This window comes from Strix aluco, chromosome Z, assembly GCF_031877795.1.
Source record: "Strix aluco isolate bStrAlu1 chromosome Z, bStrAlu1.hap1, whole genome shotgun sequence".
Taxonomy (NCBI): Eukaryota; Metazoa; Chordata; class Aves; order Strigiformes; family Strigidae; genus Strix; species Strix aluco.
The window spans coordinates 80850784-80922872 of NC_133971.1; the positions used below are offsets into that span (position 1 = coordinate 80850784).

At 41.4% G+C, this 72089-nt stretch overlaps 1 protein-coding gene across 3 annotated transcripts; it reads left to right on the top strand.

The window, feature by feature from the left end:
* The first annotated feature begins 38090 nt into the window (after positions 1-38090).
* Positions 38091-51659, top strand: ISL1 (ISL LIM homeobox 1). 3 transcript variants are annotated; one of them, XM_074813274.1, is made up of 7 exons: positions 38091-38495; positions 38608-38716; positions 39550-39739; positions 42750-43009; positions 44993-45279; positions 46699-46866; positions 49103-51659. In XM_074813274.1, the coding sequence occupies exons 2-7, from the start codon at positions 38689-38691 to the stop codon at positions 49217-49219; spliced, it is 1050 nt and encodes a 349-aa protein (XP_074669375.1). In that variant the 5' UTR covers positions 38091-38495; positions 38608-38688; the 3' UTR covers positions 49220-51659. The 3 variants fall into 3 exon arrangements, with proteins under 3 accessions (XP_074669375.1, XP_074669374.1, XP_074669376.1); XM_074813273.1 differs by having other exon boundaries at positions 38091-38716; XM_074813275.1 differs by having other exon boundaries at positions 38091-38716; positions 44996-45279.
* Positions 51660-72089: the final 20430 nt, after the last annotated feature.

Sequence of the window (72089 nt, forward strand, 5' to 3'; positions counted from 1 at the left end):
TAAGCTTGGATGTCCCGAGGCAGAGGTAACAACTGAACTCAGGTGTCCCTGGGTCTGTGTTTTATCCACTGAATTATTGTACAATTAGTAGGAAGGATTTCCTCTTGCAGTGCAACTTGAAGGGAATGTGTTAGACAGCCTTGCATTTTGTATGGAACCAAGTGATAGGAAAGGCTGAAGCACAGAGTGACCCCCCAAGCCACTCTGAGCCCCCAAGGTTCCCAAGGGAAGCACAAAGCAGTTCATTAGTTCTGATTAAGCACAGCACAAAATAAAAGGTAAGCTTCTCAGTACTATTAGTTTGACTGATGTATCTAATGCATTATGATACAGAAACCATCAAAAGCAATATACGATGTTAGATGTAACTGTCAGCTGACTCAGTATAGCCATTTTAAACTTAAATTCCAAGTTACAAATCCAAGTATGTCAGAAAACCACCTTAAATAATACCTAATCATGATAAATGCTCTCATGATACTACAAAGCAAATTTTGATGAGATGAATACCAAAGGGCACAAGTTCCAAACTGAATAGAGTTGTGTACTGCTATAAGATCTTTCTGAGCATCTCTTTGATGGCTGCTAAACTATTTTGACTGTAAGTGGAAAGCTATTTCTTTGTTGGGAATCAAGTGGAAAGCTTTTGTTTGTTAGGAATCCAAAAGTAGCTGGTATTGTACTTCTGTTATCTTTAGTTGGAAATGAAACTCTGTGGTTCTTCCATTCAATGGTAAACAATTTTCATCAATGTTGCTTCTTTGTTGAAGAGGTTGAACTTGTTCCTACTTTCAAACCCTAAGCAGGTATAATGAAGCTATTTTAACTGCTTATTGTTAATTTATACCATAAAAAACTTAGTGACAAAGGAATTAGAGATTCACATTATGAATCCAGAGATGGGACTGTGCTCAGGATTAATTTTTTTTTAAGATCAAGATACTCAGGAATCTTGTTGGAGGTTGTCTGCAGTTGTAAATGGGAAAGAGGTCATTCTGTCTGAGAAGTCAAAGACGTACCAAAATGGATATCAGTCACACAATTTGTTTGTGTGTCAGTAGTTACATAAGTCAGCATGCTGCATCACACTAGTTTAATAGGCATTCCATTTTAGGGCTGCATGGACTGAGATTTTCTACTTTGGTAATGCCTAGGTACCCAAATGGTGCACTTGAACCAGTTATACAAGTTTATAACAAAAAGATGGCTCATGCACCAGAGAGTTAATTACACAGTACCAAATAAGTGACATCAGATAGGTATAGGTACATGAGAATAAAAATATAAAAGAGGAGAAACTTGTCAGCATTATAAAGTGTTTTACCCATGCTTTTTCCCCACCTCTTGCCAAGTTTTAGAAATTCCATCCCAATTATGCAATAAATGTAAAATCTACTTCATATTTCTCCAGGCAAGTAAACTATCAAGCAGCAAGCTTGTAAAAGAACAATCTCTATTTCAGGATTTGCAGAGGAGAATAAAATTATCCTCAGAGTATGTCTGAACTAACTGCCAAAAATCATTTTGTTAAAAAGAATTTTGTTGCTCAAGGATGCACACTTAGATTTGTGTAAGTGTTTTTCAGAAGATATTAATACCAGTTCTCTTGTTCTTGTAAAAATTGAACTAATAGAAATATAATGAAGAGTCAGATTGTTCCTTGGTGATTACTTTTTCATTTGTTTTACATTATTGTCAGTCTTTGCAAGAGTTGTTTATTATTACTTATCTGTGAAGCCTTGAGAGTCTGAATAGCTCTGAAGAAGACTAAATAAATACATGGTCTCCAGTTTAAAAAGCAAACTATAGAGTAATTTCTTTTGATAATGATTAATAGACATTGTACTCAAAACTATAGTATCTAATATGGATATATTAATGTTGCTGATGATGTTGATTAATGTTTCATATACTTATCAAAAGATCAAGGTTTCAGAATGAAAAATGTATTCAGTTAATATATTTTTATAGAGAATAAAATAATTCAATTTCTCAGAATAAACACTGAATAGCCAAATATACAACTTCTTGAGCAGTAAAAAGAATGCTATATATCACTAAGTGAGAGAGTTGCTCCATAGGCATTCCTACAGCTTAGACGATCAGGATTGTATCTGAACAGATACACTGTGACTGTATGTCCGTACGTATGTAGGCATCAAAAAGCTCCCTAAAGACTCTCTGTTAGGTGCAAAAGACAGGTTCAAGAGAGACAGTCATTCAGTTCCTCTGATACCTCTTTTTAAAAATCATCAAATCCTATGAATTCATTAAGGTTTAAAAAACCCCTCTGTAGACTAGAAATGAAATATTATATATTCCATTTTTCTTTGAACTCAGTGACTCAACTGTCACAGAGTTCAAAGACCTGCTTGAAAAAGGCTAGATTTCCAGTATTCATGTTTCATCTACTGACTTCTCAGATCTTCATAAACCTCTCTAGAGAAAAAGCATTACAATGCTCACCTGATTTCTAATAAACTTCCAATTTCCTGTTGGAAAGAGAATTTATCACTAGCAGTAGAAGCTTTTAAACTCCTGGATTACACAAATATACTCCTGGATTTCACAAATACTCTCCTGTTGTTAGTTTGCCTCACAATTTTTAAATTAATCTATGAAGCAACAAAATAGATTGAGGTAAACTCAACACCAATTAAAAGAATATTGCATTGACATATGTTTGCAAGTAGTTGTTTAAATGTATTTTATGAAGGTTACAGAGTTTGTAACAAATGGCATGCTGAGTGGTCCCCTGTTGCTTATGAAGTTAGAAAAGCATTCCCTGTGGCTCCATAATTTCTTTCAAGCCTCTTAAAGAATGGTACACATCTCCAGTTTAATGTAAACAAGGGCCCTTCAACAGCAACATATAAAATACCTAGCTCTTTACATGTTAAAATAATGGATAAGGTGAATCCAAATGTTTTGGCAAAGATTTCTAGGTTCACAGAAAGAAATGTGTTTCCCCACAAGATTAGTCATCTGCAACTATTACACCAAATAAAATGTAAAAGAAATAGATTAACTGTTCAAAAGGTAGACTTTATTGCTGAGTACTCAACAGGTGTAGGATATAATAATAGTCAAAGAATTTTGAATTTCCCTTTCCTACCTAACTTTGCTTTTGGGAGCTTCCAAGCAAATATGTTGACTTCAGCTCTACCGTCCTTACTTTGCACCTAGGTGTCTTGATGACTGATAAATTTAAAAGAGAAGTCTGGTGTAGCATTTGAAGCTGTTAGTCACTGTTGCAAGTAAGCTTCTGTCTCAAGCCTGGATTTTGCTATGCCCTCAGACTTTGTGAAGCTTGTTCTTTCCCCTCCTCCCAAAAAAATCAAACAAAACCCAAACCAGTCAATCAATGAACCAAAAAAACCCCACCAAAAAACCCAAACTAAACCAAAGCAAGCAAGCAAACAAACAAAAAAAAGAAATCAAAACCCAAGAACAATCCTGAGATATACATATCACAGTGTGTAGTCCCGAAAATGAAATGTTGTTAATGTGCTTCAAAACAAAAGATGATAATGTTACCTGCATAAGCAAAAAGAATTCTTGGTGCACCTGCATGGAATTCTATCATGGGATGTAATGGACTCACTGATTTCAGATGTCTATTACACATTTGACTTGTTGCTAGTATTTTCATAGTTGAAAACTGCAGATGACCTTACTGACCAAACCACGTCATGCTAAAAGGCAATATTCAGACCTTGACAATTCCCATCCACATTGCTTGCCTGTCTATAAAAGTACAAAACCATGGGTTTTAATCCTGGATATTCAGGACTGATACAAACACTTGATGCAAACTTTGATTAGAATAAATCTTGGCTTTAACTATTTTGACAGTATTTTGTTCATTAGCAATTGTTTCTCAAACTTTGTTTCTAAAAGTCTTGGTTACAAATTACTATATTTACATTTCAGACAAATGGTTATAACAGTTCTGAAGTGACCCTTTTAAGAAGATTCTCCATGAGGTTTATATTTTTGTTATAAAAATAGCATAGATGTGGCTGTTAGTCTCAATCAATAAAAGAGTAGAACTGCCACAAGTGATTAACTATATCCCAAACAGTGTGTACAGGTAGCTAAAGAAAAATATTCAGAAAAAAAACACTAAAACAAATATTCACAGAGTGCAGAGACCACAGATAGTGAGGAAATGACCCAAGATGTACCCTTGACACTGCTAAATTGAAGAGGAACAGGAGGGAGGCTTAAGTTATTTTGAATTTTCTTAAGTAACAATATTCTAGAGGAAATGTTTCAAGCTATCAGGATTTCCGTATTTTCATTCAGATCTGTGCTGTGGCCTCCAAAAACTCTCTTTGCCTTATGCAAGAACATAAGCAACCACAGTCCTCAACCTCTGAGGTTTTTGAGTCTGTGGTTGGCATCAGCTACCTGTTTAGTTGGACTCATGTATCTCTTCTTGACCTTCACCTCAGACCATAAGATGACAGGAATGTTCAGGTCAAATTTGTGTAGATTATTTTCCTGTGTTCAATGATATCAATCAGAGAATATAAAAAGGTCTCATGCCATAAGCATCCTACAAGTTTCTGTGCTGGTTTAAGAGTTCAGAGTCACTTTCTTCTGAGGGTTCCACTCGTGGCAACGTGACTCTGCACTCATTCTAGAGGAATTATTTTCTCTGAAAATTTTCACTGTCTTGGATGGCTATGAGTAATACTTGCTGTTTGTTTTGTTTTGAACATCCTTCAAGATGTTGCAGTTCCTCTGCTGAACAGTCAAGGATGCACTGTGTTCATATTTTAAATCACTGAGATATTTATGAATTATTGTGGGAAGCACTAATCAAATTCAGCACATGTAGCCTTCAAATGTGTTGTAATAAAGGGATTTTATCATTCATGCACCCTCTCTATCAAACTTTGTGCAAATATGTAAGCAGATTTTTTTAAAAAAATGTCTGCAATGTAATAGAATGCATTTGTGGAGTCGGTGAAACTAAATTCTGTAATACAATAAAACTGGGCATTTCAGTGACTGGTAGAAGAGTGATACCAATGAATATAAACATACTCCCTCATTATTTTTTTTATAAAGATCAATGAACTTGCTAAGACAAGTGCTGTAAATATTCAGCATAATAATAAATACTAGGTTTTCAATGATGCCTGCTTTGGAGGTGTTAGTGTTCATGTATATGCTAAATGATCATTGAATGGCCTTATATGTACTCTTTCCCTGACAGCTGCATCTCAGGAGCAATTCACACTCATGTACAAGGTGTATCTCATTGTTATAGTACGATTATGTGAATTCTGGGCCAAAGGCATACAAATGTCCATGCACTTGTGTTTAAACACATGCATTATGATCACAGATGACTGTGGGATTAACAGATAACCTGACCCTGGTAGCCAACAAAAGAGAGAGGACTACTAGTGTGACAGCTGTTTCAGGATTCAGCATCCACAGTGATTGCATTAGAATGAATACAGATCATACCTCAGGAAACCTACTTTCAAAGAAGGATTAATAATCTATGACAAAATGACATGTTATTCACACCAGAGGGTAAGTAAAGAACAGATTCAAGGCAGTTTAACATGATGTAATTCCAGTTAATCCACAACAAACGTTGCATATGAAAAAATTCTGATTTCCCTTCACTGTGAGATTTCGTATTCCTTGGCCTATTACAATAAACTATTCAAATCTAAGGAATAATCTGCAGCTGATTAATTCAGTCTACGTTTTGAACTCTTAAATTTACTTCTATACTAGACTTAATTGGTGTTTGGAATTATGTGCTGGATTTGTCTTTAATTTGCAGAGGAAGGAGCATCACAACACTCAAGGAAGGAGAGATGAGTACTGCTTGAGAGAGGCTAGGTAAATTTCTCCTTAAAACATAAAAACTGTGACTTTTCAGAAGTTCCTCCTTTGTCAGCTGTGTCTCTTTCCATTCTCTTTCTGTTTGCTCTGTACTTCTGTAGAACGAGATGACACACAGGTTGCTTGAGACAACCCAAAGTCACAGATCACACCTGAGCCCTTCCCTCCACTTGTGACACAGCAGTATAGCCTCGTATCATTTTCTGCACACTGGCAGGAATTCCCAGGTTCACCACAGCACAATAGCTGGCATCCACTTTTTGTCACAAGAAAGAAAAAATTCTGCATTTTAATAGGTGGAAGGATTGACTCCCAGCGGAGTTACTTTAGTGTTCTGATAAATTTTACCATTTTAAGAGTTACTGAAAACTGTATTTTCTGTTGGGAGTGAGCTGAAACAGCTTCTTTCCGTGGAAAGATACAAATAAAGCCTAAACTTTATTCCCAGTTCTTTCTCCACTTCCTTCCCATACTTGGGAGCTGCTGAAGTTTGATAGTAATCCAGAAAAAATGTTAATTCTGCTCCTAGTTGTCTTTTTTCTTTGACTGAAAAGTTTCCCAAAACCTCAACAGTCTGAGAATGGCAAATGAAAATGAGATTTGACAAAAATAAAAAGAATATAAAAAATGTCAATCACTTAAAGTTTCAATTTCTGAGCTTAAAAGTACCTGATTTATAGTTTTATCTCAGGAGGTACTTCCATTTTTCTCCCTTGTTTCAACAGAATAAAATAGGAAAGACTTCCTTTAAAATATAATACACCAAATTCAACCCTAGGTGCTAGCTTCTGGCTTCACCTGTCAAATTTAATCCAGTTCTTTTATAGAATCTTTTCAGATAACTCTTACAGAGGTTATCAATGAATTGGCTAACAACTTAGTAGTTCACCTGAAGGTTTTAGCCCTACTTCCAGAGGAAAACGTTACTCATTTAAAATAAGTTTAAAGAAATGGAACTATACTTTTAATTTATTTTGCAAATATTGAATGCACAACCACTGTTTTCTTTGAACCATACTTTATTTTAGATCCATAGCTTGTAAATGAACATTGAACTTCCAAACCAGACCTTTTGCTGCCTGCTCATTACTTCTGCTATACAGTACTTTGCAGTTCCTGTCTATGCAATTTCCTTTTATTAATGTACAAACAAAACATGATGAATTAAACATTCTATTGCATGTACTTTTGGCAAGCATCAAAGATGAGGTAATTGAAGATGGTTATTATTTCCAGCTGTACAGTGCTAGCACATAGTGACATTTAAATAATAATAGAGCAAGTAAAATAGGTGTTCTGGTTTTAACAATACTGCCCTCTAAGCATCCCAACTCACTAATTTCTTCTAATTATTTCAGATTATACCATCGTCACACAAAGCTGTGTCTCAGACTATTTAAATAATTTCTGATATGTAAAAAACCTTGGAAAATGTTGTAACAACTAGATATTTTATTATAGCTAGATACTAAAACCTAGACAAGTCACTGTATAGATCTCTAAGACATGAAGAATCACTTCTAAACTTTCTTCCCCTTTGTTAAAGAATAGATTAATCGTAAGAAAGTAGCTCATCTTTATTTATTATTCTGAAATCTCCAATAAGCATGTAAGACTTTTTAAAATTGCTTGTTAGTAAAAGAGAGTTGTCAAGGTTTCCCACACATTCTTCTGCTTAACCTTTAGTTCAAGATCATTTCCAGTAAGAAACTATCGTTTCTATCTTGATCTGTTGTCTGGCAACCTACTGCAAGCTTCATTTTTTCTGGTACATTTTTTCACAAAAATTATAATTTTTATTACTTAACCATGTAGACAGTAGCTGAACATAAGGTAGGGAATGGCACTGTTTCAGATAAACTGTCCAGTGCTAGAATCATAAGAGATGTCTCACTATGCAGGGAGCAAGAGTCTGGTTTAATTTCTGTGCTCTCACTGTAATTCTGTGGAATTAGCCACCAAATGGAACTTCAGAGATCTGTGGTTGACTGACACATGTACACTAATTTTTCATTTGAAAAATAAAACCAGCATATAGTTGACTTATTTGAAGTCAATAACCATTACACATAACAATGGAGAGTACTGGATTGGGCCTGTCAGCCCCATCTTTCTGTAAATTTGGGAAGACTGTAGGATGTAGGTACATTTTTTATTCATGTTTTGCAGAGGTTCTGTTCATAACATACAGCCCATGGAAACTGCAGCAACTCATGGATTTTCATGTTAGGCACAATTGGTCCTCCCAGGTTTGCACACCCTCCAGGTGAACTTATTCTAAAAGAACAGCACACAACTGTTTTCTTCAGTGCCTTCACAATCTTAATATTGTTCTCACCAGTGCTCTTGTCAATCCCTCCACTTCCACATTTATCCTGAAGCTCAACAATTAACTGTAAAATCTCATTTAAGACCTCATTTCGTAAATAGCGAACTGTAGAGAATGTGGTTCTTAAAGAGTGTGAAAAATTCACAAGTAACTGAGATGCATACCAATGTAAAGGTAAGGTGGCATCAATATGAATGAAATCCTGCTTAAGATATTAAATTACATCTATTTTGTTTATAGTGTAGAAAAGTCTGACAATAAAATAATCTTAATTTTGAGTCATGCGAAATATCACTGGATTTCCTTAGCTTATTTTGTAGGGGGAAAAAAAAAAAAAAAAAAAAACAGGAAAAAAATGTGTATCTATACACAAAACAACAAAAAAATCTAACTATTGAAGTTCATTAATTGGTGGAACCTATTCTACTATTTCATTAACCCAACTCCCCAAAAGAATATTAGTATCAAGAAAAATTAAATTTCTCATCTTGCATCCCAAAAAGTGAAACATAAACAAAAATGCAAATACTTAAGACTGGCATATATCTTCAGTGATTCTTACATCTGTAAACAATTTTGTCACATAATCATTGTTTGAGACTATGGTGCAACAAGCTGTGTGGTCATCTAGTTCCTCTTCAAACATATCACTGGATTGTACATTTCATTCTTTTACCACTGTGCTGAGTCTCACTAACTTGCTTTTAGTCAAAACATGTCTCCTAAATATGTGTCTGAAGTCATCCTGAGATCTGGGAATTAACCATATCCATCTGATGGAAGTTTAAGTGACTAATTGCAATTCACCATCAAAAATATGTCTTATTTCCCATTTAAATTTGTCTGTCTCAGGTTCTTTGTGCTGAACCTTGTCTTTCCTTTCTTAAAAGTCTCATTTTATGACTGTCTTTTCTCCATGTGAAAGCACTTAGGCACTGTAAGCAACTAAACTCTCAGTTTTCTTTTTGGTGTCTTAAACACACTGAAGTCCTTTAAGGGTCCCACTTAGAAGCTTTCCACACATTCAGTCACACAGAGGCTAATTCCTATGTCCTATTATTTTTTTTTTCAGTATCTTTTTTCAAATGTAGACACTAAAAATATAAACAGCATTTCAGCATCAGCAGTTCCTGCAGAAGTATCATATGCATGACTTGGAATATATACCCAGTTTTTGATGAATTAAATGGAATGTTAAAATATTCTTTAGAACTTGGAGAGCAGGATTAGTATGTTGAAAAGCAAAGGCCACCACTTTGGATTATTTTGACTTCAGAGCTTTATTTTTCAGTCTTATAAAACATATTATATCAAAATAATATCTGATGATGCCAAATGAATTAATTAAAATGAGTAGAACTCTTAGGTACATATATTAACTTTGGTGAATTGTATGAGATTATGTTTACATTTAACTTTCAATGAGAAGAACTAGTGGAAAACATTGCACTGCTTGTAGTGAACATGCCTCACTTTTGGATTCTATGCCCAAACCGTGGGAGGTATCTTTGATATATCTACATCACAATTCCTGTAAATATTTGTGTAGGTGACAGTAGAGGTGATTCTTGGTCTTCCAAAGCTGATTAATTTTCAAAGCATATTCTCTTATGTGTTATTTTTATCCTTTTTGACAAATACATTTTCAAACACCGTTGATTTAAAGCAGCTAACAAGGACTCTAAATTCTACACTGCAATTAAAACAATGAAAAAAAAAAAAGTACTTTGATTATCATCCACCTACATATGGCACAAATATGTGAACAGATCTAACAAGATTCTTTTCATCATGATTCAGCACATCAGGTTTTCCAAAGTAAACATCTGTTTAAGAACTGAGCTGAAAAACAGAGGTTTATTCACATACTTATTGCTGGAAATGTACAATGATTGATTTAGGGCTGAAATCTAACTATTTTAAGGATCTTCATTTTCATTTGTCCTCATTCTGCTCTCTTACTCACTCAAGTTAGTGCTGTGGCTTTGAACCAGCACTCACCAATGTGATATTAATGACTGGTGGATTCATTCCTTCTACCAGATTTTTTAGGTAAAAACATGCTGTTCATGTGTGAATATTAAATTTTATGCCTTGAATTTCATGTGACTAATTTAAAGGTCATACTTGTTAACTGTTGCAAATTTTTGCCTATGGAACCTTTGACATTATAAAATGAAATATAATCTTATAACACTCTAAAATTCCTTCAGCCAATGGATTTTGTTTCATATGATGTGGCATTTCACATCTTGAAAGCATGGCATTCCAAGCCCTATTCTTAAGGAAAAAAACAGAAGTATATTGTGAAGCTGATTATGCAGACACCTGTAAAGACTAAACATAAATGAGTATGCTGTAGCCAGGACTGAAAAAGACATGATGCTTCTTTTTATCGTTATCTCTTGGAAGAATGGGAAGAAATTAATTCACATTACAAGGGGAATAGACAATATACTTTATCTTGCAGTACATGTACAGCTTGCTTAAGAAGAGGTGAACACCCTACTTTGGTATTCCTAGTTCATCATGAATAAGTAGTGTTTGATTTCTTTCTCTGAAATCTCTTGACCTGATACTATGCTGCAGGGTTCCAGGGATCAAATCTCATACAGCCATAATTCTTGGATAGACAAGTAGTGGTTTTCCATCGGTGGCCTGTGGATCCTGCATGTTTGCAAAAATAACTTCTACTGTGTAAAAAAATTAAGTCTGTTAACAGTAGGCTTAAATTTGCTACAGATCTTTATTTCTAGTCAAAAGATTTTAAGGGTGTAAAAACTGCAGGCATTTGAAATTACTGTAATAGATGTTTTATCTCAACACAATGTCTGCTTCTCTAAAACTATACTTGTAAAGCTTCAGCTTTTTAGTCCTTGAAATTTATGCTAGTGGACATAATACAGTTAAACATACAGGATACAGTTTGACTGGAAGGTGCCAGTGTTGCTGCTGTGTCAGGACATTGTAGCCAGGCATGTCTGAAAATCTGGGACACATTCCTTCTACTCACACCCTTGTATTTTGCATTCTGGCTAGTGTGCTAGTAATAATACAGTAATATCTTTTAGATGACATGTTAAATCAAAGTTTTCCAGAGATTAGCGATTACATGGTACATTTTGAAAAAGAGATGGATAATAAATCTGGTGTCCTGACAAATTTCTTCAGTAGTCTTCAGAACCTTCCCCCTAAGACAAGGGCATGGTCTCTTTGGAAACAAGCATTCATGCTCAAAGAGATGTCCTGCTCGAAAAGCTGCTAAAAGATTAACGGATATCTAATGCTCTAGGACACATTGCAATATGCCATTTTTGGAATGCCACAGTTTCACGGTTGCATTAAACATAATTTTATTTCTATGCTGAGCCTACAGATTGCAGATGGTTCTATTTTCCACTGGTTTATTGAAATGCTGGTAATTTGAAATATAGTACTAAAGGCCACATATTATATACAAAATGTATAAACTGCATATTTACATGAAATTAAAACAAGGGTTTGCACGGGTTGAAGGTTGTGAGACTGATTTGGGAATTTTAGCCAAAGCAAATTATTTCCTTTGTTACATAGTTACTACCTGTTTCAATGGCATTAAAAAAAAAAAAAAAAAAAAAAAAAAAAAGCACTAGAGTGCTTGAGTTCAGTAAATATATTGAAAATGTCCTTTCAATTTCTGTATAGTATCGACTAGTAGCATTTGAATAGGATGTTTTCCAGCTGAACATACACCTCAAATAATAATAATAAAAAAATAGTTCTGTCAAAATTTTGCCAGTTCTGAAATATAAAGAGGTTTTTTTGTCTTTGAAAGGTTAGCTGGCTCTATCATATTTTCTTTTTCATCAAAACATAACTTATTCCTAAACAGAGGAAGAAATATAGATGTTGATTTTCTTGAGTGTTTCCAACCAGTATGTTGACAGTCTTTTTTGGAATTACAGAGGTAAGTAATCATAATCTGGTTTCCTATATATATATATGTAGTGTGTGTATATATATATATAAAATGTTTATGCCATTTAAGAAAAAGGTTTTCTAACAAAGCTTTCTACCAATTTAAAAATGGATGTGATGCATTTTGGAACATTTGGGGTGTGTTAGGTAATTAACTTTCAGGTGTGCAAAATGCATTTCACTGCTATTACAGTGGAGGGTCTTTCAAATTGTTGCAGATCAAAGTATTTTACTCACTCTGACCCTTGCTTTACTGATAGAAACTGGCAGGATTATATGTACTTACAGTGTCCTTGCTGTACCCATGGGGACTAAGTGGCAAGAGCTGTAGTCCTGACATAACACTTAGGGATATGGTGTAGTTGAGAACAGTCAGTGTTAGGTTAATGGTTGGACTAGATGATCTTCAAGGTCTTTTCCAACCTAGATGATTCTGTGATTCTGTGTGATTCTGGAATGCCAGCTTGTGTATTATTGTTACTGAATAACGCAGAATAAAAGTTTTAACTTGGAACATAAACACTAATGTGTGCTGTTAAATTAAGGTGTTATGGCTATGTATTGGGATGGGGCAAATGTAATGTCTGATCTGTGCCATGCGCAAGAAAGTATGCATTCCTGGAACCTGAAGCCCTCTGCTTGCACCTGGTGTGTTCGGGGTCCAGCAGCAATGCTGGTTGCTTTGGACTGGGCGACCATTACAGCAACATAGCTCCTCAGTGATGATTCACTTCTTGTTTTCAGACAAGCTTGTTTTCGGAAACAAGGAACTGTTTCTGAGATACTCTGAAAAGCTTAAAGAACAGATATCAGGCTCCTCAAAAGGGTGCAGATTAGTGTCACTTTTAGGTCTGTGAGGAATTTGTGTGAGGGGTGCTTATCCACTTGGAAAGGAGTGATAGATCCAGTGCAGGTATTCAGATAAATCACTGAACAGACTAACACCATGAGCCTGTGATCATTTAGGCATACATTATCTCTTGAGGAGAGATTTTGAACTCATGAACAATGCTGTCAGCCTCTGTGGAGGTCTGTGAAGACACTAGATTGGCTAAAATACAAACAGATGACAGGCTTTGGGGACCCAGATCAACGAATGACAGGCAGCCAGGCATAAAGAGTGTGCTGAAAATGTGACCAGCAGTTTCTTGGATTCTACTTGTCCAATCTACTCCCCCCTTACATCTTCACTGTGAAATCTAACACAGTGGTCCTTGAAGAGGTTCCAAAGCAATCCAGATTAATAAAGTAACAGCTGTGGGTGGAGGTAAAAGTGTGAGGATGGCTGTAAGAGTCATTCTGTCATCAAAGCCCATCTATCCACATGCCCTGTGCCAATCTGAAGTCATAAGATGATTTTTGTAGAAGAGTAAGAATTCAGCAAATGTATAGCCTCTTACACCATTCTAGCTCTAGGACTTTCTGACCCAGATGTGTTATCTACTGAAGACAGAAGTAACAAAGTTCGCAAAGAGACCACTGGTTCCCTTTTGTCTCCACAGTGTGATAAAGTCCATGTTTGGGACACTTTGTTCAATGTAAATAAACTACATGAGGTCAGATTATGCCATATACTCTGATAAAATGAAAAGACTCACACTTGTAAGACAGCTTTTATAAAAAACAACCAAATAAACAAAAGATAAATAATATGACAGAGGCTCTGGAACACAAACTAGTCCATTCTCAGGAGCTTCCTGATGACTAAATGTGACCAGTACCCCCTGCTCCCAACCCCTGGTAATGAGGTTAGCATAACTAACACCATTTTATGAGGCAAGCAGCCATTCTCTGTGACCAAGTGGGTCACATATTTGTTCTCTTTCCCTCATTATCAGGTCCTGGAGGTCTTGTGGACCAAGTAGACAAACCAAACAGATTTCTTCTTCCCCTCCCTGCCAGTGTCAAGGCTTCTGATCTCCAGGCTGATTACTGTCTTGAAGGTCCCAGGCATCTGGCCAATCCGGTGGTGGTGATGATCCCTTCACAGAACAGGGCAATGTAATGGCACCCAGAGCACTGTGTAGAATCAGACAGTTACAGTCCTCAGTGGGGAACCTGGACCAGAACCGCTGCTGGACAGTGAGACCCATGGCCAGGGACACCTCCACCGTCCTCTGCTTCCTCCAAGAACTGAGTAAAGTCTGGTTTGTGATTGTTACCTTGATACAGTAAGCCATGTATTAAGATCTGACATGATCTGCTGAGTGTCTAGGTGATGAGAAACCATAAATTAATTTGTATTTTAAATTCTGTATTATGCTACTTATAGATTGTATTACTTCAATTCTGCTTGCAGAAATCCTGTGCCACTCTAATCATAAATTCTGTGCTATACTAATCATAAAATCCTGTTAAGAAAATAAAGCTTTAATTATAACTACAATTTAGTGCTGTCATCATTCTGCCAGGGAACCCTAAAACAACCTGCCTGTCCCCTCAGTGTTGGATGACACTAAAGCTGTAGACTTTCCAGACAGAAATACAAGAGCAAAACCAAAGAGCTATTTCCTCATCAAAAGCGAAATCCTGCAGGCGTCTCGTTTCACAGGAAGAATCCAGAAAAACACCACAAAATAGTCACCTCCCTGCAGCAACAGGGTTCCCATTATACTTAATTATGAATGCAGAGTGGGATCCAGGAGCTCATCCCAGGCTTCTTCTGACTCCACGTTGGGTGGCAAGGCTCAGATATTAACTGTCTATATATCAAACTGTGATTCCACACAAACCAGAACTGTTGCACAGGCAAGACTCTGTGGGATGTTTTAACAGCCTCCTTGATCTGGACCATTGGGAGCCAGGCCTGCTACAGATGTTCTTTTCCCACAGCAAACATGACTCATGAAACTGACGATCTCTTTCCTGATCAGGTGATACACTTCCCCCAGAACACATATCCAGAGAAAGCATTTTGACGTATAGGGATTAACGCCAGTTTTGGGATTAATGCCAGTCTTGAAGCAACTTTGAAGCAGGAGAAAGCATGATTTGACACTTTCCAAAGTTGAAGGGGTGATACAGGAGATTCATCAGCTGTTGTAAAACTGATAACGCAAAATACTTACTCAACTTATTCCCCACTGGGAAGGACAGAGGAGTAAAATTATAAACAAATTATAAATATATATATATATATTATAAATATATATAAACAAATTATAAATAAATTATTACCAGAAACTTTGATGCAGATTGTAAAATTCTCTTCAACCTTTACTGTCCCATGGGAAACAAAATATCGCAAGTAACATGCCCTGGGCAATATTGTGTTTTGCTCTCCACTCGCCTCAGCTTTAACCTTTTATTTCTGGTGGCATCAAACAACATCAGCATGTCTTAAAGTAAGAGACTGTCTACAGGTAGTAGAGATCACTGTGTGATCACTGTCTCTGGAGAGGACCTCTTGAAATCCACACAAGAGCTCAATGGGATAACAGCATATATTTTTTGGTCTATACAAGAAAACGGGCAGGAACATTTTACACTCCAGAAACTTTGAGAAAGGCACAGGCAATAATCAAGGATAGAACCAATTAGATTTACAGGAATAGATCTGAAGCAGTTTCACAGAGGGGCATGGTGTCTGTGTGAGTGACTAAAGTCAGCCATAAACCTCCTGAAACACGAGACAAGAGACACTCTTGGATGATGAAACAAATCTGTGAGTGACAGCCATGAAAGCAAATGGGCGGAAAAAGAAAAGGACAGTAGAAGCTAACTTTTTTTAAGTAATTTTTAACCTGTCCTTAAAAACACTTGTGTTTCAGATGTTTTTGCTTCAGGAAGCTAAGACAAAACCATGAGTTCTAGTCAAGACAGAGTGAAAAGAGGATCTGAAAGTATCAAAAGTCATGGTCAGCTATGGATGATCGGCGTGAAAATGCTACAGGTTGTTAAATGAAGTAACTGAATAGATTTTTTTGAGAAGCAAAGACCTGAGAATTAAACTTTTAGGACTTTATAGCTAGTTCCAATTCTTACATCTGCAGCAACCTCACTGATATAAGACAAGTTAAGCAAACCCAACCAAATGATGTTTGGCCTTATATGCCTACAGGCATAATGCGTAAAGTGGCAGATCTAAAGTAGATTCTTTATAACTGAAATGGACTTCCTCTGAATTTTAACAATGCAAAACATTTTAACCTAGCAAATAAATTCATATTCATATTCTTCTCCCATATAAAAATGTGGATGTATTCCACCGAAATAATACATACTCTTACAGATTTACTTTTGGTCTTGCATGTATTAAAATGATGCTGTTAATAGTGTCATCTTTAAGATGCTGTCCTTAAAACATCAAACCAGTAATCATTTGGGCTGGTAGTACAGTGTCATCTAATTAGAAATAACTAGTTATCTCATCTATGATGCCAAGCTAAAAGAAACAAGATCACAGTGAGACCAGAATTACCTGCAGAAGCCATGAGGAACTTGGAATAGGCCTGAGGAGGTGGAAAGAGGAGTTTTCTTTGGAACACTCTCTGCCAGCCCTCTGTACCTCTAAATGGTAAATTAATGGCACTACTCCATAGAGTTACTGGAAACATGCCACCTTTTCTGCACATTACTACAACTTTGTCTTATACATGAGCCAGATCAAAGCCTAATTTTCAAAGATTTGTGGAAAAACATATTTTTACATCTGCATGGCTGAAAAACTCTCTACATCTTTATGAAGATCATACACAGGGACTGAAACATCATTCCCTATCCTTAGCATGAGAGAGAGAAAAACAATAGCCTTGAACTGCCTCTTCCCTTAACATGTGAGCCTTGACAGCACTTCACTGCAGACTTCTGGGCTGTGCCTCCATGGGTCATGCTTCCCACCCTGCTGTACATCCCACACCGCTGCACATCTGATAGATGTGGTCATTGCATGAACAACCCAAGCTCATTGAAGAGTGCCTGTACTTCTTCAGATACATCTAACAGTATGGACAGCTGTGGTGCTGTAGAAATGTAATGGAAGTTACAGTTTAGCCCTAGATGTAGGCTATAGTATAATAATCTAAATCTGTATACAAATGTTCGTGTCTAGCCATGTTTTTGGAAAAATTTCTGCACCATGAAGGTGTGAACTTTTATATGACAAGATTGTTGCATTTATTTATTCTTTGGAAAGCTTGTGACCCTAAACTTAAGAAGAGATAGTTTTAAGTAGAGAAAGGTGGGGGTTATTTTTCTAAGGTCTCAAGGCCAAAACCCACAAAACATAGCAATATAGAGTGTGTAAATGATGTTGGGTTGATCAGGCAGTCTGACAAATATAACATTGAAATGAAAGAGGCAACAAAATGTTTCATCTCCTGTTAAAAACCTAACCAATTTTAATTTAAACTTAGTTAGAATTTCAAGTAAAGTATTTCACATTATTGAATCACCAGGGAACATGCAAAATAGTGCTGTTCTGGAGGAAGTTAGTTTGGTTTAGTTCTGTAAACCTGCCAACTGTCAAACTTAAGTAAACATTTTCTTAAGGAAATTGCGTTCACATAAATGAAAATATACAGCAGCAGAAACAAAAATGAGGATGAGACTGGAGTGGCACAGGAAAAGTTCCCTCAAATTTAGCTGTAATTTGTCTGGGTGGCTTATAGGTTTTGTCCTTGTTGTAGTAAAAAAAAAAAAAAAAAAAAAAAAAAAAAGAGAGAGAGGAAAAAAAGAAGAAAAAATAAATTAAAAAAAAAAGAGAGAAAAGGAAAGGAAAAAAGAGAAATTTTGAGGTTTCTCTTTAAATGTATCTCTATATCTGCTGGAATTGTGAGGCCTTTTGCCAAATCAATTCTAATATAGTCACTGGAGACACTCCTGTCTAACCATCCTCACCTTTCTAGTATATTTATTTGTGTCTCCCTTGAGCTCAGAAGCAGAAATGGGGCTCCTGCCCTCACTTTGATGGGCTGATTCACACCTGTGGAGCCTGAAGTCTCCTTTTTCTGTCTCTGTGTGAGGGAGGAGAGAAAAACCCATGTGTAAATCACAGACCATGGCTCAGACGTCCACCTTTCAGTCTGTACTCTGCCTGTCTGACTCCCCAGGTTTTTTAAACACAGTGAAAACTCTGGTATTTAGACACCTAATGGTGGAAAGCCACTAACGCAAACTAATGTTAATGAGATGCAGTGAGAATTAGGTTTAATTAAGTTATGCTGATTCTGGCTGCAGTTCAGAATTTCTGGATGAACCTTATTGCCAGGTCTCAGGATTTTACTGATACACACAGTATTTCACTTAGGCACTAACTCCTGGAATCAGTGTTAGAGAAGGATCTTGGCTTTTACACACAGAGAGATTTTAATTTTCTTGGTTACAGACAGAAGTTTAAAGCCACAAGATCTTAAAATCTGAAATACCTAAAGTGAACAGAAAGAACGAAAGTGTATTCTGTTAAAACCTAATTGTTGGTGCACCATTTAAAAACAGTGGCTCCTTGGTAATTGGCTGAAGGAAATATCAAAACTAATCATAAATTTAAGCAACACTTTTTTATGCTATGCTGTATACAATGTATACCACACCTGGTGAAGCTGCCTTCATTTAAAATCAGAGTGGACTCCAAATATTTATCAGCATATCAGACTGACTTCGTGGAGAAAGGAGGGTGGGGAGGGGGAAAAGATTGATTTTTTTCCACAAGGATACTGTGACAGATGCCCCCACTCTAAGTGAGCAGTGCTTTGATTCAGGCATCACTGACAAGAAGGCCTGACTGAAACCAGCCTTTGCTGTACAAACTTTGAGAACAGTGCTAAAACCATGCCTTCTCAGGAACCAAGGAGTCTAAGCCATGTCTTATCAGGAGCTAACAGTACCAGCCTGAGCTGGGACTAGACAAAACTAAAACTGCTACATCTGCACAACTGCATTACACACACCAAAGGTGGGGTTGATTGCAAGTCAATCACTTTACACTATAGATATCTGGAGCCACTTGAGTCGATTGAGCTCTCCTGTATGGCAGCAGGCTGCAGAGTGGTGATCTCCCCTTGAGCAGGGATGCCTCTCAAGGTTACTCCTCAAGGTTACGAAACCCCTTTCCCAGTATCTGATGTCTATAATGAGGTAAGCAACATTTTACACTAGGATTAAAACTATACTACATGCGAACAACATTTATATATCCAGCTATTGGATTAGAAGTGTAGTAAGTAGTAGAGTGTTTGACTGTCATCTAATCACCATGTAAATTATTGTTTAAATCATAACTTAAATCACTGTCAAATCATAGTTAAATCATTGTCAAATCATTGTTAAATCAGTTTAATTACCATTCAGATATTGCTTAATCACCATTTGATTATCATTCAGTCATCAATTAATTATAATTGGATCATCATTTAATCATTAATAAAACCCTTTTACTTAACCTCACAGTGACAACTTCTCTTTGTAATTCACCTGTGACAAATATCAAAAGAAAATTAGTCTCCTCCTGTCCTTTGTAACTTAACTGAACTGCCAAGGAACTTCAGGAAAAAATAACAGAACTGTAGGTAAAAAGCATAAATCCGAGCTGTATGTGCTCCAAAAAGGCTGAACCTTACTAAAGCTGTGCTACACAAATATTGGATTCATACCATTTGACCAAAGAAAGTATCATGTTAAACATTCAAGCTAAATAAAATTTGAACATAGCCCTGATGTTCCTCAGCTCATTCCTGCTGCAACTGAAGTATTCTTCTAGTAATTTATTACTTCATGGGTTACCTTCTTCTTGCTTATTTGTTACTTCACCAGTTCCATTTTCCTTCTTTATATTACAGTCTTGAACATAACCTGTTTAAGACACTACAGTGTTTATTGATTAAGCAACAGATTTTTAAGAAACTAATAAATACTCTGAACAAACCAATGATAGCAATTTTTCATTATATCATTTTTCACATTACAATACACATTAATACACAATATTATACAAATACTATTATTTGACACTCTTTAATTTGATGATTGTTTTACTTTTCTGAATTAATCTTTCTTTGAGGCATAAGGCAGTATTGCCATCTTACTGATGAGCCCGTGCCATACAATCCAGCCTGTCTTCACACACTTGCATAAAACAGTCAGGTAGTCATGCTTAGATGGCTGTTGAAATATCAGCCCAGCTTTGCTAAATAAAATTTGTACACAGCCCTGATGTTCCTCAGCTCAGTAATCCTTCTTTGAGGCATAAGACAGTATTGCCATCTACTTCCAGTTGCTGTCTCCAGACTCCTCCAATCATCTGTTACTGCTGGCTTGGACTAATTAGCCTCTGTTCATGTATTGTCCTGAGTAGTACCACTTACTGGATCAGTTATGGACTGCAGTTTCATCATCATTTTTCTGGAAAATTCGGGGTAAATAGAGTCATCTATCCTATTTAGGTTTCTTCTGGAAAATATTTCTGCACTGAGTAGTGTGTGATCTGCCCTCTTACCCATACTATTTTTTGAAACCCTCAGTAAATTTGCAGATGACACCAAGTTGGGTGGGAGTGTTGATCTGCTCGAGGGTAGGGAGGCTCTGCAGAGAGATCTGGATAGGCTGGAGCGATGGGCTAAGGCCAACTGTAGGAGTTTCAATAAGGCCAAATGCCAGGTGCTGCACTTGGGCCACAACAACCCCCAGCAGCGCTACAGGCTTGGGGAGGAGTGGCTGGAGAGCTGCCAGTCAGAGAGGGACCTGGGGGTGTTGATTGACAGCTGGCTGAACATGAGCCAGCAGTGTGCCCAGGTGGCCAAGAAGGCCAATGGCATCCTGGCTTGTATCAGAAATAGCGTGGCCAGCAGGGACAGGGAAGGGATCTTACCCCTGGACTCGGCACTGGTGAGGCCACACCTCGATGACTGTGTTCAGTTTTGGGCGCCTCACTGCAAAAAGGACATTGAATTACTCAAGCGTGTCCAAAGAAGGGTAACGAAGTTGGTGAAGGGTCTGGAGCACATGTCGTACGAGGAGCGGCTGAGGGAACTGGGGTTGTTTAGTCTCGAGAAGAGGAAGCTGAGGGGAGACCTCATCACCCTCTACAGCTACCTGAAAGGAGGTTGCAGAGAGCTGGGGATGAGTCTCTTTAACCAAGTAATAAGTGATAGGACAAGAGGTAATGGCCTCAAGTTGCACCAGGGAAGGTTTAGACTGGATATTAGGAAGTATTTCTTTACAGAACGAGTTGTTAGGCATTGGAATGGGCTGCCCAGGGAGGTGGTGGAGTCCCCATCCCTGGAGGTGTTTAAGAGTCAGGTTGACATAGCACTTAGCGATGTGATGTAGCTGAGAACTGTCAGTGTTAGACTAAAGGTTGGACTAGATGATCTTCAAGGTCTTTTCCAACCTAGATGATCCTGTGATTCTGTAAAATCTAGTAAAACTTTACTGCTTAGAATTAATTTGTAGTTTCATGTATTCCAGATAGTTTCTACTTTATGTAGCATATGCACAAACACACAAGAATCCAAGAATCTATGCTCAGAAAATTTGTCTCACTAACTCTAGCAGTGGAAGTTACTACAGCCTGCCATCCCATTCAGTTTTGGTGATAAACTAGAGTAGCATGATAGGCCAAACATGGCACAGTCAGGACCTCAATAAAAAGTGTCCCCAGGACTGTAATCCAAACACTCATGTTGCAGAATAAATGTGCACAAATTGTTAACTTTCTTGTAAGGTTCACCAGCTCCAGAGAATGTAGGGAATGAAGTCGGTGGCAAGCCAACTGGACAGATTACACCAGGAAATATATAGAACAGAGCTGGTCAATGTGTCAATGCTGATCTAGTCTGGGCTGCACAGAAGAATTTCTGGGGTTAGGGAATAAGCCTGACATAATAAATTTAACATTAAATGTATAAATCAGGGTTTATCCCCAAAACTTAGAACTTCAGATTGTGAGGCATCACAGAACATTCTGTGGAGGAGTTTCTGTTACATACATTGAGAATCAGAGTGGAGAGTTTGTTTGGGATCTCCTGAATGGGGTTGTGGTCTCCTATCTCCAGTTGTTCATTGTAATGGATGAGAGACAGGAATAGGAAAGTTTTTGAAGCAAACTCCAATTTACACACACACACACACACATGTACCTTTAGGAAGGGAGTTAAACATAAAACCCACAGAAAGAGAAGAGTCAGATCATGGGACAGAGTCCTATATCACAAACTCTGGAACAGCAGGAAAGATACTTCAACGCCATAACACCTTATGGTGTGGGCCTGCTTTGAGGAGAGCCTGTACCATGGACCAGGGGAGTGGGGAGTCCTACCACATATCAGAAGAGGAGAGCTATGCCACACACAATGGTAAGAGAGCTAACAAGCTCAGAGCTGTTGAAATTGTAGTAGGGGCAGAACTTGTTTCTGAACTTGTTTGGTTGACTCAAACCAGGTAGGAATTTATAGATTAAATTTGGCATCGTTAATTGACCTGCAAACAAACTAGAAGTCTGTGGAAAAAGAGATAATGTACTCCTTACAGACAGCAATGTTAAATAGGTAAGAAATTGTGCTTGAACCACTTGCATACTGTTAGTGGACTTCAAAGCAACCTCAGAAAGAAATCTCTGAAATCATCCAGTGGAATTTATAATGTGAAGAATAACTGCACAAGGTCCATATCAGACCAATGAGAATAAAGTCTACAATTTCTTAAACAAATAGAAATGGCTGGAAATGTCTGCTACCTTGCAATCCAGGAACAGATGTGCTTTGTTAATTCTGAACTTCAGGGTGGCCATATGCCTTCTAAAGAAAGGGGAAAAAAAATTATGAGGTCTTCAAGATGTGTTTAGTTGATATGTATCTAATATTATGTGTAAAACTACTCCCATTCACTGCATAGAACATGTTCAGTCCTAGAAACCATTAACTGCTGATAAAAACAGTTAGAGAATCAGGCCCCAGATGGCTCTGATGACCTACAAAGTCAATACTGGTTCTGAAATGTTCTAAATGACAAAGTAGCATCCATGTCAAGTAAGAGGTCCTTTTTCTTTACAGAGACATCCCTGAAAATGTGAGCCAATACAAATCAGTGCAGACTGATAGTTTGATTAAAATTTGACACTTTTTTTTTTTTCCCCTTAAAACTCATGGGTTATAAGACTGGTCTTTGTGAGACTGTGAAACTCCTAACAGTTCCTCCATTATCTGAGGGAAAAGGGAAGGTTGGGGGAGACAAAAAGAAGAGCTGAGGAGCAGAACACCAGACTAATTGGTGTTTATAATGGAACTGAGATGTCTGGGAAGCCATTAATGATGTTGAGGCCAACACCCCCTCTCTCATTTAGCAGCCTGCAGCTGAGAAACACCTTTCCCGTCCTCTGATATAAAGGGGAAAGATTCATTCTGAGAGATGTGTAGACTGGGAGCAAAGGTGGATATTCTGTAGTCCTTCTCCGACTCCTTTCTAGCAACTCACTACCTCTCCTCCATTTCCCAAAGGACAGAAAGCAGAATGAAATTTAGGAATGCTCTGAAGAGACATTGAGAGACTACAGGAGACAGAGAAAAAGAATGGGAAGAAAAAGGAATTGATGGAAGATGCAAGCAGACCAGGAGTGTGTGAATGGCAGAGAAAGATCAGGAGGGAGGAAAAAGATGCTTTTCAGAAAGAAGAATAAGGACAGGAAATAATGATCTGTCTTATAATAATGTTCATTAGCTGTATCCCTCCATCAGCACAAAAGAGTTGTGGGGTAACACTAACACCATCCACAGCTGACATTTTGGCTGCATTTGAAGTTTTGTTGGAGAATGGAAAGAGATGCAGTCATGGGATTTCTCTACTGTCTATTCATTGCTTGCTACAGTTTCCAAGCATTCATTAATGTAAAACAGATACTCATGAAAAAATCTGCATACACTCATAGCACAGATACTTATTTGTTCCAAAGTCACATTGAAAGTATTTTGTTGTTGGTTGTTCACTATACATTTGTGTTGTCTTGGCTTACAAACAATGAGAAACAATGCTAAGTGTCACTGACAAACAATTATTTCTCAGAAATATCTGACAGTCAATAAGCAAACAAGTAATAGGAACCTTTCAGTTTTAAAGTATTCTTTTAATTCTCTATTGTGTTCTTACTGATACATTACTGGGATCCAGTATATGGCACTCTTACAAACACTTAACTAAGCACACAGATGATGAGACTTTAGGGCACGTCCACCCCAGTTCCACATGGTGTCACCTGAGCTCACCCTGAGTGGGCACAGAGCTGTGCTAATGTGTGTGCAATGTTCCTGATATTTTAACTGGCTTCTTCAGAGATTAGAAAAGAATTTAAGATTTATAGGACCAAAAGATGAGGACCAGAGGAACATGATTCTTTAATCTGCAGGTTGAAGACCAGAGAAGTCCATATTTCTAGCTCCTTGTCCAATCACTATACGAAGCATCCATTAACAAAATGTGTTTATAAGCCTTGAAACAGAAATCACAGCCTGGGTTTTTCTTCATTCAGGTCAGTGGCCTGTCACTGAGCTTCAGAATCATGTCTCTTCCTGTTCTTGCCTTCTGGTTTGGCACATCTCTTCTTCACAGTTGTACACCTTCAGCAAAGTGGCTGGAAGATGTCTATCCTTTTCCCTGTCCCCTGCTCCCATCAGGGTAATAATAGCAAGGTGACAGGAGCTCTCTGATGGGACATGGAAGGTGTCTGCTTGAGCCTTCTCAGGTACATCTGGGCCAAGCCCTGTAATGTCTAGGTTATTGTATAACAGGACCTGACAGCAGCATGTTGTGATTTGCTTTGTTTTCTGTTGGCTTTGTTTGTTTTTAACAGGGACTTCTGCTCTGCTTTTTCATAAAAGGTCTGTGAGATCACTGAGCTATTACTCCCAGACAGTCTAAAGTGCTTTTTCACAGTCATGGCTAAGTAGTCAAAGCTATAAACAGAGAAAAGACTGAAGACCTAATAGTTTTCAGGTGCTTTCCACTCAGGAACTCTATGCATCTCGATCAGCGTGCTGACTGCAGGCAAACTGTATTATGGTGGACATGCGTTTGGGATCATGTACTTCACCCCACCCCTGCAAGCTGAGGCACCTCACCCAGAATTCCAGATTTTCCTCGCAAAAAAGTCAGAGTTTTAGAGGACAAGATGTAAATCTGCTGTAATTACATCATTTTGCTTGGATCTAGCCCTCATTCTACTTACGATCATGCATATTCAGCACATAGTGTATAGAGATATTCAATAACATGGAACTCAGGAAACCTTCATTCCTCCACGTTCTTTTCATGAATGTTGTTTAATCTTCAAAAAGTCACTTTTAGTGCCATTTCTGTTTCCCCTCCTTCCCTTCACCACTATTATAGATTCTAAAAGGTTTGAGGTAGACTTATTTTTTATTATGGTGTTTTTATGGTGGCAAACATGCTAACACTTTAATTCCCACTGGGGACTGTAATGTTAATTGTATCTCTGGTGATGTTCAAGGCAACCAGAACCACAGCTTTTAAAGAAGGGACAATTCCTCTTGCCTTAGTACCTTTCTGTATCCATCATGAATGTACTGAGGCATACCCTGAGGGCCATTCTGGCCCTATTCCTGTCAGTGATGCACAGAAGCTGTTAAGTTTTTTATTCAGCCAGACTCACAGAAAACTGAGTAGCAGCTGACCCTAAGACATGCTGAAGAGATGCTCTGTGGCCAGAGCATCACTGTACTCCAGTGGAGCACACATCATGCGACAGTCCTGTAAAAAGGGCTATGCATACTTACATCAGGTCCCAAGATATAGGAGCTTGAAGGATGGTCTGAAAGACATACACCACTCTCAAAGTGTGCACTGAACAGATTCTCAAGCATCTGCATGCAGCAGTATTTGTCAATTTCTCAACTTTTTGCAAGTCCTTTTATATCTACTTTTAAATTGATACAAAATTATGTATTTCAGCAAGTTATAGATCATATACAGTCAACATTTAGGCATTACTTCACCAGGGAAATGACCTCTAGCACATTCACATCAGGATTCAGTTCACCTTTACAACATAATCAATAGGTATCGGTCAATAGTAATTTTAAGCTAAGGACTGACCCTGATATGTAGTGTTTATGAAAGTCAGTCCCAAAAATGCAACTCTGTGACACAGTCCTTATACTTTTTTTCCATGGCTCAGTTGCAGGGATCGGGAACCGATGTTAATAACAAGGAAATTAATAGTCATAACAATTAGTTTGTCTGTTTCTGCTTCAGAGTTTGTCTGCATATCCCTGCATTACCTAAGCAAAACAAACTGCATATTGTCTCAGATATTTAGCATTTCATATGCAACAAAGGCTTGCCATGCTTTTAAGTTAGTTTCACAAGCTTAATGTTGTATCAGCACACTCTTTTGTCTGTGAATGTAATAGCTCTATTACTGACATATGGGGGGGGGAGCAAGCTTCTTTGTGAAAGCCTGCAATTAATCACTTAAAGATCTAGCTGCAAAGTCATAATTTATTGATGGTTGCACAGAGGATACTGAAATGGTAGTATTAGTGAGTTGGTAGACTTATACAGTTTATATGTGTTCTATTCACAAGCACTAGACACATTTTGTAAGTTTCCAAATATAATTGCACCAAGATGCTTATTTAGCAATCCAAAACTTTCTTAAGAATAATATGGGGTAGTGGGATTATCATAAAAGGCAAATATTTACAGTATGTTGAAAAATATGTGTATTTTGTGTTGGAAGTTTTCTAAAGATCTTGTTTATGTTGGCAGATTAATTGCATATTTGATAGAAATTTTTTAAAAAGGACAGAAAAAACTAAAAAAAAAAAAAGGAATTAAAACTTAACTATACTCACTCTTTAGGATTCTGCTACTAAAGTAAATCTGCTACTCTATCAGTTTGACTCCTAATTATATATGATTCTACTACCACTAACTAGTCACAAGATAGTCCTTCCATGAAAAAGACTATAGTTTGTGTACAACTCCACTTAATTCCACTTCACTTCTTGCTCCCTCCATTTCTTTTCCATTTTGTTTCTGTCATCCGAACATGAATTGGAAGATATTAAAGGATTAATAAAATTATGTTTCATTTTTAATATAGATTTAAACCTAATAATTCAATTTTCAACAGTATTTTGACTGTCTATAAGTAATTTCCAGGGCTCATTTTCTTTTCTATAATAGTGCTTTTTGTTAATTGATTTGAAATTGGTTTTGTCTTAGGTACAATTTTATGAAGCTTATATAAATTTTGTTTCAGTAACCAGACATAGATTAGACAGGTATTTCCCACTGATGAAAAGTATTTTAATGACTGTTATATACTCAATCTTGTTACTTTCTGGAAAAAAAAAAATCCCCATATGTAGTGTACATGTCAGAGAGAAAAAAATATTTAAGCATGTGGGTTTTTTCTCATTTGAAAATTGTAATGACCTGAACAAAATGGCACCTTCAATTAAGGTTTCTGTAACAGAACTCTATACTGAAACTTTTATAATAGATGTCCTGATTTAAGTGAATAAAACCACATATACCTGTAGCCTGACTGTCATCAATGTCATTGATCATGTGAGTAAGGATTTGTACATCTAGGCCACAAAATACATGTTTCTGTGGTTCTGGACTGTCATACTTGGCTATTTCAGATAATCCTATTAATCTAAGCTGTGTTCATGTACGTTCAATCATTCATTTTTCTTCCACTGAACTGTATTAAATAGGAGTAACTTACAGGAAGAAAAGATAACAAAATTAAGCTGAAACACATTCATAAAACAGAAGTAGCTTGCAAGAACCTTTGCCTAATATCTTCTTGACTTTCATAAAGACCATGAAATCATTGTTCTGTTATTTCCTTAAATCAAAGAGCAGCCCTTCTGAAGTATGTCTGCTTTTCTTTTTGGGCTCTCAAATTTACAGAAGACTGCAGATGCAAAATGATGCAGCCAACCTGTATAAACCAAAACACTTCTTCCAAAAGAAGGAAAGACATGAAGTCAACTAACAGTTCAAGTTGGTGACTTTCTGAGAGTCCTTCCTTTTTCTTCCATAAGAGTTCTTAAGAGTAAAGGCAAGATTTCACCCAAAACAACTAAAATTGATCCTTTGTGATGATAACAGTATGTGAGAAATATTGTAAATGATTGAAAGGTTCAGGAAGTCACCTTCAAACCTATGTGTCAGGCCATTTATGACAGTGGACTGACTTGAGTCCTTAAAAATAGGCAAATGCTTAACCACTTTTTAAAAAGAGCTCTTAAGTCCATAAGGAGTCACTTGTATAATAAATAACCTTAGAGTCAAAGGTCATTTATGTGTACCATAAAGTACATAAGGAAGAAAACACTATCCAAAATTTTCTGGTTTTTTTCACTTTATAACTGCTTCCTAGCAGACAGGAGTATCTGTAAGATTTGCAGATCTATTTGGATCACAGATGAAAATGTGTGTAAAAATATTTGGGTTTATGTCTGCTTAGGTATTAAAGTTAATGCCCCGGTATAATACTGCACATGCAGATACCTTTGTAACACACCCAGTTTGCTGAAAAGTAAAGGTGCAGAGACAGTGTTACTTTGATTCTTAAGGCTGAGAAATATTTCAGGATGTTGCACTATAAATCATCAACAAGCCTCTCTCTGACAATAATGGCAGTAGAATTTTACCCTTTTTCACTTGAGGGACAGTTCAGTGTAGCTGTAAAATGGGTATAATGATTATTGCCTGCCTCAACATGTTGTTTGGATAAAAACTTTTGACTGAGTCCTGCAGATCCCCACTGTGCACAGATATCCACAACTCCCATCCTGATATTAAGGACTAAGTCCCTGAGGTAATGACTGTGTTGAGTGTTTGAGACCCTGAGAAGTCAACAGATGATCATAATATTATCATTATCACTAAAGCAAATAATGATAGCCTTGTTATAAAGTATATTTTCATTTTCAGTGGTGCTTCTAAACAGGTGCTTCATGCATCTGGCATACTTTATTTTTCTCTTGACATGTTAGCTATTTGCTCAGCTTTTGAGTCATGTGTGTTATAACTGTTCATGTTAGTGAAGCTCCACCAAGAAACACTGCCAACTATCTAACAGAGATCTGAGGGAGAGGAAGGACTTTTCTGCTCATCTGTTCTGACCTCCTGCCATAATTCCTGAAATAAAACTGTTTTTTCTTTTCTCCCACATAAGCAAATGTTGTTAAACCCAACAGTTTCAGTATCGACAGAGTAATATTTATAGTGCAGTCTAGATAAAGAGGCAGGAGGCCTGAAACAAATAAGGCCAACCCCAATTATCTTTGAAAATCCAAGTGTGGCAAAATATACACACATCATAAAAACATTCTTATCTTGTCACACAGAGGTGGAAGATGGTTCATTGCAACATGTGGTGCCAGTATTAGGGTTTCTAATGTCACACAGCAAATCAATTTCTAAATTAAAAAAAAAAAAAAAGTAATTTCAGGTTTTAAAAAATCTGATAAGAGTTCTCCATCTGCCATGTGCCACAGTTGACAGCTGCTTCCTTTTGCATAGCTAAGATCAACCTGACCTTAGCCAGCCAGCCTGTGTAGGTTGTGCAGGCATTGTTGAACATATTAGTGGAAAAATATTAAGGCTTGGCAGAATTTTGTGTTCTTTGCCTTCTGTCTTTTGCTCTGATTAATACCTATGCCTTTCTATACTGTTCCTGTCTGTCTCATATTTCTTCCCTGTGGTAGATGCCTTTTAAGAGTAGCTTGATTCAGCTGCAGTTGACCTTTTATGGAGCAGTGCTGACTCACATCAAGTTTTTATAGGCCTGCTAGTTTCTGCACATATGCGGAGCAGGGGTCCTCTTTGACCTACAGGAGTGACAGAGAGAGAGGGAGATTTGGGGGGGAGGTTGAGGCGGGGGAGTACTTTCTTTTGCAAGAGCAGTGCTTTCTTAAAAACAAAATAAACAAACAAAGAAAAAGCATTTTCTTTTTTAGAATAAAGAAATCCTCTGCAAATCCAAGAGTGGCAAGTAATTAAACAATTACAATGTTACAATGAATATAAACATAGCCATGTTTTGTCAAATATATTAAGACCAATTGTAGCCGTAACAGTAAAAATATTGTGAGAGAGACTGGAAAACTTTTGCAGTTGAGTGCCAAATCATTGTCATCGATGGCAGCATCTGATTTGTCACAGCCTTGGCATCAAACACAAACACACAGCACTTCCAAGAAAGAAGCTGTGTTCTTTTCATTTTCCTGCCCTGCCCCCATCTTCCCTGTCTTCATTCCTCCTTCTGACATGTTCTTTCTTTTACATTCTTTTCACCATCAGTTTCATTCCTTCTTCCTTATTACTTGTTTCCTATGGCACTGCATTCAATTTCTTAAACATGCCTCTCACCTCTGCCCCTCCTTGGTTCTACTTATTTTTCCATACATTTTTGCTTTCTCCTACTCCTACTGACATTCACCCTTTTTTGTCTTTTCCCCAGCCCTCGTTCTCTTTACTGTAGTCACTCCTCACATACAGATTTTGTCCTACCACATGACACAAATGCATATGGTCTTCAGATCATATCTAGCCTCTTTCCAAGGCCTCCACATTCATTTTGATGCTCTTGACAACAGTGGGAATGACACGGCCTCTTTACTGATTGCACTTGCAGCATTGCCCAGAGTACGTGTCATCAAGTACAGTCCTGGGGCTAGAACGCATTTACTGGCCTGCCTCTTCCAAAGAGATTTTCTTTCCTTTCCAACCTTTCATGAAACCAAGTGGGCTAGTGCATAGCAATCTACAGACAAACTGGAAAATCATCGTAAAGACATCAAATTTCCTCTCATCTGCAGTTCAGATATATTATATGTGCAGATAGGAAGTTGATACCATTTAAAAATTCCTGATCTGCAAAAATTTGGCAGTGAAACTGTTAAAGTATACACCACATTTGCAGGGTCTTTAGATGCTGAGTTCACCCTGTACATGTTTGTTTACACAGGAAAACAGAAGCTGTGTGCAACATAGTTGGAAAAGTCAATATCTGGATGCACAAAAACATACGAGCAGAAATGCACATCCTATAGAGAAAGAGAACAGACAATGACAGGCAGCTCAAGCTCATGCTACATTTACTCAGGATACATTTCTCTTCATGAGATGGGGCTGAATGTAGGATTCTGAGCAATACAAAGGAAACCACAAGTAGCTTTAATAATGAGTATACGCTCCAGATGAATGTTACAAATGTGTAACACATGTATTGGTGGTATCTATTGCATTAATACTCTGATTGTCTATCTACATACATATATAACCCAATACCACTGTATTTTACGATATACCTTTCATCTTCATAAGTAATGGATGGCACATGTCCCACTAGCGGGAAAAAATGCTAAGCCGTAAGTATGTTGTGCATGCTTGTTCTTAATGTAAGATTTATGATTTATTGATGGCTTTTATTTGCCCTGTTCAAAACAGAGACCATTGAAGAGTGGACAATACATAAAAATCCCCCCCTTCTTTTGCTTTCATGCATGAGAAATGATTGCACAAAGGGTCACGATCCGTCTTGAATTCATCCCTCTAACATGCTGATTGCATTACTTTCACTAAGGATTCTCTTATTTTGTATGTAGCCACTTTAACAAGTTTGTGTCTGTCGTTTTGAAACTTGCAGGGTTGGCATTATGCAAATCTTGTTAAGGGTTTTCTTGTTTGGTTTGGGTTTTTTTATTTTTCCCTGTTGTAGTGAGGCAGCCTCTCTTCAGAACAACTATAATAAACTGTGTGCATTGCAGGGATACTCATGTGAGCACACTGAACTTGTGGTATTTATGTACACTGAGTTCTAACTGTTCTCTGTTTAGACTTCGTCTCTTTTTTGGGTCTCCCTGTTGCTTCACTGGTCATTAATTTTGCAAGATTTGTTTTCAGGATCTAAGCAATAACAGCTAAGTTAACAGGGCATCACTTCGTGTTTACACGTAGCTATTCTCTTTGGCTAATTAAGTCGATCTGTCTAATCTCCACGCAGATAACTCTGTGTATTTAAAATGCATATTTCTTTTTCCAGGTTGTGACTGTCAATTTTATTGTGCTCTTTTGGGAAGCAATAAATATACCTTATAATGGCCAAAGACGGGTGGTATACCCTCCACTGGGTCTAAAGCAGACCACTGCCCGTCAGACAAGTAATCCACTACCCATCGTCAAACTTACTTTCTTCTAGTTGCTCTATTCCTGCATTTATTTGGTGTTATTTCCCCTTCGCTGCTGTTGCTGGGTCTTGTTAAGGTTTTTTTGCATCGCTTGAAACCCTGTTGCGAAGGTCAGTAAGGCGCGGGGGAGGAGAGCGAGCCTCTCGAAGGGACAACCGGGCCGTGTCTCCCGTACAGCCTATTCGATGTTGGTGAGACGTTAAAGACGTCTCTGCGAGCAGGGGTAGAGGCGCGGGTGGCAGCCGTGACTGCCTGCTCGCCGCCCCGGGAGGCCGCCTTGGCTCCGCAGGAAGAGCCCTTTGTGCGGCAGCCGTGCCGCTTGCACCGCAGGGTTTGCGGCTCTCCCCGCCGCCCTTCGCTCCCCGCCTCGGCCCCGGGGCGGGCGGCCCGCGCAGCCGGGCGCCCCCGCAGAGCTGCGCGGAGCGGGCCGCGCCCTCCCGCCGGCTGGGGAGCTGAGCGGTGAGGAGAGGAGCGGAGCGGAGCGGAGCCGCCCGCTCGCTGCCGCCCAGCGAGGCGGCGCGGCCGCCGACCGAGCGGGCCTGCGGGGCTACCCCGGTGCTCTCCGGCCGGGCGAGGCGGGCAGGGAGCGGGCAGGGAGCGGGCAGCCCTCTCCTGTCCCGCAGCCCTCCGCAGCGACGGTGGGCCCCGGCAGCACCGGCCCCCCACGTTCGCCTCGGCTGCTGCTCGTGCTGTCGCTGTTAATGTTACTGTTGTCGATGAGGAGGACGTTATTAATTATTTAGGTGGGGTTTGTTGTTTTTTTTTTTTCTTTCCAAAGCCACACTCCGGAGCTGCGGGTCTGGGCTGTCTTCCTGAAGAAGCCACCATTGTAGAAGCCCTGAGCCGGGACGCTGCTTGAGGTTATTTCGACGAGGCAAACTTCCAGTGGGAACGAGCCTCTTTACGAGGGGATAGGAATAGGGTGTCCCCCCACACACACTCATGGCAAGACAGACTAGTGGGGGACAGCGTTTTACCGCTGCTCCTCATACGCCCTCTCCCAGCAGTTTGTCCCCCGACGTGGGCCGGGCGCACTGTGGGGCCGGCGCGGGGCCGGCCTCGGCTCGCTGCCTCCTCCCACGGCCCCCCACGGTCCCCAGGGCCCGAGGGGGGAACGAAAGGGCCCGATCCCCCCCAGCGGGACCTCCGCCAGAGCCAGGACTGGAAAGCGGGCCCTAAATTCCCTCGCTACCAAGAGATTTCTGTTCACCCCGGAGACAATTTCGCCGCCGTATTTCCTGTCCTCGAACACTTCCTGACACGAAGAAGATAACAAAGGGGAAAGTTTAAAGCAATAAATATCCTCGATCCACCTCACCCGCCGTGTGCGCCCGCGTCTGCTGCTGCTGAGGCCAGACGGCACTCGGCTGAGGGGAAATTGGGCTTTTCCAGTCCCGTTCCGGACCTCTCGGCCCGACCCGCGCTCTGCCACCTTCTTAACATCTTTTGGGGATTTTTCTCCCCTCGGAATTTTGGGGGGATTTGTTTTCCCCCAACTGCCAAAGACCCTGCTCCCCTGCCTGCACTCCACGTTACAGTGTGCCCATTTCTGACCGGATTAAAGTGGGGCCGGTGCCGCTGGCCAGTCCTGTGACAGAGTTGATGCGCTCCGAGGAGGCTCTAGGAGGGAAAGCACGTCTTTTTTCCTCTCTCTCTTTCTTTTTTTTTTTTTTTTTTTTTTTTTTTTTTTTTTTTAAGCGGTAGGGCGATTTAGTAAGCCAAATCGTATTATTAAAGAAACGAAGGTTTCCTGGGCGTGCAGAAGCCCACTGACAGGTTTTCTTGTGTTTAGATAGATTTAGTGCTGTTACGGTACACTTCTCCCTCACATGCAGTAGCTAAGACTTGAAGATTAAAGATCGCACACCTCTAGATGAGTCAAAGCCTACACCACGGAGCAGCTAATACATTTCGTGATTGATTTCCCCGCTGTGTCGTTTCTAGTTTCAGCCATGTGCGAAACCCCTTTCCCCTGTCGGCACAATGCACGGGCTCAACCCTGGTGTCCTCTCCGCATCCCCCAAAGCAGCGAGGGGAGATCTGAACCTCTGGGATCCCAAACCCAGATTCTTCTTGCAAAACATCTTTCTGGCCCAAAACTCCTCAAGAAAAGTTTTGAGCCGGAGCTGGCTGAAGAAGCCTTTCTGCGTGCCCGAGTGGCGAGGCTGCGCTGAGCCACTGCCATGCAGTGGGACAAAAATAGCCCCTCGCAGCCGGCGTCCGAGCCGCTGTGCGTGTGGGGACCTCGCTGCCTCCCGCGGCCGAGTCCCCGGGTCTGAGCCCCGGGACAGTAACCGCGACGGGCCCTGGCGGGACGGGCCGGGAGCTCCCCGCTGCCCCGTTCGCGCCCGGGGCTCGGCCGCCTCAGCCCGGCACTGCCCCAGCCCTGGCCGGCAAGGACATCTCACCCAGCCCCTAATGTTGTCCCCCTTCCGAAACCAGCACTACCTCTTTAACCATTTCCCGAAGACGATTTTTTCTTCCCCTTTCCCCTCCCTTCGGGAAGTCGTCCTAGTTTTCGCCACTAAGAAAACTCAGGACTGAATTTATAGCAGTTCTTTACGGGACGGAAAGGGTTAATCGCCGTTGTCGGTTTGGGGGTTGGTTTGTTTTTTGTATTTTGTTTTTTGTTTTTGTTTTTTTTTTCCCCCTGCCCTTCCCTCGAATGCATATAATCTCATCTGAGCCCCTCAACGTGATGAAAGCTATTGATTGCTATGTAGAGCCACGGACTTTTAGCAGGCTCCCCTAGTCCCCTCCCAAAAGTAAATAAATAAGAAAAGGCAAAAAAAAAAACCCAAGGAAAAAATAAAATTAACCTATATTTTCGGATCTGTCTCAAATATGTACAAATCCCGTTTTATGTCTTCCCATCCACGTGTATATTGATATCATAAAAGATAAATCCTTCATCAGGTTTTTTCTCTAAACATCTTATTCATTGAAACTGGCAGTTCCACTCATTATTCCACTCCCTTAAACCCGATTCTGATGCTGGCTAAATATAGAGCTTCGCCTTCCTGGGAACGCGAATCGAATACACAGTAAGCAAATCAGTAGCACAGGAGGGGGAAAAAAACCTTGATCAAAGCCCTCCTTTTCTTCCCAATCCTGGTTTGTTGGGGCGGAGACAGGTTTCTCGCTTATTACACATCATTTGGAAAGATCAATCTTAAAATGTACTCACCTCATCCAGAAGTAGTAGTTAAACCCCCAAAAGTTAGGGGGTGGGGGTTAATAGAATTAAAACCAGATTGAGTTATTTTCAAGCAAAGATGTAACAGTGGAAAATCAGGTGCGTTATTTCAGAGATGTGAGGGGGTGTATTTTAATCAGGCCAAATTTTTAAAAGAAATACAAATATCCATGGGAAAAAATGCATAGGACGCACTACGGAAAAACACCTTCCCTGTTTCAAACTCTCTCATTAAACCCGTCATTGGGATGACTCCGGGGTTTGGGGAGTTTTGGGGGTTTTTTTAATGACTCGGATCTTTGGCCAGCTCACAGACCTCGAGGTCACCCGGGAAGGGGGGGGGGGGGGGGGGGGGGCGGGGGGCGGTGTGTCTCGGCATGCCCCGTGCCGGGGGGCAGAGGGTGATATTTGCCGCGTACCGGTCGGGAAGACACAAAAGGTCCGAAACGCGCCCACCGCGCGGGGCCGGGGCCGAGCGCCCCGCGGCCAGCAGAGGTCGCCGCGCTGCCCTCGCGCTGCCCGCGGGGCCCGGCCTGCCGCGGACCGGGCGCCCGGGCGGGGTCGGGTCTCCGGCGGAGGGCGATCCCCCGCCCCGCACGGCCAGCACCGTGGCGCGCACGGCGGCCCCGCGGGGGGCTGCGCGGGCTGCGCGCCCGGCCGCTGCGGGCCGCGGGGAGGAGGGGCTCACGGAGGTGCCCCCCGGCCCGGACGAGCGGCACGGCTGAAGGGAAATGGAACGTTACTGACGGTTTGCCCCGAACACGTGCCAGGCCGTCCAAAGCTGCCAGCATCTGCAGTAATTGCTGATAATTACCTTTTGGTTTACTCACCTAACACACAGAATTATCAAATCCAGTATACCCAGTCTCTCCTATATATATGCATGTACATAAGCACCCCCACATACACGTAGATCGCCAGTTTCTTGGGTGTGGAAGCAACCGGCTAGCAGAGTGGCCTTTCCCACTGTTTATTTAAACGTCGAATATGTAAAGTAACTCTGTGTGTGTGTGCGCTTATAACCATATCTTTACCTCCTGACACTATCTTGAGATCATTTCAAGACAGCTTAGTTATCTCTACAAGTGGCAACGTTGGGTCCCACTTCTTGTTTGAAATAAAGCTGGTAGGTGTGTTTGCTGCCTCAGCCTCGGAAAGGAAAACATCTTGCAAACTAAGTTAGGACTCTGAGGAGGTCCGTTGTTTAGTAGCTGTCTCATCAGCAAATGCGAGTTTCAGAACTTTTTCCTGGCTGTTTCATTGCAATCAGATTTCCCCGCCAGAAGATATTCCGTGTGAATATGGCTTTGCCTCTTTTTCACCCAAACTCGGTTGTCTTTTAAAAAAGTAGGACTTTGAAAAAATTATATTTTCATGATGAGTAGTGATTGGAGGGCATTTATACACTACGTTGATGAGGGCGGTGTAACAGCCTATATGGAATGGAACACAAAAATGGGATCTAAACAAACTCAAAGGGGACGTTTAAAATGGGGGGCGGGGGAGTATTACAAGGGTTTGGGGTGACCACTCTCGGGAGAGAGTACGGTTTCGTGCACAGACTACAGGAATGGCACGGTGCCGCCTAAGCGGAGCCTACCCTTTGAAAAACATGCACAAAGAAATCCGTGCCCACGGGAAAGTTGCGTTTTGCCTGGCTAGGGAAGCTTTCAGATCACCGCCCGCCGGAGTCCGCAGCCCCGGGGGGGCCGGTGCCGCCGGGGCGGGCTGGGGCGCGCCGTGCGCCGGTGAGCAGCGGGGAGCGCGGGCACCGCGCCGCGCCCGTCCGCGGGTCCGGGGTCCCCACATCGCCTCCAGGGAATAGCGCCGCAGAGCCGTGCAAACGGCGGAGTCCGCGTCTTCTCCCTCCCTCCCTCCTTTTTCTTTTTCTTTTTTTTTTTTTAATAAGAATTTTAAGGGATTCTCCACGGGGAAAGGCAGAAGTTCCTCACTTTTCTCCGCGAATCTCCATTCCCAGCCAACCTACGAAACCGTCTAAACACAGGATGCGGTTCTATTTACAGATTGGGGAAGAGGGAGAAAAAAAAAGGGTCTAAAAGGGATTGGAAAACATAAATAGAATGGAGGGAGTGTTGAGAGTCAATGTAAAGGTAAATATTTGTACCTTCTTCGATCTTGTGTATTAGAGAAATACATGAAGCTTTTATCTGCGATTTTAATCAAGAAGTAGGCTGGAGGACAAACATAAACAGTCCCATCTCGTGGCTGGGGCCATGCCCAGCCAGCCCGCCCGCCCTCCCCTCTCAGAGCAGCTTCGCCTGGGCAAACCGGAGCAGCGGCTCCCGCCTAGGAAAGATAAACCCTCGGAAAGGAAATAGTTGGATTAACACCACCCACCTCCCCCCCACACACACTCCACCCCCCCCCCCCCCCCCCCCAAAAAAAAAAAAAAGGAAATGGTAAATACGGCACGGCAAACCCGAGAGGGGGAAGGGGTGGAGGAGCCCGAGCGGGGCCGGGAAGGAAAATGAAAGGTGTGACGGGAGATAAGCGGCGGGGACGGAGGAGAGCGACAAGAAGAAAGTATAAAGGGAAATACAAATGAGGAGCGAGGAAAAGTTGCCTCCGAGAGCCCAAGCCGGGGCCGCCGCGCCGCCAGACGCTGAAATATGATAATCAGAACAGCTGCGCCGCGCCGCCCGCAGCCAATGGGCGCCGCGCAGGCGTGACGTCCCCGCGCATGACGTCAGGCCAATGGCGAGCCGGCTGAGTTGGAGCAGAGAAGTTTGAGTAAGAGATAAGGGCGAGGCGAGTGCCCGAGCCGCCAGCGCCCAGTCCGGCACCGCCGCGCCGCCGCACCGCACCGCGCCGCTCCCGCACCGCACCGCACCGCACCGCTTACCGCACCGCACCGCGTTGCACGGCCGGACCCCGCCGCGCCCCCGGCGCCGCGCCCCGCACCGCGCCTCACCGCGCGCCCCCTTCTCTCTCCGCAGCCCTGACAGTGTCTCCCACGCCGGTGGTGTTTTGTTTTGCCTTTTTTTTTTTTTAATTATTATTTCGAGTCTCTATTTTTTTTCTTTTGTTATTACTGCTTCTACTTTTTTATTTATTTTTATTTGTATTTTTAGCGACAGCTCTCAAACCTACTTTGGGGTCTTAAAACGAAACCGTACACCATTTCACTGTGGACATTACACCCTCTTACAGATATGGGAGACATGGGAGACCCACCAAAAAGTAAGGCGGAATTTTTACCGTTGTTGGAATAAATGTGCTGTCTATTGTAATGGTTTCAGGCAGGCGAACTGCTAAAGAGCTGAACTTCATTTGAATGGTAGAGTAGGTGCCTTTGTTGCCATGCCTGCATGCTTGCTGTGTTTTAACCTCGTAGCCTTGTATGTTAATAGCCTGGGGTCCTGCTCTCTTTTAAAGTTTGGGGAGCAGACAGGATTTAAATGGGATCTCCAACCACGGAGCCTTAAATTGTCCTCGTGCTAGACTGTGGTGAGGCTGTCTGACTCTCCAGCACCTAGTCCATCTAGGGGAATTAGCATTAGACTTGCAAAAGAGAGCAAGTGACAACCGTAATGATGTTGTTCTTGCTAGCAGTTTCGAGTCCCGTCTTCTGTGGCAAAGGGCTGAATGGGAAGCGCACCCAGCCACGCGTTCATCGTTCCAGTCAGAGCCTCTTAAAAAATGAAATCAAACATATAGGTGCTCTCCCCGTAAGGCAAAGAGTCCAAACGAGCAAACAATAAAATAAAAATAAAACGAGGGAGTTTGGAGTTTTGATTCCGTGCAAGGCTTACAAAATGAGGACCTTCACCCCGAAGACTGTTCACATCTGCATTTTAACATATGTTCCGCCTCCTTTCTAAACGAGGCAAGGTTTTGATGGCACACTTCAATTACCATCCATAAGTGTAATACTCTTTAAAAAAAAAACAAAAGAAAACAAAACAAAAAACAACACTCTCAGAGTATGCCCTATACGGGAACGACACTAGAAGTATGTTTATCTCTGTAGGAGAGTAAATGGTTAGTCAATCATGTATTTATTTTCATTTCAGAAAAACGCCTGATTTCCCTATGTGTTGGTTGCGGCAATCAAATTCACGATCAGTATATTCTGAGGGTTTCTCCGGATTTGGAATGGCATGCGGCGTGTTTGAAGTGTGCAGAGTGTAATCAGTATTTGGACGAGACCTGTACGTGCTTTGTTAGGGATGGCAAAACCTACTGTAAAAGAGATTATATCAGGTACGCCATTTACGTTGTTTAATTCTTCGGTGAGATTTTTTTTATTATTATTATTATTTTTTTACTTTATGAATCTAACAGAGGCAGAAAGAGAAAAAAAAACGTGAGAAAGAGGGTGAAAAGACAATTGGTATGTTTTTAAGTGATTTCTCCCATAGTTAGACAGGCGAGGAAAAAAGTTAAGAGTCGTCAAGTTTTTTATTCCACAGATTCAAATGTAAATTTCTGTATAAACAAAACAACATTTGAGAAGAACTACCTAGCGACCCTCCTGAGGATTTTGGCAATGCATCCTGTGATTCTAACAAAGTGGGAAATCGTAGGTAATGGAGAATATTTTCAATAGCGTAGATATTATGAGCAGCACTGAACTGATCGCTTTTTAGCACAATCTGAGAAACGCATCTCTCTGTGTTTTTGCAAAGGTATAATGGCATTCATAAGAAAGGCACTTCAAGCATGTATGCCGTAAAAATAAATACACGGGCAACTCCCCCCCGCCCCCCCCCCCCCCCGCCCCCCCTAAACTAGGCCTATCAAAAACAAAAAAGCAAAAGGAAAACAAAAACAAAACCGAAGTTTCCTTCAGAATGAAGGATCCTTTTATGGGGAAGTTAAAACCTAAACCGAAATGTTTCTTCGCTAAAATAACTGACATTTAATCTTTTTAAATATTAACCCCTTTGGTGATATCTGACTGCCTTTTCTTTCTTATCTTATCTGTACTGATGAATTAGACAGAGCAGATCAAATTGCCCATCATCTGTTCGCGAACAATTGGGTATATTTAGATAATGGAACTGCTTCCTTCCTCACATTAAAATCTGGTAACTGATAAAATGTGAGAGTTGCCAAACCTGACACTACAGTGAAACCAAACCAGGAATTTCGAGTGTCTTTATTATTTGTGCTCCTGGGTCATGCTGATCCGTTTCAGTGTCGTCTACTGGGTTTGCCAAAACAGAACTTTGTATGACACTGAGGTATGGTCAGTATTTTTTTACTGACAGTTTTGGGAGCAAGTATCTACCTAGCCATCTAAGATATCTTTTCTAGTTTCTTTGCAATTTTGAATTGAAATAAATCACTTGAGTCTTTCCTTCTCCAGTGTACAATTCATAAGCAGATCATTCCTCCAAGCCATGTTGTGACATTATTTTCAAAGTTTTACCATGGCGAAAAACAGCCCACATTTCCCCCGCCCCCCCCCCCCCCCCCCGGACATTTAAACGCACTTCGGAGCCGTGCTTTTAAACGTTGTCCTTTCACTAATTTCAGATTAAAGGAAAACGTTTGGACTGAGGTGTTCACCTACCTCCTGCTAGAACTCAGCGGGCGAAATTAAACAACGACAAAAAAAATGCAGCTCTTTTATATTAATACACAACACATTTAATTTGCTACAATTTTAAAAGTAAGATATGAGTTATGTGCAAGTCGACTTTGGATTAGACCGTGAGCCAATCTATAATTGTCAGACATGTGGACAACCCCCCCCAACTGTTGTACCTATTCATGCATACACTTTGTGATCGCTATGTTCTTCTGTCGTTTAGCTGTTTGGGGATTTTTCTTCTCAAAACCTTATATTTCGGAAACACGTAGCTCCGAATGTAGGCTTAGTACAGCTCTGTAGACATAGTAGCTAAATATGTGTGTAAAGAAACATCTCTACCCACAAGCATACCTCGCAGACAGTATCTCTAACGGAGTGTGCTGGTGAGGAAATGCGTGGGGATGAATATTAGCTCAGTTTTAGGAACAGCTTTTACAGTTCTGTGAACCGTGTGCATACACGTATGTGCGTGTGTCCGTACATTTGCGGGAAGATGTTAATTTTACTTAATACCAAGGAAGCTGGCTAAGGAGCACTCGGCGGGAGCCGAGGGACGGTGCACTTCTAGGCACCCGAGCTGGAGCGTTTTCTCCACTGATGTTCATCCACTGATGGGTAAATGTCCCCCTCTCCTCCTCGGGAGAGGAGGAACGCGCCACCCCCTCCAGAAACCCATTATTTTCCGTGTGGGTCTGTCAGCGAGAAGCTGCCCTTTCAACTCCTGCCTGTCCCTCCTCAAGGTGGGAACGCCAGGGGAGGCAGGGCAGAGAGGCGGAGGTAGGGGCAGGATGCGGAGTCAAAGCACCCAAAATGCCTTTTATTAGGGCCAGGGGAGGATAGTTACACTGCTATATATGTGAGCGCGTGTATATATAAAGGGGTGGGGGTGTGGGGGTGTGTGTGTGTGTCTGCCTATACTGTTGTATAAAGTGAACCTGGTGAGAGGGGGAAAGGAGAAGAGCCCCGGTCCCTGACAGAGCCACCCTGCCGCGTTCCAGAGGCTAAGTTGACGGTAGCCCGGGCACGCATTAAGCGGCAGAAGTCCTGAGTGGCTTCCTCGCAAAAATAATACCATTTAGTGAGGCTGGTACGTTTGTGCGTGGGTAGTGGACGGCAGCTTCGCCAGCCTCGCCTTTCCCTGCTTCACCCGGGCAGCCCGTTTCAGTCCCGGGCCAGGCTAGGTCAGGTTCCTCCGCCGTGAGGAGCGAGGGAGAAGGCAGGGAGGGCCCCTCGTCTGCATCCCGGGCGCTGGGGTAGGAGGGAGAGAGAGGTCGGCATCTCCTCGGAAAGGAAAGGGGTCGCTTTTTTTGTTTCTTCCCCTGTTCCTTCTTCCACCCCCGCCGCCCCTTCGCTCCCCCCTCTCCTTGCCCACCGGTGTGTTCGGATTCCCAGCGACTTTTACGGCTTGGGGATCAGAGCACCGGCAGCAAACGAATCCGGTTTATTCCTTTTCTCTTACGGCTTCTGTATTTTCAAGGCTTGTTAACTAGTGGACTGCGTGTGGCGCGTCTACGCGGGGCCACGGGGCTGCCCACGAGCAGGAGTGAAAACCTCTCTCTTTCTTTTTCCCCTTCCTTTCTTCTCCCCCCTCCCCTCCCGCCCTTCCCTGCCCTCCCCTTCCCCCTCCCGTGCTCTCCCTCCCTTCTCCTTCTTTCTGGGCTGGGCCCTGCTCAGGTTATACGGCATCAAGTGCGCCAAGTGCAGCATCGGCTTCAGCAAGAATGACTTCGTGATGCGCGCCCGCGCCAAGGTGTACCACATCGAGTGTTTCCGCTGCGTGGCCTGCAGCCGCCAGCTCATCCCCGGCGATGAATTCGCGCTGCGGGAGGACGGCCTCTTCTGCCGGGCGGACCACGACGTGGTGGAGCGGGCCAGCCTGGGCGCCGGGGACCCCCTCAGCCCCCTGCACCCCGCCCGGCCGCTGCAGATGGCAGGTACCGCCCGCACCCGGCGCCACGGAAGCCCGCGGGGTTTGGCGCCGCCCGGCCCGGCGCCTGGAGAGGGGGCCCTGCCGCTTGCAGCAGGTCCCGCGTCCCCGCGGAAAGGCGGCTCCGAGCGTGCGCGCCCGCGGAGAGGCGGTGGCGGCGCGCCCCGCGCCCGGGGCTCTGCCGCGGGTCCGGCTGCTGCGAGAGACGCCGGCGTACGCGGTACGCGTGAGGCGGAGACACCTGCGCAGGGGGCCGCACCCCCGCCAGCCTGCGCCCCTCCTGCTCCCGCCGCGCAGCGGGCGCGGGAGTCGCCCCCCCGGGAGCCTGAGCCGGAGAGGGACGAGCCGCTGCAGGGAGCGGGTCGGTGGCAAAGCGCAGACCCCGCTGTGCCCGGAGCATGTGGAGAAGCTGTTCTGAGCGCTGGTGGAAGCGGGGCCCGAAAAGAGATAGACTTCATAACTACAGGCGAGCACTTAGGCTGTAATTTAAAACTGTCAACAAGCTAATCTTCGGTAATTGCCTTTTAAAGTGACTCTGCCTTCTTGAAACGTTTTATGTGATTTGATGAGAATTTCGTCTTAAAACTCAGCATTGCAACTTCAGAGTCGCCCCGCCTTACAGCTTTACTTACACTTTTGGTTCTCGACGGGTACATCAGATACTCAGAGATGCTTAGCGCTAGGAAGGGTCATGTCTCTGATGCAAACTAGCCTGGACAATGCAAGGTTGGCCGGCTTTATTGCTGTGCAAGTAACTGTAACTCGAAAGGTTATTTACGAACACAGCTATGCTTAAACGGGCTCGTTTCCCGCTTCTGAGCGGCTTTCAGGTGACATATCTGCATATAGGGATAAAAAAAAAATCCTGTAGCTGATCAAGGCAAAATTTTAGAGAGATCGTGTGTGCTCCCTGTAACGTGTTTGTGCATGTCTCCAAAAGGCGTATTGTGTCGGCAGGTACAATACTGATAAGATTTGAAGCCTTCGTATTGTCTTCATCGCATTTGCTGATTTATTGTTATAATCAGAAAAGCCGGAGGCCGACTGTACAAAAGCGAGCACTTCTGAATATTAGCTAACCAGAATTTTAGCAAAAAAAAAAAAAAAAAAAAAAAAAAGGTAGTGTTTTTATTTTTCCCTTGACTGGGTCAAATTACATCTAGATAGCTACAGCTATGTAATACAGGGAAGAATAGCAGAATCACACTGTATTTTAGCTCTTGATATGACGCTACCCATAGATTTGCATTTCTTGACGGTTTCCACGAGTTGCTAGACTTGTTCGCCTTCTAAAGAATTGGTGAAACACTCATATTTTTTAAGTGTTCATCAAAAGTCGACACAAATTCACCTAGCACCTTCACTTTCTAATATAGACCTCCGTCTCCCAAGTTTTGGAACACTGGGCTCTCACAAGATTTTTCTCCACGGTTACAGTGTAGCGGATTTGGCTTGTTTTGCTTTGATTTGGAAGCATCAAACTGCCGGGAGCTGTTGTACGTTATTGCGGTCTCTGGTTAAGCTAAACTAGATTCAGTATACAAGAGGCAGACCCGAATTATAATTGATTTAAGAAGTATTCTTTCATTAATTTGGGGGTCAAAAATCTGTTTTGGTAATTTGTCAGGAAATAAATACATAAAACCCTCCCCCTCCTTTCCTAGCACACGCACACCTTGGCGAACTCGCCCTCCCCTGTCAAGTCTCACAGGTTCAAGCTTCTGTCATTAAGCGGTTTAGGGGGGTGGTTTGTTTTTGCAAATTAATTATCTGTGGAGTCAGAAATGTCAGTCCTGTCACTCCACCAGTGCATAAAGCAGAGGAGGCTGCAGGAGTTCCGATAGATCTGACTGCTTGAGTGGTCTCTGAAAGAGGGTTCATCACAGCCCCCCCGCCTCCCCCTGTCCCACCAGCTTAGATTCATAGCCTCTGCAGGCTCCCTGCTTCCTACTCATGGGGATCCTGTTCCTCCCTTCCCCTTCCCTTACAGCAGAACCTATCTCTGCCAGACAGCCAGCTCTGCGACCCCACGTCCACAAGCAGCCCGAGAAGACTACCCGAGTCCGGACTGTCCTTAATGAAAAACAGCTTCACACCTTGAGGACCTGCTATGCTGCCAACCCCAGACCTGACGCACTCATGAAAGAGCAACTGGTAGAAATGACTGGCCTCAGCCCGAGGGTCATCAGGGTTTGGTTTCAAAACAAGCGGTGCAAGGACAAAAAAAGGAGCATTATGATGAAGCAACTCCAGCAGCAGCAACCCAATGACAAAACTGTAAGTGGCTTCAGCCTCTGACCGTGCGCTGCCTTCCTTCCCAAGGAAAAACGCCTGGGCTATGAACAGCCCGGCCAGACTCTGGGGTCGGTTTGACGCTTTTGATTTTGTGGGAGCTCCCTTAAAACAAAGCAAATGATACCGTTTAACTATTAGGCGCTTGTTTCTACTGTCAGTGCAATTAAAACAGACCACAGCGAGAAGCCGATATAGGCAGCTCAAGCTAAAACGTCTTTTTGTGGGGCTAAGGATACGCAGTGGATTAGACTAACTTCACTGCAGCATGAATTGCGACCTGCCGAGCTTATGGGATGTAATAAGCCCAATCTTGTGTAATATTTATATTGCAAATGCAAAGGACTCCTTGAGGGGAAAATAATGCTTTTGCCCTCTTCAACGGTTTTACACAGGAGTAAACCCAGAAGTAAAACCCGTCAGTAAAAGGGAAATTTGGTGCATTTTCTTAGCACTTTATATACTACAATGTGCATGAGTGTCTGTCAGTGCACTTACTGTAGAAAAAGACAAATGCAACCCAAAGTTTTTGGAATTGCCATCGTGTTTACAGGTTACTTAAAATATATATAGTTCTCGCACAAAAATACATTGAGCTTTTGTCTGCGGGCATATGCACATGTGATGCACATAAGCGGAGAGCGCTGAGTTCAGCAGAGCAAACTGGCTGTCTCCATTTTAAGCCAACTTTTTTTTTTTTTTTTTTTTTTTTCCCTGTTGTTGTTAGCCCACTTGAAGAAGAGTCTGTTATTCTTCCTGTGTATATTGACTGACCTGAGAATGACTATTAATTCATAAGGCTGCCTAGTTAAGTGGAATTTAAGGAGTTTCATTTTACCCTGTTGGAATGCAATAAAACACGATGTTATTAACCCGCCTGAACAATCTATTCATCGAGGCTTGGAGTTATTTTGTACACAGTGCCTGCACCACAGGGCATACTGCGAGGGCTGAGGTTTTTGTTTTTTTTTTTTTTGAAAGAACGAGTTACTGACGTACCCCAGGTTTGCCGTGCAGTGGATATACGATCCAGTTAAGGTCACGCAGAACAAAACCAGCTTGGATGCAAAATAGAAAGGCAGTATGATTAACCGTTTCTTATGCGAGCCGTGGATCGGCAGCCAAGATACAGAGTGCTCGTGTTTAAGAAAGCTTGGGGCGGAGGGGTTATGCCTTAAGAGAAATAGGAGGATTAAAGGGAAAGAAAGTAAACTTCCACCGTGATAAATGCAGCGGGTAGAAACAGGCTGACCTAGAGTAGAATAGAGTAAGACATTCACAGCAGATTAACAAAGCAAATACAAGCGACTGTATAGATAAGATAGAAAGCAGTTTATTGACTCAGCGCTTATATACAATAAAGTTAACCAAGCTCATTAACATCTTTTGCTGGGCTGTTTACAGAATATCCAAGGGATGACAGGAACTCCGATGGTGGCAGCTAGTCCGGAGAGACATGACGGCGGTTTACAGGCGAACCCGGTGGAGGTGCAGAGTTACCAACCGCCCTGGAAAGTACTGAGTGACTTCGCATTGCAGAGTGACATAGACCAACCTGCTTTTCAGCAACTAGTAAGTCGCGGTTCTCAGCCGGGGCAGGCCAGCCTGTACCCGGGCCAGAGCAATGGGGGGATTCGCTGAACGTGCCGAATACCCTCAGAGAGATGAGCAATCCAGACTAGCCGGGTTTTCCTGAAATTGCAAGGTGAGCATGGTGGCACTCTGTAAATGTGTCGAACTGAACTGATTTAATAGGGCTTGGTGCAAAATCTACCTTAGTACACAGCAGAGCTCTTGCCGAGTTGAGTGGAAGCTGGATAAGGCCTGACCCAGGTCTGAGACTAACTCAGATCACACACTCTTGAAAACTGAAAGCATCTCTATACAGAGAACTAGAATATTCTTCACGTGTCATTTAATTGTGTGTACATTTGAGAAAGAATTTTCTAAAATTCATCTCTACCACCTTCGGACCGACTTTGCCTTTATACTGTAGGGTGGATTTTAAATATATGATTACAATGTCAGCCTGTGCCCTTGTTTTGTCGCACAAACGTGAGTACCTTAATTAAGTTTTTGAAGTCCTTGTTTTAAGTATGTACCTCTACATATAACTTTATCTATATATACGTATATACACACAAGAATATAAAACCTACATTAAATGTTGTATTTTAGAAAGAGAATTATTAATACATATTCTCGTGAAAAATTCAAACAGTATAATAAACTGCCTTAAGCAGAAAGAAAACAGACCTTTTAGAATAAACTCTGTTCTTAACTCACTTCCTTACGCCTACGTCATTTGGCAGCTCATATGGGACCATATCATCACACAGGCCCAACAAGGTGAATTAAGGACAATTTCCTTACCTAAGTGTGTTAAAACCAGATCTTTAAAATACTAAGATACGTTGTGTATGTTTGTTTCTTCAGTGATTCAAAATAATACTTAGTGATGAAAAATTAACATATAGTCCCTTTTTGATCCATTGGGCATATTTTTGACATGGAACAATGGAAGATAGAGGTTTGTAACCATGTCTAGAACTGTTTTCAGACCTTTTCAGTTTAGTGTCACACTCTCTTGCAGGATTGTTTTTCTTTTGCCCCGTGGCAGGCTGCAGCATGCTTTCCTCCCCTGGCACACCGTGCTTGCTCGGGAAGCTGTAGCACAGCAGCAGGGCTGTTTGCATCATCTTACCTCTAGAGCAACCACTGGTATTCCTGCTTTAATCAAGCTGTCAAGCATACACAAGAAAAATTGATCTCCTTTGGCTGCCTTACTTGTTGTGCCTTAACAGAATAGTAGACTTTAAAAACTTTTGATGCAGGGAATTTTTGTATGAATTAGTTCTAAAAAATACCAACAAAACAACCTAAACCAAATAACCTGTGGAATGGAAAATGAATAGTCCAAATACACACATGCATATGGGTAGGTACATCATTAGATAGACAGATGAACATTGATATATATGGGTCATAATGTCTGATACTGAAAAGAGTTAAAGAATTGTAGATGGAACAGACAGTTCATCGACCGTTCAAGGCACGTCTGTAATCTGGAAAGGGCCTTAATCACAGGATTGGCCCGCTAAATAGGTGCCAAAGAAATGCTTTTGGATCAGCAAAGCTTCACCCTTCAAATCATGTCTTTTCCCAACTCTGCTCCTAAACTAACGGGAGCCGCGGGGCACATTAGGATGGAGAAGTGTGACCTTTTTTATCAAACTGACTCTCGTTAAAAAGAGATAGCACCCGCTTCACATCACAAACGAAAGAGGATGGCTTGTTTCAAATGTCTTCTGCTCCTGGATGCTCCTTCCAGGTTTATTTTAGTATGTGCACAAAAGGGGAAAAAAGTAACGTTGCAGTTTTGTGTCAAAAAAACACATGCACTCTTAAATAATTGACTAGAACATCCTGTTGGAATTGCCACTCTTGCAAGACAAGGAAGAAGGCCTCATTAGTAAGTTTGGTTGGTTTGTTTGTTTATTTGCTTGATTATTCAGTCTTTTTTTTTTTGTGGGTTGTTTTTTTGTGGTTTTTTTTTTTTTAAACCTGCTTTTTTTTTTTTTTTTGCGGTGATTTGACCAAAGGCTTGAAGAAGATTCCTGTGAAGTCAATGGGGAAGCTAAACAAAGAAATAGTGACACAGCCTCCCCTGGAGATGTATCAGGCTGTTTGGCTGCATGCCTGTGTATTTATTTTTGCGTTCTTGTTCGTCTGTGCATTTTCTTTCATTGTTACAGTTGAAACAAAACTTCTTTTTTTTTTTTTTTTTTTTTTTTTTTTTTCCCGGCAGGTTAATTTTTCAGAAGGAGGACCCGGTTCCAATTCTACTGGAAGTGAAGTAGCATCAATGTCTTCTCAGCTGCCAGATACGCCCAACAGCATGGTAGCCAGTCCTATTGAGGCATGAGGAACATTCATACAGATTTCTGTGTTGTTGTTTCTGCCCTTACCCTCGTACTTGTTGGAGAGAGTGGGAAAGTGATCGCGTTGGGACTCCGAAATTTAGGGGGAAAAAGTATTTAACAACCCTGTAATGAACCTAGCAAGAAACCGCTCCATGAAATGAACGGAGTCATGTTTGAAAAGACAAGGTAATATGGTAGCAACACTGTGAAGACAATCATGGGATCTTACTAGAATAAATACTAAAAAACAAAAAAACAAAAACAAAACAAAACAAAAAACACAAAAAAACCCAAACCCCGCGCTGTTCAGTGATCAGAGGAAGATCGAAAAGACGTTTTCAAAACGTAAAGGATTTGTACTCGTGGATCTCAAAAAAAAAAAAAAAAAAAAAAGTGAAAAAAATTATCTTTTTATTTGACTGCACGTCTTAGGGAGAAACCAAGGTAGAGGGACTTTCTATCCAGTCCCTCCCAATCCGAATGGTGCTGTTTCTATATTGGTGATTGCCTTGCCAAAAGGAGCTCCAGTAGGTTTTCCATCACCAGAAAAGAGACGATTTAACCCTGCATTATTGAAAGATTCATTGCAGGAAGGTGGAGCTGCATTGGTTTGCAATGTTGTTTTTAGTTGACTCTTAACAAGGGGTTGTTTCCTGGGTCTCTTCTAGCATGTACTGTAGCGGGGTTTTGATTTTGTTTGGTTGCGATCTATCAAGTCTGAAGCGATTAAAAATAGGTTTTTGAATTTCTCTTTAAAAACCAGTTTATAAAAGCATTGCAACAAGGTATACCTCTATTTTGCCACAAAGCGTCTCGGGATTGTGTTTGAAACGTGTCCGTCCAAGAACCTTCCCCTCCCCCAAAGATGTGTATAGTCATTGGTTAAAACGACTGTTTCTCTCTCTCTCTCTCTCTTTCTCGCTCTTTCTCTTTCTCTCTTTCTCTCTCAATCTCTCTCTCAATCTCTCTCTCTCTTAAAAGAAAAAAAAAAGTAAAAAAAAGAGTAAAAAGTAAAAAGAAAAAAACACTTTTTTTTGTTTGCTCTTACATGGCAAAATTATAAAGTAATTTATTATTTATTATCGGAAGACTTGCCACTTTTCATGTCATTTGACTATTTTTTTGTTTGCTGAAGTAAAAGAAAAAAAAAGGAAAAAAAAAAAAAAAAAAGAAAAGATTGTACCGTGGTCTTTGAATTATATGTCTAATTCTATGTGGTTTTTGTCCTTTTTTTTTTTTTCTTAAATATTATGTGAAATTAAACCGCCATATGTAGAATTATTATATCTTCAGGACTATTTCACTAAATAAGCGTTTGGAATAGAGAAAATAATAATAATATTAATATTAAATAATGAACAAAGTTCCCTCTTTTAAATATTTACAAGTTAGCAGCTAAAATACCTGAAATAAAATATTGCATGCAAAGCAGGTCGTTAGTGAATAAAAGGAGTGTGATATTTTATTGCAAGTATTAACGACCAGCTTGTAAATTTCCGTTTCAACAACTATATCAGGGCTAGTTGAATGCCTTAGCTTTCAATCGATAACGTTAGAAACTCTCTTGTTCCCCGCCCCCCCCATCCCTTGCTCTTAAAAGTGATATTACTCTAGGCATGATCCGACATAACGTTAAGACATCTAAAGAACTAGGAGCTCAGGCTTTTTGCTGAGTTCCGTTATTTTTTAAAAATAATAAAAAGAAAGTGCTGTATACCAAAGCCTCGTTGTTGAGATTGTTGAAGTGACCTGTACTTTAAGTATAAGCTGATAAAGGGGATGCTTTTTTGCTTAACAAGTCAAGTATGACCATTATTTATCAATGTCTGCTGTCAAAACGATTGAAAAATGCTGCAGGAGGAATAGGTTGTGGGGATATTGCTGTGAAATTGCACGAATGGTGTTCCTTATTTTCTGTCGACTTCCCTCTCTTCACTCCCTTTTTTCTTCCTTTTTTTTATTTGCGGGGGAGTGGGTGGTGAAAGCTAGAAACGTGGGCGATTTCTTAGGGAAAAATAGAAAGAAGAAAAAAAAATAGGAAAGGGTTGTTTTTGCTCCAGTCCAAGTACTCTGTAGTGCTCCCGGCCAGCACAAGACAAAAGCTCCCTTTAAAAACCCTTAACAAGTGGAATATACAGAGATTTTTAGTCTGACAAAGACAAGTTGGTTTGCATGACAGTTACTCCGAACCCTAATGTTTTCTTAACATAACCTTCTTTTTCCTCCCTCCTCACCGTCTCAGCCCACCACTGAGCAAACTCAGCTATAGAGACAAACCATTTCGACAGTACAGAGAACATTAAAAAAAAAAAAAAAGGTTAAAAGTCTAATACAAGGATTTCAATCATCCTGATTAGAAACTGGATTCATTTTGTATGCTCAAGTGTAATACATTTTTGAGTACTTGATAAATATTTAAATAAATATGAAATCTACCTTAAACTGTGTGTTCAGTAACTCTTGTGTTTTCATGCAGGATCAGAGGCTTGGTACGACGCTTCGGGGGGCGGGAGGGAGAAAGGGTGTCATTTTTGCCCGGTGGTCTAACGTGTAAGTTGTTTGAGTCGCTTACTGACGGCAGGGGGTTAAAGGGGGAGTCTGGAGACCGAGTCTCAGACTCGGGGTGGGGGGTGTGTTCTTAATGGGCGCTGAAAACCTGTAAGGTTAGGGCACACGGGGGCCTTTGCGTTCGCCCTTTATGGCCTGGATTCTAACGTGTAGATGGGAAGAGCGACCACTCCGCCGGGAGAGGCGCAGGGTTACGCCGGGGCGAGGGTGACCCCGCGGGAGAGCAACCTGCACGCCGGGGCGTTTCTGAGATCCGCCCTCCCTCCCCCCCCCCCTGCATCTCCCCAGGGCAAGACCTTCCGAACGGGAAGGTCTGTCGTCTCCGAGCGCCCCGCAGAAAGGGAAGACGAATTTCGGCTGTCGCTCCTTGCGAGGGGGAAGGCCCCCCCAGCCCTGCGCGGGGTCGGGGCTGCGCTGCGCGGCGCCCCGCGGTCCCGGCGCGCCCTCCCGATGGCTGGGGCTGCCGACGAGATAAGCGTCCCACCGGGAGGCAGGGTTTTGTGTTTGGGCTGCCGACGGAGAGCCTTGCTCCTCAAAGCACACAGGGCAGCGTGACTTCGGAGGGCTGCAGCCGCGCTCCGATTCCTCGGTTCTGCAGAGGGCTGCGGGCGGGAGCCCCACTCGGGATGTGCCTGCACCCCTCACGGAGGGCCTGAGCCCCCCCAGCCTTCCCAGGGAGTGCTGTGGTCGCCTCTGTGGCGGCCGTTCGGGGGTCTCCGCGCTCCCCCGGCCACCGCCACCCTGATCCGGCCCGCCCTTCTGCGCAGACCTGCGGCCCCTGGGTCACACCGCAGCCTGCCCCCTCGAAACTTCAGCTAAACAAACATCGTTTTATTTTAAGATTATTTCTTTTGCGGGGAGGAGAGGGTTCTTTCATGGCTTTTGGTTCCCTTTTGCATTTCATATATTTGTGGCATATTTCTTCCCTCCCCCAAACCTTTGAGTACTATCCGCCGTGGAGCAAATAGAGACAAACTTTCAGGCGGTCCCTCCTAGCACCTTCAGGAGAACACCCTTCCTGAGCTCTGGCAGGAGGATTTGTGCAAGCGAGAGAAAACATCCTCTTCATGAAATGAGTGTCCTTATAGTGCTCTGTGCAGGTTCCTGCTCTGGTTCCTCTTTCCGATACGGGCGAGGGCGGCAATTAGCAGTCCTAGGTCTGCCTGTTCCCCTCTTGCTGCAGCCTCTCTTAGTAATGTCAAATAAGGTCCATTAAAGCCTGCGGTAATTTCTCTGAGAATTTCGTTTGCACACAGAGAGACCAGTATTCAAACTCTTCTTATTTCAATATTTGTACCAGGTTAAATAGCTCTCAGCATCTCCAGCCAATGTAGCAGTGAGACGCAGAACCCGGGGACGTGAATTCCAGCGTTGAGATCAGCCGAACATCTCAACCAGTAAGTGCTTGCCTTTATATACATATGTATGCATACATATCTTAACAAATCCAATGTTGGGTCACCCAAAAGTGGGCAGCGGGGAAGGAATGAGGGCCCCCGCGGCGATGCCGGCCCACGGTCCGCCGCAGCCCCAGCGCAGAGCCCGGGACAGAGCTGGAGCGGGCTAAGGGTCCGTGGTGCCGGGCGGGTTTCATGGGCACCGAGCCGTCCTCGCCCCCTCTGCACGCCCGACACGCTGACAGCGTTTTACGGTATGAGGTGCCGCTGCTGGAAGCTTTGCGTGCTTCAGCGGAGCCGTAAGTAGTTAATAAAGGGGCTGGAAAGAGATCCTGTTTACTGATTGTTCCTGATTGTTGTTTTCTTGATAACAGAGCAAGCCACTGAATGACTGTTTGAGCTCAGGCGCCACAAACATAAACCTAACAGCTCCCAGTGTGCCGGCCCTGCTGGAGGATCACTCCTCACCTCCCGGGACTTGTGAAGTGCAGGCGGAGAAAGCAGCTCCCAAGGAGGCAGGCACCGGGGGGCGGGGGAGGGTCGTCTGTATGACCGACCTTTCCATATTCCACGGTATCTGCCGTCACTAGCCAGGGGAAAGAGGTGCAAAATTAATCGGTGCCTTTCCCCGAGCCTCCTGCCCGTGCCGCAGGACGGGGCAGGCTCTGTGCACCGCCCCTCGCAGCATCGCAGACGAGAGATGCGGCTTTTACACTAGGCTGCTCTTTCGTTTGAGTTTCGTCGCATTTTCTTGCAGCGGCTAAGCGTCACCAAACAAGTGCTTTGGGCTTGTCCGGGGCCGGAGAGGGAGGGAGAGGAGGCAGGGAGGGCGTGCACCGGTCCGGGTCTCCCGGGACCGGCAGCACTGGGGCAGCAACCCGACCGGGCGGCCCGGTCGCTCTCCGCCGCAGTTGCAGCTGGATTGATTACCGGCAGCTCCGGATATCCCCTGGGGTGTGTGGCGGGGGGAGAGAAGGAAGGAGAGGGTTGCAAACCAGGATTTGTGCTGGAGTGTCTCTTTGCCTTTTTTGTTGTTGTTGTTTGTTTTCTTTTTCTCCCGGCAGACAAAACAGGGCAAGGTGTGTTTGTGGGAGAGAGAGAGGGCGGAAAAGTTTTCCAGAACTAAGTGACACGGACCAAAACAGAGCTCAGCTCCTATCTCCGGGCAGACCTCGGGTGGCAATGGGAAGAGGAAAATAGGGTGTTACTGTGGCTTTTCTTTAGGAGGGCTGTTCAGGTCGGTAGATCTCCAAGGCTAATCCAAACAACCCGTTTGACTTGTGAGGTCCGGAGTCTAGACAGAGCTGGTGGCTCGGCGGCTCCTTATCTGGTTTTGGAATCAGCCAAAAGAGACTTTTCTTAATGTCCACAGCAGCACTGGGATCTGCCGGGGCCGGGGAGCCACCGCACCTCGCAGACAGGACAACAAATACACCCACCACCTGGAGGCTTTACAGTCCGCTTTGTTGTTCCCGGGCCGCCGCGGCTGCGGCCCTGCCTCCCCCCGCCCCCGGCCGCCGGGCAGGGGTGACCGGCGGGCCGCTCAGTGAAACGGACACCCCGCTGCTTGCCACCGCAGCTGCCCCTGTCGCCCCCCGGGCACCGAAGGGCCACCCCTGCGGCAGGATGTGGCAGTGGGCACTGGAGCCCCGCTGGGGTCAGGAGTGTTGTTTTTTCTTTTTTTCTCCCCCCCGCTCCCCGGCGTGTGTGTGTTTGTTTGTCGCTACTGGTATATTTTTTTTTTTCCTGTTGAAGTTTTGCAGAGAATGGGAAAAAATATCCAAACTCACTTTTGTTCACCAACACTAAGGAATGATCGAAGCAAATCAATTAAGAGAGAGGAAGTCAGTCTAGATACAAGATCTTCTTTGGGAGTAGAAGATTGCCTCCTGTATTAGTCGCTTTATGCTGAGCTTGTGGGTCCTGGAAGCTGTAAAGCTTGTTTGAGGTGTTTGGGATCAATCAAAACATTTAACTCAATAGCAAGCAACATTTTGCAAAGTAGGGAGAAAGCGGCATCTTTTGGTCAGATATCACTCTATTTATTCATTTGTTTTCGTGAGCTTTCAAACTCTCCTGGCACATTGGGCGGGTGGATGGTGGGTTTCCAGGTTTCTGAACAGTGCATGAGCCCATTCACCACCTCTGCTGCTTCTCTTACCATAACACAAAACGGTTTGCTGCAAATCTGTGTGATTCCTCTCCAAACTCTGTGCTGTTTCTCAGTGTGGTTGAGTTCAGGGCCATGATATCCCATTTGGAAGAAAGCAAGCTGATTGCTCTAACTATGATGCACTGATATGCTATTTGCAGGGGATATTGTAATTGAGTTTGCTAATGTGGAATTATGAAATTTGCCAGTGGGTAGGACTCTTTCTCTGTGCAGTTTAGAAGGCTTGTGGGTAAGTGCTGTTTTTATAGATTTAGTAGTTGCAAATTTCCTCGTGTACAGAGCAAATTATATTGCAAGGCTTTTGTAATAATTTTCCATCAAACACATTTAAACCATTTTAAACTCCCTATAACTCAGGGAATTTAGGATCAAGAGAGCAACATTTCCGAGAAAAGGAATCTTAACCATGATCCTGGTACTCCTCTTTTTTTTTTTCTCATGGGTAAAACCTTGTGTTTATTTTTAACTGTCACAAATACAAGGTGTTGTTTGAAAAGTGTTAAACTTAGCAGGTATATAGAGATAATACTGACGTGTCACTGTGCATGATAAAGTAAAATATGGTGGGAATTAACTTGAAAAGTTTATGAAGGTTTTAACTACAGCCCATAAATTAACCTTTTTTACAAAGTTACGATGATATGTAGAAGATCTTACAATATATATGACACTTAAAAAAATACTCCAATATTTGGAGCCCAAACATTTTTTCCCCAACTTGAAGACACAAACTGAGGTCCTAGTCCTCAAAGAGTTTACCATAAGTAATCTGAAGTAATTAATATTAGACCACTCTAGTGAATCAGGAATTGCAGGAGCAAATTTTCTAGTTTACACAGGGCCTTCTGTGAAGGTAATGAAAGATTTGCTGCCAACCTCTAGTGAAGCAGGAATGCGTAGCTCCGAATCCTCAAATCTAACTCTCACTGAAGTTAGTGTCAAAAATCCTGTGGGACAAAATACGTGTGGGTATAAAATCAGTGCTGTGATTTTGTAGGGGAAAATAGCAATTTCCTTCCCACTATTCTATTTTTTCCCCATATTTGTCTTAAATGACTGCATAATTTTCTATTATAAGAGAAAACCCCTCTTAAACTACCAGTGCATCAGTAAAAACATCTTGCTTGATGTGGTAATCAGAAACAGGAGCCAATAACTCATCTGAGTGTATAGAATATTACAAAATAAAACAGCCACTCCCTGTCTCACTTAGTGCTGCCTAAGGCAAATTCCATACATTGTGAATGCTGGGGTAGGAGAATACATACAAATTACTTACATTATATTTTACAGCAGAGAACTCTTAGCAAAACTTAAAGAATTAGCCCCACACCAGCTCTGAAGTTCTAATTTACAGGTATTTCACCTTCATGATATGAAGCAAGGAAGGTTTTGCAGGATTTGTCTCTACCAGTGTGACTCAAATTCAGGCTTGTTCTAAGCCAGGCAACTGCCCAATTGTCTGTTGCAGAATGATCCCAAACTTCACATAAAGCAGTCAGTGGATTTGAAGTGTGCTTCACTGCAGGGTTTCCTTCAGTGAAAATGAATTGATAGTAAATGTTTTTTTTAACTTTACTCAGATTCTTTTTCTGCAACAAGAGTTTAATGATTTTAGCACTTGAAAGGCCAGAGCTTTTCTAGTTGTTCAAATAACCTTATTCAGGACTGGGCCTTTTCCATCTGAAAACCTAGTGGCCAGAGACCTCAAATTGTTGTATCGCTTTAAATGGAAGTATTTTAGTCCAGCATTCATTCCAGATTTTACTGGTTAGTGTAAACTGGGGAAACAACTAACTCCTGGTGTTCATACAGGAGCAGTATTTTCAAGACATTAGATGCATCTTAATCACATTTTTTTAATACTAGGTTTTTAAATCTCTGTTCTTGTGATTCATCATTTTTCTTCTAATGAGTTAGTTTTCAAGGCATCTTTGCCTGTTGTTCCAGAAAGCACAGCTGTTTTATGCCCTGATCTTATTTTTTTTTTTCTGAGTAAAGCCTCAGTGGACTTTCAGAGAGTCATGTGTCCTCAATTCAGTTGAGCCCATCCTGTTTCAAAGTCAGCAATCTCTGGCAATTATATAGTGGCAAAGTCAAGAACATTTAGATTTTTGCAATGACCACCACATATCATATTTCTTTGTGGTAACAACACTATTACGAGGTACTTCAGAGCAGAAGAACTGGTCATTAAAACAGTCCTGAAAGTGAAATTTCACCATTTAGGATCTCTGTTCCACAGTATGTTGGGTCTTCAAAACTGATTATATTAGGGAAACGCATTTGCAGTTTTCTTTTAACTTACTAAATCATTATCACAGTGGAAAAAAAAAAAAAAAAGCCCAGAAGATTTTAAGAAAGGCAGATGCCACTTCTTACAACTATCAAATCAGAATTATTCTTGGTCAGTTTGCTATTTTTCCTGGTGAATATTTTGTTTATAAAAAGATGTTTCTTTCTGAAATCATTAGGTCATTCAAGTAGGGATTCATTTGAGGGTGCTTACAACTGTTCCACAGTTGTGCAGTGCCTAATACAATGGGCCATGCTCCTCACAGGCCCTTAGAGCAATGCTGTAACCAACATGGTTGATAGTAGTAAATAAAAGAACAGAGTGATGTTAATACAACTCTACAGTAATAATCGGCTAATATAGACATAAAGCCTTATCTTATAGATGTTAAATTTCCACAAAATAATTTTTCAACACTGCTCTTGTTCCTGTTTCTATGGCAAAATTGTTGCTAAATTCCACAGCAGAATTTGGTCTCTTCATTCAGCAAGTGCCTCAAAAAAATAATGGGAAGAAAGAATGAAATAGCATGACAAGTAGCAGCAGTGCAATTAGCAGTACAAGTTTTATGCTGCAAGGACTGAGTCTGCATGGAAAAAAAGCAACTGAAGGTCTGGTACTGCAGCAGCAAATGTTTGGCTGACCATTATAGTCACTAAAACAATATGCTTATTCTTCAGAGTTTTGTCTGCCATAACTCTATGCCTTATACTTCAGCAAGTATTTTTTGTTTTGATATACATTTGAATATACTGCTGGACCAAAAGCAGTCATAAAACAGCTGTCAATCAAGCAGAGATTACAAAAAAATTAACCAGTTAATGATCAATTAAGTATGGTGAGTTACCCTCTCCAATTCTTAATCATGTCTTCCAGTCAGGTGGTGTTAAACTGAGTTGCTCTTTAGTTACTGATTGTTTCATTTTTTCCTTTTTTAATATTGTAAAATGTTTCTTATTTGGAGATGAAAGAGAATAGAGTTGGGGGAGAATGTGGATGTGAATGTGGAGTCTAAAGGAACAAAGAATTAGTGCTTCCAATTAGGTCAGTGAAACTCACAGGGGCAGTAGAGTGGTCAATGTAATTGTGAGGGCAATGTGGAAGAGAAAAAGGGAGGATGGAGGCAGTTCATGTTTACCTGTGACATGACACAGAGCCTATGACACCCTGATAATGCTCTCTGGTATTGAAGCCTTTGTTTCATGGTGCAGCTGAGCCTTGCATGAGCTCGTGAAGGGGCTCACTACTAGTGAGAGGCAGCAGAGCTCCTCTGGGAAAGGATGTTTTTGTGCTGCTTCGGCAGAGGCTGAGGAGTCCTTGGATAGGATAGTTAGACAGGTACTCTCTTTCTAGGAGGGTTGCTGAGAAAAGCTGTGGCAAACTAGTTCCCAAAGCATAGAGCTGCCTCAAATTCACATCTGCACAGAAAGAGGCACTGACCACAATGAGAGCTGATCTCTTGATGATGGATAGAGATCAGGTGTCTCTGATGAACTTCCTCATGCCTTTGTTACAGCTGAGATAAGTATTGGTGGCTGGTTTGCACAGCTTACAGTGGAGACCTGGGCTTGTGTTTCAGTCAAGGCTTTCTCCCTCTCTATGAAAGCCTCCAGAGCAGTTGCAGGGAAACTGGGGCAGGGAGCTGAAAATTCCCTGTTCTTGAGTGTGACTGCCTGCCCTTGCCTTAATGCATCACTGCTCTTCCTCCCCCTGCACCACTCAGGCCGCGACCTGGAAGTCTCCAGATGTGGGAGAGCATGTCCCTGGCTGTCTCCTTGCCCTGAGTTCCCACACTCCTCAGTCCTTCCTCCAGCACAGGCTGTTCTTGCTCTGGCGGTGCAGGCCCAGCTATGTGCAGGATGCTGTGGCCGGCTTGGGTGAGGCTTCATCTGTGTCTCCTCCATCTCCTCAGCCATCGTGGAATCCATGCATGTGCTTTGTGACGAGGTGAATGCCTCTGTCTAAAAAGCTGGGACGTGAGACTTAGAACATGACACCTGCTGTTTAAAGCCTGTGATGGGAAAGAGCCAGTGTGTTCCTGCAGGCATCCTGCCCAAGCATGGCACTTCTGAGAAGGTGCAGGCTGAGGCCATAAATGCTCCTGTGCCACGTGCTACCTGGAGAGCACCTGCAGCTCTGTGCTAGTGCCATGCTTGGTGTGCCTGAGAGCCTGCACCATGGCCAAAGCTTGAGAGAGAGCGAGGGCTGTCCACCCTCTGGGGGTGAGCTTCAGTGGGGCAGAGCATGTGCTGCAACAGCTACTTTTGGACACCCGACTCTGTAATGGAGGTATAGGCTGTGGAGCAGCATCTCACACCATGGTGGGTGGATGGGGAGATCTGAGTGCTCCTGAGTGGGGTTCACAGAAAAACAGCTGCTGCTTACTGAGCAGAGGGATATATTGCAGATGCTACCCTTCTTTGGGGCTGTGCTACTAGAAGTCATCTCTCTCAGAATTTACAGCCCAGGCCCTTTCTTAATAGCAAGCACTTATGTCCTTCCCCCCCCCCCTCCCTTTTTTTAATTTGGGTGATACAAAGTATCATATTTAACTTTCAGAAGATGTCTGAAGCCCTAGCTCCCCCTGCTCTAAAAATGATCAGTGGTTTCAGCATTTACTTAGGACTTGACAGACCTGGTTTTAGATTCCCTCCATGCCTGAGGGGATGCAGCCATGTGTCCTTCCCCCAGCCAAGGCAGTCAGATGTATGTATAGGGCTGGTGTGTGGTTGTGTGTTGCAGGGCATTTCCATCCTACCCACTGAAGTTATTCTACAGCACAGGGAAGACTGGAGAGAGGAAATGAGAATATGATGGTTGAAACCTGTGTTACAGGAAGCAAGTTTGAGTTTATTTGGAGGATGGGTTTTGTCTGAGGTGTGTGGCCTGTCAAGGAGCAGGTAGGCCTCAGCATACATGCATGCAGAGCTGTGGGTGTTTGAGAAATTCTGATGTAGAAAACTGAGGCCTCTCCAGAGGTCAGATGGCTTTGGGAATGGTCATCAGGTAAGCAAAGTTTTAAGAAGATCCCAGTTTTGGGCCTACGTGCTTAAATCACACCCAAGCTTCATGCTGGGCACCTTACCCCTCTTTGGAAAGCCGCTGCTGAGGTGTTTGCAAGTGTGCTGACAACACTCACCAGAAGGGGCCCAGCTGGAAGATGTGGCCAGCTTCCACCTTTCTAGCAGTGTTAGAGAGGTGTGGCAGGGGTCGTGCAAGGGAAAACGGGGACCCTCAATCTCTGCCTCATTTAACTTGCTCACTGCTGTCAAATGCCTTGCCCAGTGTGTGGGTGACACTTGGAAATGTCTGAGAGCTTGCTGGTCACAGGTTGGTCTGCATAAGGCTTAAGGCAATGACACAGGCTGGAGGAAGATTCCAGCAGGTAAGGCAGAGCTGGTACCTGCCCTGCTCACCAGGGAGTCTGCTGGCTGTCAAGCTGGAAGCATTACTCAGGCTCTGGCTGCTGCTAAGTGATCCCATCTCAGCAGGTGGAAGGCAAGCTTACCCACAACACTCCCCCATAATTTTCTGGTGAGACATTTGTTATTAACTTTTGGATGAAGACTTTGCTTTGTGTGCCCTGACACCTAGGTTCTTGCAATGTTTTTTTATAGCATCACTCTGTGCTACAACTCGATCAGAGTGTCACGTCTGCTCGCTAAGCAATGTATCTTGCTGGGAACACAAAATCAGTGTTCCCAGACATCTGCTACCTCTGGTTGGTCTCCAGGTGGAATTTTAAAGTATAATTTTGACCTGCAGACCATTTGTAGCCTGCATATATGAGAACATGGGCATCTATATGCACAATCCATCCACAGTTGCAACTTGTGCTAGTTGGTGCTAAACTGGAATAGCCACAATATGAAAATGGAAAAGAACAACTTGTCAGGAAGTTTCTCCAGGTGTCTGCTTCTGTGATTATTGTCTGGTCTCACCTGTTGTCAATGTAGCCAGAATACACTGATCTGCTGGACATGACTAAGTTTTTTGGGAGGGTGAGGAAGAGGAGACTGCAGAGCAAGAGGCATATATTTGAGAAAGATGGGCATGGATAAGGTTTTGAGTCCATCTTCAGGAAGTTATTTTCTAAGTTTCTAAGGTGAATCTTTCTTTATATGATTTTTAGAAATACAGTATTTGTATCTGTAATAGCTGTAATCCCAGATATTCACTCCAAAGACTGTTAGTAACCATTGTGTTTCTTCCTAGATTACTATTAGACATGGTCTCCTCTTCTTGAGCTCATCAGAAACTCCCTGTCATATTTATATCAGGGATACCACTGTTTTGCTAAGGAGTTCCCAAACTGTCCTACTTGCTATGCAACTATTCAGTGCAGTTTGTGAACAACTGAGCAGTTCCTGTGCAAGCACTTGGCCTTGCACAGAGATCTAAGGTACTCTTACCTCTTCCAATTAACTTTGGTAATCCTTGCTTTATTCAGCTCTACACAGTGAGTCAAACACCAACAGCTTTAGACAAGCAGACTTGTCTAAAAGCACATTGTAAGTATAATTTGGATAATAATTGCAATTTGTAATGCAACTGACTCTATGAATATTAGGAGAAATCTCTTGGCAATGGAAGACTGTATCAGAGGGTGCAAAAGAATCTCACCAGGGTTTTTAATGGAAACTTGCTTGGATCATTTAAAATGATCACTTAAAATTTGATGGAAAGTAGTGGTGGGAGGTGCATGGTCAATACAAAGATTCAGCAGCATGTGTAAAGAAATGGTTTATTTTCACCATTATTCATTTAAAACTAAAATAACAAAAATAAGGACTGAAATGGGCAGAAGAGCAGAGCAACATCATGGTTTTTTTTCCAGATAATTAGGTTTTAAGGATTATGAGTTCATTCTGATTGTTTTTATCATTATGTAATAGATATGCTACAAGATAGTTCAGTGCCATCCAAACAGAGTTTTAAATGCAAATGAGGAAACTGTAGCAGTTTTGGTTCCTCTTCTCATTCTACCTTGATTAGATACGCTGCTCTGTCCTGATTCACAACATACAGAGCATGGGCTCATGAGACCTACAAGGGCAGCTTTTTGTCTTTTGTACCACACCCACAACACAAAGAAGTTGGGGCATGGTTTGAAGATCTGATCCAGGATGTTTAAAAATACCATATGTTTAATGACTAAGCTAACCCTCCCCAAAGACATTTTGAAAGAATTTATCCTACACTTAGTCACCAAAATATTCTTTCTGCTTGCCCCTAGCAAGATTCAGTGTCGTAAAGAAAAAGTTAGGCATTTTCCCACAGGATGGCTGTCTGTCTGAGGTTTGGAGATTCTACCCGATATAGCATTATACAGCAGAATATCAAAGTATGAGGCTTTGGATACTTTTTTAAGGACTGAGTGAAACGCTTTCAAGCTGCAAGGCTTGATTGTGTTTTTCCTGGTCTTTAATATTAAATAAATTTGTAACTGTTTCTTCTTTCAGCTAGCTTGTGTGCTCTCACTTGAACACAATGTTTGCTTTTAAAAAAATATTTACAGTGTTTCTATCATTTGTCAGTGTTATGACACCATTAATTTTTTGTCATGATACGTTAGACTACAAGTTTACTCAAATGTGCAGACTACTATGATGTATTTTAAATAAAACTACACAATCAAATATGTTCTAGTTTCTCTACGCCTGGGGATCTACCAGAGACAGATGGTGACTTACTACTCTCATACTGCTCAATTCCACTGGTTTGAATACAATTTGATGGATATAAATCAGAATTTGACCCTGAAGTATCCCTTAGCTGTCTGATGCAGTCATATCTGTAAGAGTGTATAATGTAAAACAAATGTCCATGGAGACTTTTATTTCATTAAGCAAACCAGAATGCTATTTCCCTCAAAAGCAGCATTTCTCTGCCTCTGTCTGGAGCAGGCAGCAAACATGCTTCAGCTCTGTATTGCAGCAGCAGCACAATAAATCCTGTATCTGGTGAGTCCCACTATAGGTAAGGAAACAGTAAGAAAGTCACTGAGAGAGAGCAGCCACACACTGGTGTGACCAGTTACAGTTACACTTCATATATCCTCAGCAAACTGCTGCCTTCTGTGCGGGCAGTGAGGCCTGACATAAGCTATTGCTTTTCGCAAGAGTGATAGAACACTGATTCACCACCATTCCTGTTCCACTTTGGATGATCAGTTATAAATATTATAATTATAAATATTATCTTACTTGCCTTACTGGAAATGGGACCCACTGGATGTTCCTGAGGAAGAGATAACTGAGCACAAGCACTTGGGCTGCACTGAAGTTCCTTAAAAAACTGTGAATAGCATTTATGTTTTTTCTTGTTGGAAACACTTGTAAAAGTAGAGTACATTTAAATTCCTAGCAGATACACAGGTGCTGTGCCTATGTTTCTGTATGCTGGAGTTTTAGTAACAAAGCCACTTTGATTTAATATTATTTTTTTCTCAAAAGAAAATAATACTGTACAACAGTACTGTGTGTAAAATAAATAGTAAAGTGTGAAAGGTCTGTTATAAAGTCCCAGAATATTTTTAAAGGGAAACCACATTTACCTCAACAAAGGCGATAGTGCCTAAAATATTATTATATAAGACAATGAACGCTCTTCCAACATAAATGATGGGCTCATATTATAGTATAGAATAATTCAAAGATAAAGAATAAAAATCCTGTTTATCACTTGAGCTATTCCAGTTTATCAGGCAGCAAGTATAAAAGCAAACAATATTGAGCATTTTTTCAGACAGCATATAATTAATAACTATGCTGTGCTCACTGTCACATGATTTTACAGGTGTTGAGAGGTAAATAGATTCGAAAAGGAACAAAATCAGTTCATGCAGACAAATTTTGGCCTCTAGAAGAATCTATCAGGCATGGGTCACTCTGTATGTATCTTGTTTTCTTATGCTTTTTCCAGAGACAGAAGGACCTGATGTGTGCTGTAGTTCTTAACATGGTCAGGACTCATTCTTGTGTCACTGGCACGAAATTTCAGTCTAGTGACTTCACCGTCAGGATGATTGAGTACTTGTTATTTGTAGTCTTCAGCCTCTTTATTAAAATGAAGTTTTGACTCATTTGTACGGAAGTGATGGTAGTTGACATCACACCCCTGTCTTTCAGTGGAGGTGATGGTTCTTGACATTTCCTCAAATTCTCCTCCTTGAAAGACCAGGATCTACCTTTTTTCAGCCCATATAATTCTAGTTTATTTGTTCCAAATAAGCTATACAACTGTTAACAGAGATTAAACATTCTGTTTGAAATTAAATCTAATATTTCACTGTAGTAAAATATCTAAATCCTTTCAAATGAGTGATAGTATTGTAACATTATAGACAACCACCTTAATCATTATTTGAATATTTCCTTTTATATATATATATATGAAGTATCATTCTCATTTAATTATCCCTGAAATTTTAGTTTGAACTCTGCAATTCAAAAAGAATTTGGAGGTCGAAATTTGCTATAACCTCCACTTTTGCAAAGCCTTTTCTTTGCTACTCTTATTTCTAGCAGTCCATAAAAACAGCAGGTAACATTATTTTGTTGCCTTCTCCCTTTGATTTTTATTTCCAATCAAATGGTACTGGATTTTCTAAAAACACTTCTTGTATGGTCAGTTACTTTTCATTCCTGTCACATCATATATTAGCAGTTCCATGCAGCTCTTTCAGACTACAAAGCTTTGTCTACCTTGTATGTATTTTTCAAGTCCTACATTGTATATAATTTATTAATGACTCTGCTCTTTGTATGCACAGAATGTACCCTCAGTGAAGGTCATTCCTAAGGAAACCATATTTCAAAAACCATGATAAGGGCAACGCCTCCTTCTTATCATTCAGGATTTTGTCCAAATATATGAACTTGGGTATGAACTGAACTGGCATAAGCTGATAGGATTCTGCATATAGAAGAGTTTGGACAGGTTTTGTCACCAAAACAAAATAACTGTATTCCTTCAAGTCAAGCAAATGACTGTATTAAAAGTAATTCAGAGAAGAATGAAACCCAGGATGTTGGATCTGATCTCTTCACCATCATGGTATGTATAATGCTACCTCTAGCCTGGAATTTTTCTGCACTAACTACAACAATATGCTCTCATGCACTGCAGCAATAAAACACTAGGACAAGAGACAATTTCAAATGAAAACTGCATTTTCCCTCCTATTCCCACTGGAGAAAAAAGAAAATATATTGAATTATAGCATTTAGAACTCAACTAGTAAAATCTTTATAAGAGGCCACTATTACTATAAACCACTGAGACCCTTTACAGATATACTAAGAACAATTCTGTGGCATTTATGTGAGTTACTGTTTGTTACTGAACCCTGCCTTTTGAATAGATTCCTTTTTAACAGCTGTTACAGTTACCAGGAAAATGGCATTTTCTCCTCATGTTGGTTTGCTCCTGCTGGAGGTGGATATGGTCTCAGTCTACGTGAGGGAGCTGAGAAGAGGTGCAATATTGACACACACATCCTTTCTGATGTTGTGATAATGAGAGAGGGCAACCCACCTAGGAACAGGGACAGAATTCCTTAGCTCTCCCATTTCTATATCAGCTCTCCAGGTAACCTGATTCAGTACTTGCATTATTTTCTCTATGATTTTGCAACCACTGGTCAGCCTTCTTAAAGAAGCACTTCTTTTGTAGCAGAACCAAAGCAGTAGAGACAAGGATTTATGGTATACTCAAGTCTCTTTAAGTATAATATTTTACCTAACAAAAAGTCTCTATAGCAGACAATTTCCTCAAATGACCCCAAGCCACGTTATGTCTCAATATGATTCTCTCAAGTGATTCCTTATTGTCCTGAAAAAGAGATTCTCCTTTTTCTTCTCTTCTGGGCTTTGACACCTCTGGAATTGTTTTGTAGGTATCTGAAGAAAATGTAAAACATTCAAAACCTACAGTTTAAATACTGTCTTTTAACAGTATTGTGTCATGTAATAGCTCATTTGATGAAACTGCTTCCTTTAGTGTTCTTTTGTAAATCATTAGTTTAATAAAACTTCTAAGCCAGTATGATCACAGAACAAACATCCCACTGACCTGATCCATATTCTTGATGAATTATTACAGGCTTGCTATCTTTGAATCCAATTATAACACAAAAATAAAACTGTGAGTCAAAATCTGCCCCTTATTGTGGAGTCCCAGTGACTAATAGGAGCCATACAAGTACATACTGAAGAAAGAGAACTACTCCAAAATATGAATCTGTCTCAAAGATATAACATGTACAGGTGATAGAAATGCTATCTCTAGAAATTATTTTCTTTCTTCTTCATTGCTCAATATTTAACTTTTCAAGTCCTTTCATTACCGGACTCCTTCATGAACCTGGAGTTTACGCTTTTTCTTGTCCTTTGCTGAGAAGAATAATATTGCACCGTCCTAATGAAGAGATGTCTTAAGCATCTAAACTCTTTTCATGAGTAATGTTTTGGATAAAATTACACATTTCATAAAAATTTTGTGGGGAATGCCAGGATATGGCATGAATAAAATTGATTTCAAAGAAAAGTACAAGAAAAACATCTATGTCTTTTATTTTTAAATCTATCAAGGCATTGGTGGTTCTTATGCATTATGAATGTCACTGAGATTTGTTTATTCAGTATTTCCCAAAAAGACAGTGACTCCAGCCATGCACAATCAAGCCCCAAGTGAATAAAACAGTGGGAAGAGTAATTAAAGGTATATCACAGGGACCACACTTTATTAATCAGTAATATTTATGACTCTAAGTCAGTGCTGCAAATTTTTATTCAACCACTTGCCCTGTGCAGGGTTTTTTTTTTGACAAGGTTATAAAACACCACTAGATTTTTTTATTAGTGTTAATCACAATGGTAAAGGGCAGTCAGGTATGGTAAATTTTAGTGACAACTGTGTGAAGCTGGGCTAAGATGAGTAATATTCAAACATTATTTGTAAAATTATTTTCTCAATGATTTTTCTCTGCCTTTTAAAGAATCCATTATTTGTGAATGCATTGTCCGGTTCCCCTAGAGAGATGATCAGTTAATATTCCTCTTCCACACTTGTGCTATTTTTCTTCTGAAATAGATTGATTATTCAGTATTAATTTTCTGTTGTTACCTAGTGTATTCTGCATTTTTTTGTATGAAAATCAGAATCTGAATTCATCATATGCTACAGAGAAAGGATGTGATACTTTGTCCGCATGCTACTGGAGAAGCAGTTTCAGATGGCTTCAGCAAATGCTAGGAGATTCAGGAGCATCTGACACCAACTGTGTCACAGCCTGGCAGGGAGACAGCTTAGTGCTTCTTGTTTTCCTTAAACAGCTGCATGGTTCCTTTTGTTTTCTGCAAAATATGGTGAAGAGGCTGTCTTCTTTTTGGATAAATAATTTATCCTACACTTAATGATGCAAGTTAGTCTGCACTGAACAGCTTCTAGGTCCCAGTCTGGCCCCTCTCAAAAGATACAACCTCACATCAACATAAACCTAGGATTCTTGTCACCTCCTAATATTTCAGTTTTAATTAACCTCCCTTGACTCTTCTCCTGGATGGTTTGGGTATGATAGGCAACTTTTGGGTGGTTAACGCATAGTGAGAGATGAAGCTTGCCTCTGGAGGCTTATGGAAATTATAGAACCACAGTATTACCTGAAGCAACTGTTTTCTGGCTTCTATTTAAGAATGTGGTCCAAGTATGGCTTGAGTATAGCTTACCCTAATATTTTTCTCACCTTCCCAAGCTGTAGCACTAGGCTGAGCATGTAGAGGCAGTCAGTTCTCAAAGGTGGTAGTGAAATCACTTGATTAAAGAGCTACAGGAATGTTTCTCAGGAAAACAAAATATGTAATGGGAATAATTTCAATAGTGTACAACAGCTTTAATACAAGTTTACATGGGTTGCCTGCATTTATATTTTTCATTTAGGGCAAATCCCTACTTTATTGCCAGATTAATTCTCCTTCCCCTTTTCTCTTTTATTTCAGTGTTCTGCAGCATGGTCATTAGTGACACTGCAGTGTGCACTGTCTCTGGGGGCTGGGGGACTCCTGTAAGCACAGACAAATCTCCCCAGTCTTGGGTGACAGCCAGCTGCACTGCCCATCGTGTGATTCATTCTGTCAGCATTGCTCATATGGTCATATAACACGGACAATATACTGAGAGCCTCTGCATATGATGGTGTCTTTTAGATCGTATGAGCTGATCCTAGAGAGAAGATAGGCTAGACAGAAGAGTTCCAGTCAGCCCTTTGTTTTTCTACTGATGCTTTTCCCTTCCTTTCCACATGACTGTACCTCAGCCACTCATGATACAATTTATTAGCACTCTGGCAAATTGCTGGTGTGAATTAATATTGTTGAACTTACATTCTTGTACAGACATTGATGAAGTTTACTGCAAAGTCTGTCTAGTCTATTCTAAATGAGGGATCCATATTGTGAGTCATGTTAAAATCTGCTCTGCTTACATAGAACTTGAAAATAAAAAAAACCTTCATCACAGTTTTATTACACTCATTAACTTACATGAAAACAGAAATGTACAGATAATTAAAAATTCCTCTAAGACAAAAAAGTGAGACTTTGACTTTTAAAGCTGCAAGAATTAAAACAGAAGGATATAAAGTAGCTCTGAACACAGCCTGATGCTTCAGGTGCTGTAGTGATGGAAGTGAGAAAAACACTTCAACAAGCAGAGAAATTGTAAGCTCTGAGTAAAGAATCTCACCTTCAGTCTTCAGTATCTTTTACTGTTGGTTTGCTGCATTTTGTAGCAGTTGTGAGAGGGTGAAAGTGAATCCAGTATAGAAGAAAGATTTACTTCTGAATACAGTGCAGTAGATTATGGTCTTATTTAAAGCTTGTTGCTTGCCAACCACAATAAAGTGGCTGTTTAAAAATGAGATAGTCATGGTTAATCTGCAATTGGATTTTTCACATCTGCTCCATGTCACAAAGGCACTCTACCCCTGGTTACACCTGAGTATCCCCACTGAAATCACTGTGACAGTCACATGTGTGTAACTGAGAGTAGAATTTGGCCCCCTGTGTTGAAGTTGCTCCTTTGAAAGCTGTTCCACCTCCTTTGGCTTAATCCTGCCCCATTAGGGGAATGTAATCCCACTCTTGTATAAGTGTAATGTGACTCAAGCTGCAGCCTGATAACTGGAGGGGGGAATGGAGAGGCAGCGTAGTTTAAATTCAAAGCCTCATTATACGTCCGTTCTGTGGAAATTACATGAACAGTTGAGTCAGATAAAGAGTATGTTCTCATTTTTCTTTCAATATATCCCTTTCATGCTCTTGCAAATCCAGCAGAGGGACTGAGCATCAATACGTCATACACATTTTCTTGCTCATGTATTTTAAATACTTTTCTGATTTTAGAAAGAAAGTGTAATTTTAGGAAAAAGATAAGATCTTCAAAAGTGGAGTAAGAATACCAAAGAAAAGAAAAACTGAATCATTCAAAAGTTATTAAAAGTTTGGAAGGGACCTCTGGAGATCATCTGGTCCAACCTTTTGTTGAAAGCAGAGCTTTAGATTAGGTTTTCCAGGGTCCTGTTAAGCAAGGTCTTCAGTACTTTGGGCAAGGGAGCTTCCACCATTTCTTTGGGCAGCCTACTCCAATGTTTAATTGCTCTCACAGTGAGGAATATTTTTCTTATATCCAAAGAGAATTTCTCCCAAAGCAGCTTGTTCCCATTGTCTTGTCACCATGCTCACTTGTAAAGAGAGTACCTCCATCTTCTCTATAAATATACTTAAGGTATTGCTGGAGTGTGATTAAATTCCCCCTGAACTTTCTCTCCTCTAGGTTGAACAAATTCAATTCTATCAACATCTTTTCATATGTCAAATTCTCCAATTCTGTAACTATGTTGGTGGTCCTCCACTGGACCCCTTCAATTTTTTTCAATGTCTCTCCTAAATGTGGGAATGAAAGCTGAAGACTTTTCCAGGTGTGGCCTAATAAGTACTGAGTGGAGTATAATAATCTTAGCCGTTGATCTGGTGATTCTCTTGCTGATGCACCAGAGGATGCTGCTGGCCTTCACTGCTGCCAAGTCCACAGTGGCTCCAAGGCAGCTTGCTGTCTCCCAGCTATTAGATGTACTAATTTTCTAGTCCTCTTTTCTATGTTTTTGCAAAAATATGAATCATATAAGCTGTGCTGGCCATACCAACCATGACATCAGATTTTAATTCAGTTGAGATTTACACATAATTAGGTGTTTGAATCCGGTGGAGAAAACAAATTTCTTTTGTTCAACCTTGCTTAAAATAACATTATTGAAAAAGATAAACAAAAAGAATGTTTAAATAACTTGTAAGAGATTTAATTTTCATGTGATTTAGATACCTTATTCATTTTAGTACCAAAAGATGACCAGAATTACAACAGGATGACTGAATATGAGTTCAAACTGGCTGATTCAGGCTACAAAAGCATAATGAAAATGAAACGCATCATGATGGGTGGGTTTTCTTATGCACCTGCTTTTTTGCAACTGAACATTAAATCTGTACATTTATTTTTGTATACAGATTGTTTACAAGCAAATATTTGATAGAAAATTTAAGGCAAAATACACCTGGACTGAGGACTGGAGAATCTTTTTAAAGTGGCAGTGACCCCATAACTAGGGTTGAATACACCAATAAATAGGTATCAGCATAAAAGTATGAATATGCATAAGATTGCAAAAAGATTTAAATATTCCCTTGTGATGAGAGTGCATGATGGAGAACAGGACCTGCGTGGTTCAGAGGCAGGAACTCAGATTTCACCCCACCATCCTTCCACTTGCTTTTCCCAGCTGATCCCTTCATAAAGAACTGTTTTGTTGGTGAATCAGAGGTGATTGAGCGCAATGCCAGTTATTTAATTTGTTTCTCTTCCATTTGCTACAGAAATTGCCCTTACCTGCTGTGGCCCACCAAGATGTTTAGGCTCAGGGGAGAACTTTTGACCCCTTTTTCTTCTTTTTTCTTTTACTAAATCTGTTGAATCTATTTCTGAATGTGGCAAGACTGGAGAATAAGGAAACCTTGGTTATACTTTTGCCACATTTTTTTCTTCCTGAATTTAAGGTGAATTAAAGGCAAAGAAACTGAGAAAAGTTAACTGACCAACCATCCCTTTTAGAAAAAGTATGCCAAGATTATTTGCTGGCTTCACTTTTGCACTGTAGAAAGTTTTTTTTTTTAGATTTTAGTTTTATTAGATTAAGGGATTATTTTCCTTCCCTCTTATTTTTTTTTTTTTTTAATAACATTTACTTCATTACACAAATCACCATAAAGAACTTGTGTAAAGATGAGGTTATGACAGGTTACCTTAGCAAAGAATCAATCTGTGAAAGAAAAGGAACTTCTGTATTTGAATACATTTGGAGGTATTTCTTCATTTGGTTTCTT

Excerpts from the sequence above, each read along its gene's own strand:
- ISL1 (XM_074813273.1), top strand. The coding sequence starts at position 38,689 with ATGGGAGACATGGGAGACCCACCAAAAA. Across the intron at positions 38,717-39,549 it reads CATGGGAGACCCACCAAAAA|AAAAACGCCTGATTTCCCTA; the intron begins GTAAGGCGGAAT and ends TTTTCATTTCAG. Across the intron at positions 46,867-49,102 it reads AACCTGCTTTTCAGCAACTA|GTTAATTTTTCAGAAGGAGG; the intron begins GTAAGTCGCGGT and ends TTTTCCCGGCAG.